This window comes from Martes martes (genome assembly GCF_963455335.1).
Source record: "Martes martes genome assembly, chromosome: 8".
Taxonomy (NCBI): domain Eukaryota; kingdom Metazoa; phylum Chordata; class Mammalia; order Carnivora; family Mustelidae; genus Martes; species Martes martes.
Window position 1 is genome coordinate 100,328,410 of NC_137895.1, and position 72,089 is coordinate 100,400,498.

The 72,089-nt window shown below is 38.9% G+C and overlaps 1 protein-coding gene across 1 annotated transcript; it reads left to right on the plus strand.

Moving 5' to 3' along the window:
* The first annotated feature begins 8,591 nt into the window (after positions 1 to 8,591).
* Positions 8,592 to 46,643, plus strand: CD163 (CD163 molecule). Its single transcript, XM_080811903.1, has 17 exons — positions 8,592 to 8,694; positions 10,248 to 10,334; positions 11,271 to 11,591; positions 14,662 to 14,982; positions 18,352 to 18,672; positions 19,372 to 19,692; positions 36,069 to 36,383; positions 36,483 to 36,797; positions 37,178 to 37,270; positions 37,352 to 37,666; positions 38,807 to 39,127; positions 40,289 to 40,597; positions 40,959 to 40,994; positions 41,195 to 41,302; positions 42,563 to 42,658; positions 43,482 to 43,615; positions 46,402 to 46,643. Exons 1-16 carry the CDS (start codon positions 8,664 to 8,666, stop codon positions 43,556 to 43,558), a joined length of 3,387 nt encoding a protein of 1,128 aa, XP_080668029.1. The 5' UTR covers positions 8,592 to 8,663; the 3' UTR covers positions 43,559 to 43,615; positions 46,402 to 46,643.
* The last annotated feature ends 25,446 nt before the right edge of the window (positions 46,644 to 72,089 follow it).

A 72,089-nucleotide genomic window follows, 5' to 3' on the forward strand; every position in this document is an offset into this window, starting at 1 on the left:
CTTACCTCCTGGACTTTCAAAATGCCTTCCCTTCTGCTAGGAAAATCTTCTACTTTTCTAGTGTAGCTGTCTAACTGATCCTTTGGAGCTCAACTTAAAGGATGCTGTTCTTGGTGTCATACAAATCCTTTAAAATTGTTTGCAGGATGTTAAGTACCCTTGCTATGCTCCTGCCCTCTATCTTACATAGAATACTTTATTAGTATTATGTTTCTGCCCACCATTCCTCCTAGACTATGTGCTCAATGACATCAGAAGTCTTGAAGGAATTAATTTCTAATGCATTCCAAGAAACTAACAGAGTACTTGACACAAATATCACTTAAATGTATTTGTTTATTAAATGCAAAAATATAAAATAGGGAGTAGAAATCATATTGAACTGAGTTCAGTTGGATGAAAGGAAAGCAAACTGTGAGTATGAATTGCTTTTTTACAAATAAATTATAAAAGGAAAAAGCTTGAGTTGCAAGTCTATGCTGAGGAACATTGGGAAATTCAAATATCAAATTCTGAAAGTATTGGGTACAACATGAAATCTAAGCTCCCAGGGATAAAATCAGAGACCAGATGGAGAGCAAAAAGTTTCTATCACAGGAGATGTGGAGAAAGAGCAAGAGAAGATTGTGAACAAGGAGAAAGGTCAGTATGGGGTTATCCATCACATGTAATTCAAAAGCTGTTCTGTACATAGGGTGTAGTTGTGTTTGACTAGCTTAAAGAACAAAATAACGGCTAAGAAAATAATAATTTTCAGGAAGCCATAAATGCATAGCAGCATTTATAATCTTACTTTGTAGAGAAAAACAATTTAGACTCAATAGGGGAGTAATACATTCTAGTTATAAACCATAAAACTGTGATATTAGGCAGCTTAGCGATGGCAACTGCTGGAGTAAAGAGAAAGATATCCAGCCTCGGGCTGGTAGTAAAACAGCATGAAGACAATACCTTGCTTCTGTTTCCTACATATTGCTTGAGGCACTCATTGATTTGGAGAGGTAATCAAGATAGTAAGTGAAGCATAAATAGACTTCTGAAATAAGTTACTGAAATTACTTTGGTACATGACAAAGGCTGTTGCAAGGCTGGAGCAAAGCAGAAGTCCAATTACTAGAACTGGGGAAAAAATATCAGAGTATGATGGAATCACAGCCAGCTATTAGGCAATAAGCAGCCTGTGATGTATTACTCATATGCAACATGCACATTTTGTACATTCAATGTAAATGATGAGTTTGTATAGTTTAAATTTGTGCTCAGTGTGGTAGAGTGTTAAACAAAAATAATCTGAGAACAAGGAAAATATTGAGTGAGGGCCAAGAGCACAGAGGAGTCAGAAGACATTGCACTCTGGGGTTTTGAGGGGGAAAAATAAAATCAGATACAAGGGGTAAAGAGCTTTCCGGAAAGGCTAAAAAATAATAATAATAATTGAAGAACCTGGAACCAAAGGAGTTTTGGCATCCTGTCACAAAGGATAATCAGGTATAAATGACTATTCTCCATAAACCGCAACAAAGACTAGACAATTAATGTGACTGCTTATTCAGTGATTGGCAGAACCTAAAGAAAGGAAAAGTTGAACTTGAGCTTACTCAGCTCTATGGAGACTGTATCTTAGATACATTAGGAAGAGAACCCAGATATTCTCTATGGGTGGGTGGTGGAAGGCAAAGGAAAAAGCATGAATTTGTTCCTGATTTGTATAATCATGCTATCAAACTGCAATTAATATGTAGAGATTTTAAGCACAGTAATAAAGCTTATTTCATTATAAACCACTAGCTGAAGCTAATGACTTTATTTATAGAAGGGACGCAATGAGAATATGGGCACAGTAGCTTTACTAATAAGCCCCAAATCTGTTTAAAAATTCAAAAGAAGGGGGTGCCTGGGTGGCTCAGTGGGTTAAGCCTCTGCCTTCAGCTCAGGTCCTGATCTCAGGGTCCTGGGATCGAGCCCCACATCAGGCTCTCTGCTGAGCAGGGAGCCTGCTTCCCCCTCTTTCTCAGGGTCCTGGGATCGAGCCCCACATCAGGCTCTCTGCTCAGCAGGGAGCCTTTCTTCCCCCCTACTTGTGATCTCCCACTCTGTCAAATAAATAAATAAAATCTTAAAAAAATTAAAAAATAAAAATTCAAAAGAAGTTCCAAAATCTGGTACCACCCTCCTTCTCTATTTCTCTTCCTTCTTCCATATGCCATGCACATGCCCATATAAACATGTCACAGATTTCCTACCAAATTATGTTCTAATATCCAGATCCTCCTACATTTTTGTACATATCTAGTTCCCCCAAACATGACTCTCATTGGAGGGTTTGTCCTGCCCCATAATATGTTGTATACCTGGAAGATGGAGCTGACTTCTCCCTTTCCTTTACTTTCCACTAATAATTGCTCACTAAAATTTTCCAAACAGCTGTATAGGGGGTATAATTGATAGACACTAAGCTGTACATGCTTATAGGATTCAATTTTTTACTTTTGGTATAGGTGTACACCTGAAGCCATCAACACAATGAAGACAATGAACATATGATTTGCTCCAAAAAGTTTCATCATAATTACCTCCTATTGTAATCCCTCCTTCCCACCCTTCCCAATCCATCTCTAAGCGACCACTGCTTCCAGTCACAAGAGATTGCTTTGCATTTTCCAGAATTCTATAGAAATAGAATCACAAAGTAGGATTCATTCCTGTTGTAGCCTGTGTCAATAGTTCATTCCACTGCTTGCTCACCCATTCACCGGTTGAAAGACCTTTGGTTTGTTTCTAGTTTTTGTCTATTACAAATAAAACTGGCATAAATATTCACGCACACGTCATTAAAGGGACATATGTTACCATTTGCCTTAAGTAAAAACTGAAGAATTTGTTTAAATTTTTTTTTAAAAACTGTCAAACTGTTTTTAAAAGTGGTTGCATCATTTAAATTCCCTCTAAGACTATATGGCAGTTCCAGCTCCTCAGCATTCTCGACATGTTTTATAGTCAATCTTTGTAGTTTTAGATGTTCTAATAGGCATATAGGTTGTATTTCATTGTGATTCCTCAATTGCATTTCCTTAAGGACTAATGATGTTGAGAATCACTCCATGTGCTTATTTGCCATCCTATACATTCCTTGGTGAAGTGTCTGTACAAAATTTCTTGTATTTTTTTTTTAATAAGGCTGGTTGTTTTCGTAGTAGTGAGTTTTGAGAATTCTTTATAAATTTTGAATATAAGTCCTTTATCAAATACATGATTTGTAAGTATTTTCTCTCTTAGTCTGTGGCTTGGCTTTCATTCTTTTGTGACTTTGAAGAGCAGAATTTTAAAATTTTGATGCTATCCAATTTATCAAATTACCATTTTATGACTCATGCTTTTGGTATTAGAACATCTTTGTAAAACTTAAGGTCACAGAGATTTTTCTCCTCTCTTTTCTTTTAAAAGTTTTCCAGTTTTAGGTCTTCAGTTTATGTTTCTGATCCATTTTGCATCAATTTTTGTATCATATGAGGTAAGGATTGAAATTCATCTTACATGACTAATTGGGAGCTGGAATCAACCAATGATAAAGCAAAGCAAAACCAGAAACAAAGCAAGGGGCCTACATTGGGCTAGTAAGAAGGTACAGGGAAAGAAATGATGGGGACAAGAAAAGAAAATAAATTCACAAGAGAAAATCTTTTATCTGTAAGTCAGACCCTGAGCAACCCTTCTCATCCCCTTAAAATTCCTAAATCTCAATGCTCTAAAAACTCAAAGAGCAATAATTACTGAAAACCTAACATCTTTCCTTAAAAAGTCTTCTGAAAAAGCTATTATAGCCATTTTGTTAGTGCTGAGGACCAGCTTTTTTTAAAGGCCACTATGATTTTAGAGGATGGTTGGGCTTCTTCAACCCCATATCTCACCTGCAGAAGTACCTCTTACAGAAAGGACGCCATGTCAGAATAATGGAATCTCTCCCAGACCCACAAAATAGAGCATCAAAAACCATGATCAGTCAATCAATCAGAGTTTCCATTAATAAATAAGGAATCTCAGTTTCCACATCACAACCCACATATGCGAACTGCAAATTTCTGTGACTTTTCTCACTGATACAGAGCCCTGTCCTGTCATGTTCAGAGAAACCATGTAGAGAACTGTTCTCCCTGTTGGGAGCCTGCTTCCAATTAAGTAGCACCACTGCGACCTAACTAGATAGAAGTGTTGGGAGGGGACTGAAGAGCCAGGGTCACAGAGGAAGGAGGTGGTCCTCATGAATCCTTCCTTTCCAAAACCCAGTGGGGAATGGAAGATATGGCAGTGAGTGAGAGAGGTAGGCATGCAGTTTTAACAGCTCACACTGTTAAGGGGTCTAAATTGTCAAGTCAAGCTGCTGGTGGCCTCCAGATATTAGAACTATATGATACATTGGGGGTGAGTGTGCTGCAGTGGGAAGAAGCCAGAACCATAGGGTAACAGTGAAGAAAGGGTTTAGAGGACAGTAATATACTATCAAGAACTAAAAGCTGACCCAGAACACATCAGAGTTACAGGTTGGAGAGGAATCTGTTGGTTCCCTTCTCTTTCTAAGGTGACAATTGGTGTCATTTATTTGTCATGTCTTTTTTAGTATAGGAGTTTAGTGCTATAAATTTCCCTTTACATGGTGTTTTAGTGACATCCCACAAAGTCTGATGTTTTATTTTTATTTATTCTTAAACATGTTTTAATTACCTTTTGATTTTTTTCTTTGGCCATTGGATTATTATTTAGTTTCCAGATATTTAAAGTTTTCCAAAATATTTTTGTTATTGATTTTTAATTTCAGTTTGTTGGGTTTTTTAAAGATTTATTTATTTATTTTAGAGAAAGAGTGAGAGCAGAGGGTGGAGTTAGGGAGGGGGGTGTAGTGAGAGGGAGACAGGCAGACTCACCACTGAGAGGGGAGCCTGTCTTAGGGCTGGATCCCAGGACCCTGAGATCATGACTTGAGCCAAAATCAAGAGTCGGACACTTAACTGACTGAGCCACCCAGGAGTCCCTAATTTCATTCCATTGTGATCAGAGAAGATATTTTGTATGTTCTGAATTACTTTAAATGTGTTGAGAAATTTTATATGTCCAGAAATATCATCTAGGGAAATGTTTTGCATGCACTTGAAAAGAACCTATGTTCTTTAGTTATTGAATAGACTGTTCTCTACATGATTAAGTTGATTGATAATTTTGTTTAATTCTACTGTCTTCTTACTGATTTTCTGCCTGTTGTTCTATCAATTATTGACAGAGAGAGATGGAAATCTCCTACCATAATTATGGATCTGCTATTTCTCCTTGCAGTTCTATAAGTTTTTGCTTCGTGGGTTTTGAAGCTTTCATATTAATTTCATAAACATTTAGGATTGATATGCACTCTTGATAAATGGACTCATTAACCATTATGAAATGGTTTTCTTTGTCCCTGGAAATATTTTTTGCTCTGAAATGCACATTCACTGATTCTAATATAGCTACTCTGCCTTTCTTTTCATTGATGCTAGCATGGCATATCTTTTTTCATAATTTTACTTTTAGCCTATTTTATTTTGTATATTACTTAGGCATTGTATAGTTGAATTGTGCTTTTTAATTCAAACTGCTAATTTCTGCCTTTTATTTGGGTGTGCCTAGATCATTTATATTTAATGTAAATATAAATATATTTGAGTCCAAATCTATTATCTTGCTCTCTGTTTTCTATTTGTCCAATCAATTCGTATTCCTTTTTTTCTATACTTATGGCTTCTTTTGGATTAAATACCTTTGATTCCACTTAATCTACTTTGTTGGCTTATTAGCTACCACTCTTTGTTTTGTTATTCTAGTGGCTCTCTTAGGTTTATAGTATACAATGTAGTTCATCATAGTCTACCTCCGAAAGATATTTTGCCACTTTATAAGTATAGTACCTAAATTTTATAATAATATTCTTCCATTTATCTACTTATTCTTTGTGTTATTATTGTTATTATTATCTTTTCTTATTTTTTTTTTAGAGAGGGAGGGAGGGGGAGCAGAGGGAGAAAGAGAGAATCTCAAGCAGGCTCCATGCTTGAACATGGGACTCAGTCTCATGACCTTGAGATCATGACCTGAGCCAGCATCAAGAGTCAGATGCTTAACTGAGCTATCCAGGTTCCCCTTTTACCTTTTAATTATAACATATCATTTATGCAATTTAAAAATACAAGCAGGCAAAACTCATTTTACAAGGCTGCGTGTATGCGTATTTGAGGATCTGCATCAAATACTAGAGTGTTGGTCCATGACAAGGCTGGGGAGAGAAAAGGGTGCAGGCAGCAGGATTGAAGGGCAAAGGGAAAAAAATCAAAGTGAAGAGAAATAACAAATAGAGGAGTCATATATTCACCTTGTTGAAAAAGAAGACACTCTTCTTATCCTTGGTATATTGACTAAAGTAAGATGAACAATAATTATATAAAGTATGAGTTACCACTTTGAAAGTACAGGTTATACATAGACAAATAATGACAGTAAATATTTTTCAAAATTAGAGTATCAAAAAGATGTTTTTTGGGTGTGTTTTTAAAGTTTTATTTATTTACTTTAGAGAGAGAGAGAGAGAGCAAGTGAGGGGAGGGGCAGAAGGTGGGGATCTTCAAGCAGACTCCCTACTGCTCACAGAGCCCAATGTGGGGCTCAATCTTACCACCCTTAGATCATGACCTGAGCTGAAACCAAGAGTTGGATGCTTACCCAACGACACCACCCAAGCATCCTAAGATGTTTCGTGTTTTACATTTTACCTTGGTAACAATATTGAAGATGATTGGAGGCAGGGGTGGTAATAGAAATGAGGGCAAGAGTAAAATGCAGTAAAAGTAGAATGTTATTTTTTAAATCTGTTAAGATTATATGAAGAGCCTAATTGGAAAAAAAAATAGTAGCAGAGTAGAAGGACTAGACCAGTGCAAAATTCAAAAGATAAAGATCTTAGTGAGCAAAAAATTTCTGCTTCCATCAAGAAGGAAGAAAAAGGAAGTGCATTTATTCTCCCACCAGAAATAACTGAAAAACAGACGAAATAGGCAACAAAAGACAGTGATCCATGAGAGATGAGAAACTAACACGTTAAGTCCCATGGTTGCTCTAGTTTACTGCCTCGAGAGAGTTCCCATGCCAAGGCATAGGACTTTATAACATAAGGTACAGGATGCCTTTCTTCATGTAAACTTCATGTTGCAGTTTACCTCTGCAACAGTAGCAACATTATCAACAACGTTTTTCACAATAACAAAAAAATAGGTATTATCAAATGCCTACCCTTTGGCAAAAGCTGATGGATGTCTTGCTGAAAAAGAAGACACACTTCCTCTCCTTGGTGTTTTAAGACCAACAAGTAAGATGAACAATAAATAATTATAAAAAGTATAAGTTATGATCTCCAAAGCACAGGTTACCATGGAGCACACATTTTCCCAAATAATTCAAGGTTAAGATTCCTTTTCCTAGCAAAGTGGTGTTTAACTAAGAAATAAAAGCTGGGTGAATAAGGGTTAGCTCACACAAGACAGTGGTGGGAAGCAATACACACAGCAGGAACAATGTGTGTAAGAGGTTAGTTATGTCCAAGAAATGGAAAGATGCCAGCATGCCCTTGTTGACCAGATTGTAGGGAGTATCTCCTTGTAAAACTGGTGATGCTTCTTAAACTCCCCTCTTCTGGCCCACCACTAATACCTGAAAATATTTATGCCACCATGGACCATCAAATTTCCATGTTTTCACATGGCTGTGTTGTTTTGTATGTGTTTTTTCTTATGCCTTAAATCCCTTTATCTTTTTTCTTTGAGGCAAAGCCCTTCTCATATTTCAGGACATAATTTAAGCATCTTCTCACAGAAAAGAGTTTTCTGACTGTTCATTCCTGTCTCCCAGTTGATATAACCATTTTTTTCTCTATTTTTCACCTTTTGCTTTGAACTTCTGCTTATTATTGCTAATGTATGTATTTCTGTCACTTGAATTTGAGATATTTAGAGCTTAAATTATGTCTTGTAAATTTGTATTGCACCATTTGCAGACTCCATAATGGTCATGGCTAATTTTATTGCTGCTCTTCATCTCATTAGAAAAGAAAAAGCAAGTTCTGTGCATAGTCCATAGAAAATTATTCATTTGACACATTTGATTATAGTAATAGTATTACAAGTGATTTATAATAAAACATTATTTAATTATGCTTTGCTTATTTCACTTTAGTTTTTTGACATAACTACATAATGATTGTCATTTTTGTTTCTATTAGTCCAAAACAGAGTACTGAAATCTAAATATTCATTTCAATAACAATAGGACATGAGTTAATATTTCCCCTTAATTTCTATAAATCTGTAGTAAATGTTTCTCAATTTCTTTTGGTTGTTTCATGTCCCATATTGAAGAAAACATGAGTATGAAAGGGAACCTCAGTTTATGAATGACTTCCCTTTTTTTATTGACTGACTCCACCTCCATTATGTAGCCTTTCTGGTTTTTTTTGTTTTGTTTTGTTTTGTTTTGTGGAAGTGAGATGGTTTTTAGAAGTCTTCGTGGTCCTCCTCTTTAGTAGAACATTTCTAAAGGAAAATACAAGAAGATTTAGAAATCATTAGAACTTTGGACTGGACAAACTCAGAATGGTCCCACATGGAAACTCTGGATCTGCTGGTAAACTCTTCTCATTTATTCTACATTTACCTTTAAATGTAGTATAAAGTTAACAGTCAGTGAATCTTATTTAATAGTGATTGGCATTGGAAAAGTAAGGAATGGGAAGTGGGCATTAAGCTTTTATGGCAGTAACTTGTATCTGCCATAGATTCAGAATTGAAAATGGGGGATAAAGATTAGATTTGGCACCAAAAAAGATTATTTGGCATCAGTTTTGTAAAATTGCTGAGGTGAAGTTAAGAAAGGAGTTGAAATGAACTGAACCAGATTGAGTAGGAAAGCAACAATTGTTAGAAAACATAGACAGACCATACAGGAATGAATATTGATTACAAGTTGATCACTTAGGGAAATTTAGAATAGCATCCCTGAGTGTTAAAATCTGCTTTGTGATTTATAAGGATGTGTTAGACTCATTTAGCATTTAAAATATTTTTCAGAGCTTTTCTTTTAAAAAAAGATTTTATTTCTTTATTTGAGAGAGAGGGAGAGAGCATGAGCAGTGGGAGAGGGAGAGGGAGAAGCAGACTATCTGCTGAGCAGGGAGCCGGCTGACTGGGGACTCGATCCCAGGACCCCAGGATCGCAACCTGAGCCGAAGGCCAATGCTTAACCAACTGAACCACCGAGAGGCCCTTTTTTCTAAGCTTTTTTTTTTTTTTAAAGATTTTATTTTTTTTTATTTATTTGACAGACAGAAATCACAAGTAGGCAGAGAGGCAGGCAGAGAGAGAGGAGGAAGCAGGCTCCCTGCTGAGCAGAGAGCCCGATGCGGGGCTCGATTCCAGGACCCTGGGATCATGACCTGAGCCGAAGGCAGAGGCTTTAACCCGCTGAGCCACCCAGGTGCCCCTTTTTTCTAAGCTTTTTAATCGCAATATAGCATACCACATGAAAGTGTGTCCTAAGGGCACACTTCAGTGACTTATCCCAAAGTGTGTGCTCCTGTGTGGCCACCAACGCATGCTTGCTTTTATGTCAGGTTAGAGTAAGAATAACAAGTGAGAGTAATAAAAGCTTTAGAGCTTTATGCTCTATCTAGGGATAAGATCCAGTAATTTAGTTTTTCACATATAAACATTGTCACTTTAGTCCATCAGTGTTCAGCTACTGTTTAACAGACACGGTGTCAGTACTGGTGAAGCAGAGCTGACCTTGATACAAAGAACCTGTTCCCTCCTGGAACTTAACCATGTAACCATCTGGATCCAGTGGGCTTGGAGATCTCAGTAGTTGACTATCATTCTGTGTCCCTGCTAATCTTCATTGGTGCTTTTTTGATTTTCCAGGTTTTAAGGTCTGCTCTTGAAATTCTTTTCCATCCACAACTTGCTCCTAATTCCTCACCCCTAGGTCACTTGTAAACATGAACGTTTCCAAAGCTATTTCACTGAGACTATGTGATCCTGAGTATGAATATTTCTTGTCCACCTTGCCATTTTGGCTTTTCTTGCTAACCTTGAATCTCTGAAACCATCTGTCTTCTCCAAAGCCTCTTTTTGGGAAGGCAATACTTTTGTCCTTTTCTTCCTTTTTTTTTTTTTTCACAGACTGTAGAAGATGTTTCACCCTCTTGAGTCCCTCCACTGTGGCTGTGGTCTCAGTCCTTGGTGCCTGTTTGATCACCAGTTCTCTCGGTGAGTGCTTTGTCAAATGCAAATAATGTTTCATGAAAACATGCTTCATGATTTCAAAGGATCAGATATTAAAAGCAGAAAATAGGTCCTAACCACGTGACACCAAAATACAAACAAAATAGCATGGTTTCCCCAAAAATAAAATAAACTTTCAGAGGAAAAAAGTGTTCACTTTGTTTAAAGATTTAAAATATGTCTACCTAAAAAATAGGAACAATACAGAGGAGGAAAAACTCAGAATTATTGGGATGAAATGGAATTTGAGGAACACTTTAATAAATTCAGTGCCAAAATTTACCTTAAAATGTGTTGAGGGAGGCCAGATAGACATCAGTGAGACCACAGGTTCCTATGTTAAAGTAATCGTAGGATGGTAGCTGAGACATTTGAGGGGGGTGGTTTGGGGAAGGGTGAGGGATTTTTTTTCTTGATAGGAGGTAATAGGAGAATACCTCCATCTTGACTTCCATTTAGTAGAAAAGTTTCAGCCAGATTTCAACTAGTATTTTTAAGAATTCTTGATGTTTTCCCTATATGTGTATAATCGGTGTTAAATTACTTAAGATTGGTTTTTTCATCCTCACCAGGAGCCTTCTTTCTATCCATCTTAGGAATTTGGAGAAACTTACATGGCTGGTACCTAGAAAATTTTGATATATATTATTTATATAGTAAACTCTCTATAGAGATTATATAAATTGGCATTATTGCATTACTTAGCTTAACTGGTTTTATGTCCTTGCTTCATCCGAAGCCTGTGATGCTGATATTTGTACTTGGGTACCCATGAAATAGCATTATCCTACTATACCATGGATGAGTCTGGAAATGCTTCTCAAATCTGGCTTTGAAAAATAAATAAGTAATCTAAGGAATGATAATTCTCCACGTGCTCTTTGGATCCCGACCAATGGCTATCTTTACGCATTGTTGCAGGGGGAGAAGAGAAGGACCTGAGGCTCAAGGATGGTGAAGACAAGTGCACCGGGAGAGTGGAGGTGAAAGTCCAGGAGGAATGGGGAACTGTGTGCAATAATGGCTGGGGCATGGATGAGGTCTCTGTGATTTGCAGGCAGCTGGGATGTCCCACCGCTGTCAAAGCCACTGGATGGACTAATTCCTGGGCGGGCTCTGGACGCATCTGGATGGATCATGTCTCTTGTCGAGGGAATGAGTCTGCTCTCTGGGACTGCAAACATGATGGATGGGGAAAGCATAACTGCACTCATCAGCAGGATGTTGTAATAACCTGCTCAGGTAGGACTTGCGAAAGTCAAAGCCTCGACATGAAATGCTTTGTGGGGGAGAAATATGTAGATGGGTTAAAAATGAAAAGGAACCAGTTTTCTGTAAGTCATCTGTTTCCTATATAAAATCACCCAAACTGTTGCCAAAAGACCAGAAGATGCATGACAAACCCCATTGAAAAGAAATCAAAAGAGATTATGAATACCACAATCAATGAGGAAGTGACCAGCCTCATTTTACAGTCAGTAATCTTACTGTAAGTCTCTACTCCTACTTAAAAATATCATAGCTAAGTGAATTCTTTGTCCTCTTTCTCAGTAATGTGCTGCTTTTGGGCTTTGACCCTTTTGTCCATTCCCTGATAATCAACTTACTGAATTGAGAAATAAATATTCCTAGCACTAATCCTTTGTTGAAGGAAGGATGTTTTGCCAAGTATAATCACTTCTTTCAGTATATAATGCTGTTCATTTCATTTAATGATGAATTGTGTGTGTGTGTGGTTTGTTGTGTTTTTTTTTAAGATTTCTTTATTTTATTTGTGAGAAAGAGAGAGACAGAGCTGGGGGGGGGGGCAGCGGGAGAAGGAAAGAGAATATAAAGAGAATTCTCAAACAGCCCCCCTCCCTGAGGGCAGAGCTCAACACAGGGCTTGATCCCAGGACCCTGAGATCATGACCTGAGCCAAAATCAGAGTCAGATGCTTAACCGACTGAGCCACTCAGGTGCCCCATGGAGTTTTTTTTTTCTTTTTCCTTAAAGATTTTATTTATTCATTTGACAGACAGAGATCACAAGTAGGCAGAGAGGCAGGTAGAGAGAGAGGAGGAAGCAGGCTACCCGCTTAGCAGAGAGCCAGATGTGGGGCTCGATCCCAGGACCCTGGGATCATGACCTGAGCTGAAGGCAGAGGCTTAACCCACTGAGCCACCCAGGCGCCCCCCCATGGTGGTTTTGATTTATAAAACACTTCATAAATTTCATCTCAGTTGACCTTACAATAACTCAGAAAGTTCTGTGTCAGACCTTTCTGCTATAAATCCCAAGGTCATATTCATGACCCAATTCAGATTCTTGGGCTTCCCATTTCTCCTTGTTCATTTCACTGGCCTCTCTCTCCTAGCCCCCTTCTCAGAAACCGTCTCCTCCATGGGACTGATTTTTAGAAAGGACTCATCTCTCCCCAGGCATTGGGTGTATTGGGAACAACACAGGATAGTATCTAGAAAAATGTGGGACTAAATTCCAGCTCAGCCACTCATGAATGTTATTTTGAGCAAAGTTCTTAAATTTTTTTAAACTTCAGTTTCTGAAAACTTGGTGCTTTAATACATGTAAAGTTCTACCTTTTTCCTCTTCCTTCCTTCCATCCCTGCACTCCCCACTCCTCCTCTTCGTCCTCCTCTTCCCCCTCCTCCCTCTTCTAGTTTTTTATTGTTAATCATTACACCAGAAAGATAGGGAATAACAATAGTAGCATCTACAGCAAATTTAAAAATCATAATATGTCTTGCCAGGCTCAGGGAACCTGGGTGGCTCAGTTGGTTGAGCATCAGACTCTTGGTTTTGGCTCAGGTCATGATCTTGGGGTGGTGGGATGGAGCCCAGGGTCCGGCTCCACACTCAGCACAGAGTCTGCTCGTTCCTCTCCATCTGCTCCTCCTCTCCACACTCTCTCTCTCAAATAAATGAATACATAAAATCCTAAAAAAATAAAAAAATTAAAAAACCTCTTGCCAGGCTCTTACTAGTATTGCGGCCTACAGAGCCGACGGTTTAAGCTAAGACATCAGTGTAGCACTTTAAACTCTTGTTTTCTGTTTTTTCATACTTAAGGATGGATTTAATCAATTTGCTTTTTGAAGTTTATACAGTGACTGTGCCAACTGGTGCATGCCTAGCCACCCAAGGACTCCCTAGTTTCATGAGATTTCAGAGGCTGTATCTAATGCTTAATGCTCAGAGCCTTTATCTCTTGGGAGGTTTTGCTATTATCACACGCACAGGGACAATATAGTATAGCAGTCAGGACAATAAACGCTGGTGTTAGACTGCTTTTTCTTTTCACCTCCTGGCTCTGCTCTTTTCTGGGTGGGTGACCCTGTGACGATCAGGCATACCGAGAATACTTATCTGTGAAGTAGGGCTAGTGGGAATAACACATCATGCTCAGTGCTATGAAGATTGATAGCATAGGTGATACACTGGAGTGCCAGATGCATATTTTAATTGTGAACTATTGCTTTTATGATTATTAATTGTCCAGAGTAAAAAAAAATCCTGTTAAGTAAGAGGTCTTTGCCTGGTATTTAGAGCTTTTAAAAGCAACTCCCTTTCTCAAAAAGAAAGCCTCTAAAATTTTGTTCAAATCCAAACAGTTTTTGTTTTTCACGTGTCCCCAGATTTCATCCCACATCTCCTTTTCTTGGGTATTTTAGTCCTCATAGAAAATCTAGGGAAGAGTGTATAGAGAGATTTTCCTTTATGAAAAAGCTGTTCTTTGCTAAAAATGGTACCAAATGCTTTCGGGGAGGGGGAGCTTTGATTCAAACAGGAGATGGGTAAGAAATGAATTATTTTGATTTATTTTTCCTTTATTTTTATTAATTTGGTAAACCATAGTTGATTTGCAAACTATTGTGCATACTTAGGCATTTTTATTTTTCCCTTTTTCCTATTTTCTAATTTTATATTTGATCTCAGTTTGCCATTTTTGCTACTTTGTTAGATGAGCTAATTTTATTTTCTCTACCTTTTAAAATAAGTGCTTTAAGTCAAATTGACCAATTTCTATATAAAAGGGTGCTTGCTTTGTCTTAATAATGGAAGGAAATAAAGCAGAAAACAAATTTTAATCTGTAAAACATTTTCCTTGGTGAGTAGGTGTAGATGAAAGTGCTATTTGTTAGCTGGTCTTTAAACAATTAAAATTCCCCAATATGTAAAGATGGGCAACATCCAAAATGAGACACCATTTTTAAGGACAGCATCAAATCTCAAACACCCAGAGCAATCTTATTTCCTAAAGTCACTTCTGAATGAATATGACTTCTGAACTCTGGTCTTTTCTCTGCTCTAGATGGATCCAATTTGAAGATGAGGCTGGTGAATGGAGGAAACCGGTGTTCTGGAAGAATAGAGGTCAAGTTTGAAGGACAGTGGGGAACAGTGTGTGATGATAACTTCAACATAGATCATGCGTCTGTGGTTTGTAAACAGCTCGAATGTGGAAGTGCTGTCAGTTTCTCTGGTTCAGCTAATTTTGGAGAAGGTTCTGGACCAATCTGGTTTGATGATCTTATATGCAGTGGAAATGAGTCAGCTCTCTGGAACTGCAAGCACGAAGGATGGGGAAAGCATAACTGTGATCACTCTGAGGACGTTGGAGTGATTTGCATGGGTAAGGACTGGTCCGGGTTTGTTCTGTTCTTCCTCAGAGGACAAAAGAAAGGGGGTGAGAGTCTGAAAAGCCTGAACTCTTAAAAACAGATTGAGACCTGCTTCCTCCATCATCTTATTATGACCTAATTTCAGGTTCCCCACCTGATACCTGTGGAGATTTTACCTTAACTGAAAGGAGAATAACTAGGTTAGGGAGGAAGGATGAACAGTGAAACTGAGATTCCAGTCATGAGGATAGAAGGAGGTGTTTGGAGAATATCCCAGTCCTCCTTCTTCACCCCAACCCCCGCAAAAAGAGAAGAAAGAAAAAGAAAAAAGAAAAAAAAAGACAGCCTAACTAGCAAATTGTACTTTGGGGATGAGTTTTAAAAACAAATCACACTCCTTATCATCCTCTCCCTGCTAAAAGCTTAACCCACACCTTCCCAAAAATATTAGTTCAAATTCACAGAATCAAATGATAAAAAATAGTTTGGTTTTCTATTAAAATCTCATTTATGCTAGTGTTATGATAGGAACAGACTCTGTGTCTAGAGACTTCTGTGTTTCATGCTTGCTCAGGGGACAGGGACATTGAATTTGTGTGTGCAGGGATGACATTCCTTTTTCACCTGAGTTCTTAGTCTGAAGCTGACCTAGTAGGTCCTGAACCCCAGAGAACATTCAGAAAAATATAATAGAGTAAAAATGTCTCTGTATTCACCAGATATCTTTTTTTTTCCAATTAAGAAAACTTGATTCAAACTTTAACTAACTAACTTTAAGGAAAGAGGATGCTGACTCAGAAAACTGGGAAATTGAGGGGGTGCACTTGGCTGCAGGCATGGGGACACTCAAACACTTAAACAGTGTCATGGGGGTTCTGGCTCTTTTTCTATTTCTTACATTGGCCTTTGTTGTTGTTGGACAACATGACCATCTATTATTTGAACTACAAAGAATGAAATTCCTACAGAGGAGATGGAATTTGTTAGCTGAAGAAAGCAAGAGGGACTGGGGATTGAAAAGAGCACAGGACTTACCTTCCATTCTCCTTTCCCCACCAAAATCTTTCCAGGTCCCCAGTGAGCACATTTCTTCTCAATGCTTAGCACTCACAGTAAACAGTACTGGGGCAGCAAATGCTAAAACTGCCAGAAGGAAGGGGCAACTTATTTATTATAAGACATTGCTCAAGATCAAGCTCTGTTCTCTGAGGAATACTGACGGGGGAGGTGAAAGTGGTAATGCTGAGGTCCCCTTTTCTCTTTGCTTGCTTTTAGACTAAGGAAGTGGTCACAAAGGGACCAGGCATTTAACGCAAACTGGGTAGTTACAGATACTTAAGGAGTCAGAGGCAGAAGTCAGTGTTGAGTCCTGGGCAATCAGGAGTGTGTGCACACCCCCTGAATGCATGCAAATATGGATTTAGCAAGAAAAAACAAATAATTCCAATAAAAACTCTGTGATAGTCAAACAAATCTCTAGATAAAATGTAGCCCCTGGATCTCATTAGGAAATTTTTACTTTCCTTTTTTTTTTTTAAGATTTCATTTATTTATTTGATAGAGGGATTGAGAGTAGGGGGAGCGGCAAAGGGAGAGGGAGAAGTGGACTCTCCATTGAGCGCAGTACCCGACATCAGGCTTGATCCCAGGACCCCAAGACATGACCTGAGCCAAAGTCAAACGCTTCACTCATGGAGCCACCCAGGTGCCCCAGGAATTCTTTTTATAGTACATGCTCTCTGTACTGAAAAGTCCTGTCTTCTTCTTCTAAAAAAGTTATTATTGAAGCCTCATTGACATAAATGTTATATTAGTTTCAGGCATACAGCATATTGGTTCAATGACTCTATAAATTACTCGCTGTTCACACAATAGGTGTGGTCACCATCTGTCACCATACAGAGTTATTACAGTGTCATTGACTGTATTCCCTATGCTTTACGTTTTATCTCTCTGACTTATTTATTTTATAACCGGAAGTTTGTGCCTCTTGATCCCCCCACCTCAAAGAACCAGTTTGTTCTTTACAGTTAAGAGTCTATTCATTTGTTTTGTTTTTTAGATTCCACATATAAATGAAATCATATGATATTCACCTTTCTTTGTTTGTCTTATTTCGCTTAGCATTATACCCTATAGGTCCATCCATGTTGTTACAAATGGCAAGATCTCATTCTTTTTGATGGCTGAGTAATATTCTATCATATATATACACCACATCTTCTTTATCCATTCATCTATAGATGGACACTTGGGCTGCTTCCAAATCCTAACTATTGCAAATAATGCTTCAGTAAACATAGAAGTACATGTATTTTTTTCCAAATTAGCATTTGCATTTTCTTTGGGTAAATAGCCATTAGTGGAATTATGGGATCATATGGTATTTATATTTTTAATTTTTTTATTAAGTGTTTTATTTTAATTCCAGTATAGTTAACATACAGTGTTATATTAGTTTTAAGTGTACAAATCAGTGATTCAACAATCGTATGCATTACTCAGTGCTCGTGATGATAAGTGTACCTCACCTGTTTCACTCATCCTCTCCTACACCTCCCCTCTGGTGACCATCACTTCTCTATAGTTAAGAGTCTGCTTCTCGGTTTGCCTCTCTCTCTCTTTTTTCCCCTTTGCTCATTTGTTTTGTTTCTTAAATTCCATATATAAATGAAATCATATGATATTTGTCTTTCTCTAACTTATTTTACTTAGCATTATACTGTCTAGCTCCATGTTATTGCAAATGGCAAGATTTTATTCTTTTTATGGCTGAATAATATTCCTATATATATGTGTGTGTGTGTGTGTATACATATATATGTGTGTGTATATATATATACGTGTGTGTGTATACATATATATATGTGTGTGTGTGTGTACAGATATATATATGTGTATATATATATACACACACACCATACCTTCTTTATCTGTTTATCTATCGACGGACATGGGCTGCTTCCATAATTTGCCTATCATAAATAATGTTGCTATAAATATAGAGGTTCATAGATCCATTCAAATTGGTGTTTTTGTATTTTTTTGGAAAATAACCAGTAGTGCAATTCCTGGGTCGTAAGGTAGTTCTATTTGTAATTTTTTGAGGAGCCTCCATACTGTTTTCCATGGTGGGCTCCTCTAGTTTTCTTTCCCACCAACAGCACAAGAAGGCTCTCCTTTTTCCACGTCCTCGCCAGACTTGTTATTTCTTCTCTTTTTGATTCTAGCCATTCTGAGAAGTCCTGTCTTCTTGCTCAAGCTACTCTTTCTCCACCTTTAATGATTTCCAGTGTTATTATATGTTTTCTCTGTCCCTACTTAGAGTCCCCTCTTATTTTTGTTTCTTTCTCATGATTTGTTTTGTGCCTCTCTTACAGATGGAGCAGACCTCAGCCTGAGACTGGTAGATGGAGTCACTGAATGTTCAGGAAGATTAGAAGTAAAATTCCAAGGGGAATGGGGGACAGTGTGTGATGATGGCTGGGATAGTCATGATGCCGCTGTCGTATGTAAGCAACTGGGATGCCCAACTGCCATCACCGCCACTGGTCGAGTTAACACCAGTGAGGGAACGGGACACATTTGGCTTGACAGTGTTTCCTGCCACGGACACGAATCTGCTCTCTGGCAGTGTAGACACCACGAATGGGGAAAGCATTATTGCAATCATAATGAAGATGCTGGTGTGACATGTTCTGGTAAGTTAAAATAAAAAGAAAAACAGAGAAGGAAGGACCTGTGTTCTTTAGGAGTAGGAATGGGCAAGATGGGAGAGATAGAGATAACTAATCATTTCCTTGTTGTAAGGAATCTTAAACACATTCTTTTTTCTTTCTTTCTTTTTAAAAAGAGTTTATGTATCTATCTACCTATCATCATTTGGAGAATATGGGCAGAGGGAGAGGGAGAGAGAGAATCCACAAGCAGACTCCATACTGGGGCTTGATCCCACAACCCCAAGATCACAGATCTGAGATCGCAACCTGAGCTGAAACCAAGAGTTGGATACTCAACCTACTGAGCCACCCATTCTTTATTTGACTAGTTTGGAGGGTTGTCTAATTATTTTCTGTAGTAATTATTCAGGCTGCTCTTAGGGACCACATTTCAGATTCTAAGTCCGAGACACAGAATGTTATGTCTTTTTAACAAATCTCTGACTTGCTCATATTTTTCTGCCATCAACAGTTTTTATTAACTCCTGCAAATATAATCCTGTTTCTAACCAACCTCATGGCCTATACTGGCTGTTAAAAAAAGTCAGGAGATGGATAAGTTATCATTTCCAATGCCTCAGTATCTGGGAAGGAGCAAGATAAAAACAAACAAACAACCCTATTCTTTGGTTGTTAACCTCCATGTGTCTCTTTGGACTAAGTTTTTTGTTTCTTTTGCAGATGGATCCGATCTGGAGCTGAGACTTGTTGGTGGAGGCAGCCGCTGTGCCGGGACAGTGGAGGTGGAAATTCAGAAGCTGCTAGGGAAAGTATGTGACAGAGGCTGGGGACTGAAAGAAGCCGATGTGGTTTGCAGGCATTTGGGATGTGGATCTGCTCTCAAAACGTCCTATCAGAGTTATTCCAAAGTTAAGGCAACAGATACATGGCTGTTTTTAAGCAGCTGTGTTGGAAATGAATCTTCTCTTTGGGACTGCCAGAACTGGCAGTGGGGCGGCCTTAGCTGTGATCACTATGAAGAAGCTAAAGTTACCTGCTCAGGTAAGACTTTCAGTCAACGTGTGAAGAAGTCGAATTCCAGGAGTGTAAATTTCCAGTAAGATCCTTGAAACTGATGAGAAACATTGGTCCTTATGACTAGCTCTCAGGCAAGAAACCAGAAAATGGGTATTTCATCGTGTGTTTCCGATGAATTTATAATTCATTTAGTGACTTGGTCACAGGTATGACTTGTTTTATTTTGTGTTTGTTCACTTTAGCTTTTCAGTAATTTTTTTTAAAGATTTAATTATTTATTTGGGAGAAAGAGAGAGACTAAGCAGAGGGAGGGGCAGTGGAAGAGCAAGAGAGAATCCCAAGCAGACTCCCCACTGAGTGCAGAGCTCATTCTCACAACCCTGAGGTCATGACCTGAGCTAAAACCAAGAGTTGGATGCTTAACCAACCGCACCAACCAGGTGCCCCATTTTTGTTTTTATTTAAATAACAATTAGTTAAGGGGCACCTGGATGGCTTAGTTGATTGAGCGCCCACCGCTTGATCTCGGCTCAGGTCATGATCTCATGTTCATGTCAGCCCTGCATTGCACTCGTTGGGGAAACGAGTCTGCTTGGGATTGTCTCTCTCCCTCAGCCCCTCCCTCACCTCTCTTTCTCTCTTTCTCTAAATGAATAAATAAAATCTTAAAAATATGTTAGTTAAAATACAGTGTAATATTAGTTTCTGATGTACAAATAAGTGATTGAACACTTGCAAAGAACACCCAGTGCTCTTCACAAGCGCCCCCCTCTATCTCATCGGCCCCACCTCCGTAGTTAAGAGTCTGTTTCTTGGTTTGCCTCTCTCTCTTCTTTTCCCTATGCTTGTTCATTAAGAAACAAAACAATTGAGTCTTTTTTAAATCCATGGAAGTATTGAAAGATTAAGAAGGATTAAAATTTTGAAGGTAGAACTTAAATATGTGTTTCATGGGAATGTCTCCAAATGATTTTAAAAATATGTTGGATAAACATGCATGACTAACAATTTGGCTCCAACTTTCCATGTAAGAACTTCTTTTTTCTGAAGGCTTTTGTGTATTTCACTGCAACCTGTTAGCAGTTCCAAAGTGAGCTGTGAGTTGGACAGGTTTAAGGAAAATCTCTAATATTTTATGCTAATCACATTTACACAAATGCTAATGTTGTTGAAAAGTGATGCCTTCTTTAACAACTGTCAGGTAACATATTGACCTAACGATTACTGATACGGTAAAAGAAGGACTCTAGGGAAAGCCACCTAAGAGCAAAACCATTCACCATGTAGAGATGTGGTCATGTGGTGCTCTGTGTCCACTAACCAAAGGCTTTACTTCAGATACATCCTGATCTACACATGCTCCTATGTGCATTACCTGATGTTGCAAATGGTGTCTACCTCTAGTTACATAGAAATTATCCTCTGATTGGAAAACGACAGTCTTCTAAGGTACAAATCTGAATATACATATCTGCTTTTCAACCATTCTTCTTTACCTTTTAAAAGAGATTTCTTGATTAGACAATATAGTCACATGGTTCACACTTTGTTTTTGTGTGTGTGTGTGTGTGTGTGTGTGTTTTCATCTGTGTGTGTGTGTTTAATGGTTCACACCATTAAACTTTGAGATGAAAGTGTAAGCTCTTCCTGAAAGATATCCCCAACTGTCTAGTTCTGCTCTTTACAGGCAACTTCCATGGCTGTTTGACAAAACAAAAAATTTGTTTGTATTGTATTGTGTATAAAAAAATATATATATTTGTTTGTATTTACACAATATATCTCGAAAAGAAAAATATATATATTTTATATACATATAACATATATAATATATAAAAATATATAAAATATATAACATATAGTATTTACATTTATACATATAAATGTAAATACAAACAAATCTATATATAAGTCTCACCTCATTTTGTTGTTCAAGTGATGGCATATTTTGTAAATTGTTCTGCACCTTAGTATTCACTTAGTACAGTATCTTGACCATAATTTCATATCAATATTTAAAGACCTTTCTGAAATTACTTCTCTATCAATAATATTTCTCTTATCATTTATTATGTGTGACTTTTTTTATACTTTTAATTTCTTTTATTAGATAAAATTAGTTTGGTTTTGCTTTTTTTTTAATGAACCAGCATTTGGATTTTTTAAGATTAATACTATTTTCATTTTCTAATCATTATAATTTTTCTTTCTATTAATTCCTTTCTGATTTTCAACTGATTTAACTTCTTGAGTTCAGTGTCTAATTAATGTTGATTCTTTCCTAGTTCATAAATTCATAAGGAAAACCTTATAGGTTTTCCATTGAGTATACCAGTGACTGTGTCATATAACTGATGAATTGATGCTCTGTGCATCTTGGACATAGATCTTCCTATGACCGTTATGTGGTCATTATGAATTGTGCTTTTTAGTATTACAGACTTTCCCATTTTTTATGGTTGAATGATTCTTGTTCTGAATCAAACTTGTCTGATATTAATATCACAATTGCTTTATTTATTTTCTATTCTCTTATTTTCAATCTTTATGAATCATTTTGTTCTAGGCACATCACTTGTATTCATCCTAGAATTCAGATTTATTTTAAAAAGAGCTCTGATTGGATTACTTTTTAGAGATGAGAGACATATTTGACCTTAACTTAGTCATATTATGCATCTTTATGTTGTCATATTATGTCTCCATAATATTTATTGTCATCATGTATCAGGCTACAACTAACTATGGACTATATTTCTCTACATAACTTTTGGGGGGGAAATTTGCCTGTGTTTGGGCATGTGTAAGCATTATTGTATGTCTGATCATTTTCTTCTAAATGTTTTCCTATGAATTGTATTTTATATTCGTTAGCATGGAGTTTAGCAGCATCCAAAAGAAAGCCAAATAAGAGTGGATAAAGAAAAAGTTTATTTTAAGCCAAATAGATAAGCAGTTTAAAGCTGTTTGGCGGTTCTGTGGTCACCAAGAAGTACCTGGAGTTGTTTTTCTGCAGTAATTACCAAATCCTGTTGGTCAAGGATGATAAGTTGAAGGGCATCCGAGGGAGCTCCCGGTAAGCCAGTCTGATAGGCCAGGTTCTGCCCTCTGAGAAGCAGTCCTCTGTCTATGTCTTTCATGGGTCCAAGTGCTATTCTCAAGGCAGTTCCTTCTACTGCTCTCCGCAGTCATATCTGAGTGTGGTTTGGAGGCTGCACACCTTTCACAACCCACTTTCTGCTTACATTGGTTTAGGGACCCTTGGATTGCTTTACAGGTTGACTTATCATTGGCCGATGTCCACTGTCCTCAAAGTCAGCAAAACAATTCTCTCCAAACTTAGTGCCCTTCTAGTCAATTTTCCTTCATCTAATGCCACACGAAAGTAACCAAAGTCAAGGAATATATTTATAGACTCTGATCTTTGCTATGACCAGCCCCTTCCTCTTAATTTATTGGCCGGTCCCCTAAGGCCATTTAAAACCTGGGGTTTGGGAGGAAAAACAAGACCACAGCCCTGGTCTCGCTGGTAGGCTATGAACTTTGTATGTGGAGTGTCAATTCTATGTTCTGCTAAGCCTACAGTTTTAGCACCACCTCAGTTTGGGGTATAGGATACTTAGGGTTTTGGTTGTTTTGTTTTGTTTTTTTTTCAGTTCCAAATTATAGATCTCTCATTACATTATGTAGTAGTTGTAGGCAGAACATGTATCCCTTACAAAATTGGTATTTTTCCTTCCATTTAAAAAAAATATATTTTATTTATTTATTTGACAGAGAGAGAGACACAGTGAGAGAGGGAATACAAGCAGGGGGAGTGGGAGAGGGAGAAGCAGGCTTCCCACCGAGCAGGGAGCCCGATATGGGGCTCAGTCCCAGGACGCTGGGATCATGACCTGAGCCAAAGGCAGACAGTCAACCACTGAGCCACCCAGGTGCCCCTTTCCTTCCATTTTTTTTCTTGTAGTCTGGCTACTTCAAGTCTGAGTTCAGCTCTCTCTTGTAAGTACCGGAAGTGGCAAGGAGGATTTATGCCGTGCCAGCACTCCAATTTTTTTTCCAGTCTTTTTGTTCTCCGAGTACATTCTCTGATTTTTCAGCTTCAGAGAGCACATGGTTTTCTTTTCAAGGTGACATTTATTCAAATATCTTATCAGGGATAACAAGGCATCAGCTTTCCAACCTACAATATCTGAGTTATTATGTATTTTTTCCACCCATTCTGTTCAACTGCATCCAGAATTTAGGTTTTATTACTAGAGCACTTCAGTTTTGGTAACATTCTGAATTATTTAGGATTCTATTCAACTGCATCGAATAGAAATCCCAAATATTGTAAATTTGCAGCTGAAAGTGGGTCCCTCTGTTTACAGAGCTATACTTTTGTTTGCTAAGTATGTCATGCGTGCTCTTTGCCTTCTTTTGTAAACTCTTTTGTTATATTTGTGTAGTTTTTAGAAGCTCTTCTACTTACGTGGGTACATAGGTTTTAGCACTCTTCTTGTTTTGCTAGAAATAGAATTTGTAATATTGTTTCTTTTTTGAAGGATTTATGTATTTATGAGAGAGAGTATGGGAGTGCCCACAATTACAGGGAGGGGCATAGGGAGAGGATCCCAAGCAGACTTCCCACTGAGCTGAAAGCTGCAAGTGGAAACGGAGCTTAATCCCATGACCCATGAGATCATGACCTGAGCCAAAACCAAGGGTTGGTCACTTAATTGACTGAGCCACCTAGTCGCCTCTGTAATTTTATGTCTTGATTTCTTGGTACTTTAGAAGGTTTCCAGGGGGAAAAATCATGGAAATACTATATCCGTGCCTGCCAAATGCAAACTACAAATTCCATTATCTGTTTAAATAATTAGAGTTCTTAGTTTTGTAGAGCACAGGGCTTTCAGGCTAAAAAGGGCCAAAGAACTCAAAAAAGCAGGAAGACTAGAAAGATAAAGCAAAAATTTATCTCTGATGTGCAGTTTCAATCAACCAGTCACAAACTGGTCTAAGAAAATTTGCTACAAAATTACTTTGACTCCCAGACATTTTATTTGTGGTGTCTGAGTATGGACCACAGAGAACATCTGAACTTAAGAATCGGGTTTTTTTTAATCTATTTTTAATTTTTAGAGAAAGAGAGCACAGGGTGGGGGAGGGGCAGAGGAGGAGGGAAAGAGAATCCCAAGCAGACTAAGCACTGAACACAGAGCCTGATGTGGGGCTTGATTAAAAGACCCTGAGATCATGACCTCAGCTGAAACCAAGAGCTGGTTGCTTAACCAACTGTGCCACCCTTGTATTGACTAAGGTTTGAGAAATACTTTCTTTTTTAAGATTTTATTTACTTATTTGACAGACAGAGATCACAAGTAAGCAGAGAGGCAGGCAGAGAGAGGAAGGGAAGCAGGCTCCCTGCTGAGCAGAGAGCCCGATGCGGGGCTTGTTCCCAGGACTCTGGGATCATGACCTGAGCCGAAGGCAGAGGCTTAACCCACTGAGCCACCCAGGTGCCCCAAGAAATAGTTTTGATACTAGAATGCTTTATACATCTTCAGAGTCTGGAAAGAAAGAAATAATAATATGTTAATGTTTCTTTAAATCATACTGTGTAGTTTATCTGTTACTAAACAAAAGGAAGTAATTCTAAGGAACTCTTTCTCACATTTGTTCTTCATGTCTTCATTTATTTACTTCTAGAGAAAGAAAGAAAGACAAATTCAGTTACTTATGCCAGGGGGGAAGTTTAAATTATTGATCAAAGGAGCTAAATCTAGGTACAAAAATCAAATGAATGGCTTCTATGTTAAAATGCAGTCACAGGTTTAGCTGGAAAGAAATCTCTTAAAGGAGTAAATTTTTTTTCTTTAATTTTGATAAACATATAATGTATTTTTATCCCCAGGGGTACAGGTCTGTGAATCGCCAGGTTTACACATTTCACAGCACTCATCATAGCACATACCCTCCCCAATGTCCATTTCCCCACCACCCTCTCCCGTCCCCCCTCCCCCCAGCCACCCTCAGTCTGTTTTTTGAGATTGAGTCTTTTATGGTTTGTCTCCCTCCCAATCCCATCTTTTCATTTTTTCTTTTCCTACCTCCCCCCAACCCCCTCCCCCGCCTTTCATCTCCACTTCCTCATATCAAAGAGATCATATGATAGTTGTCTTTCTCCGATTGACTTATTTCGCTAAGCATGATACCCTCTAGTTCCATCCACGTCATCGCAAATGGCAAGATTTCATGTCTTTTGATGGCTGCATAGTATTCCATTGTGTATATATACCACCTCTTCTTTATCCACTCATCTGTTGATGGACATCTAGGCTCTTTCCACAGTTTGGCTATTGTGGACATTGCTGCTATAAACATTCGGGTGCATGTGCCCCTTCGGAGCACCACGTTTGTATCTTTAGGATATATACCCAGTAGTGCAATTGCTGGGTCATAGGGTAGCTCTATTTTCAGTTTTTTGAGGAACCTCCACACTGTTTTCCAGAGTGGTTGCACCAGCTTGCATTCCCACCAACAGTGTAGGAGGGTTCCCCTCTCTCCGCATCCTCGCAAACATCTGTCATTTCTTGACTTGTTAATTTTAGCCATTCTGACTGGTGTGAGGTAGTATCTCATTGTGGTTTTGATTTGTATTTCCCTGATGCCGAGTGATGTGGAGCACTTTTTCATGTGTCTGTTGGCCATCTGGATGTCTTCTTTGCAGAAATGTCTGTTCATGTCCTCTGCCCATTTCTTGACTGGATTATTTGTTCTTTGGGTATTGAGTTTGATAAGCTCTTTATAGATTTTGGATACTAGCCCTTTATCTAATATGTCGTTTGCAAATATCTTCTCCCATTCTGTCAGTTGTCTTTTGGTTTTGTTCACTGTTTCCTTTGCTGTGCAAAAGATTTTGATCTTGATGAAATCCCAATAGTTCATTTTTGCCCTTGCTGCTGTTGCCTTTGGCGATGTTCCTAGGAAGAAGTTGCTGTGGTTGAGGTCAAAGAGGTTCCTGCCTGCATTCTCCTCAAGGATTTTGATAGATTCCTTTCTCACATTGAGGTCCTTCATCCATTTTGAGTCTATTTTCATGTGTGGTGTAAGGAAATGGTCCAGTTTCATTTTTCTGCATGCGGCTGTCCAATTTTCCCAGCACCATTTGTTGAAGAGGCTGTCTTTTTTCCATTGGATATTCTTTCCTGCTTTATCGAAGATTAGTTGACCATAGAGTTCAGGGTCTATTTCTGGGCTCTCTATTCTGTTCCATTGATCTATATGTCTGGCTTTTGTGCCAGTACCATACTGTCTTGATGATGACAGCTTTGTAATAGAGCTTGAAGTCTGGAATTGTGATGCCACCGACTTTGGCTTTCTTTTTCAATATTCCTTTGGCTATTCGAGGTCTTTTCTGGTTCCATATAAATTTTAGGATTATTTGTTCTATTTCTTTAAAAAAAAATGGATGGGATTTTGATAGGGATTGCATTAAATGTGTAGATTGCTTTAGGTAGAATAGACATTTTCACAATATTTGTTCTTCCAATCCATGAGCATGGAATATTTTTCCATTTCTTTGTCTTCCTCAATTTCTTTCATGAGTACTTTATAGTTTTCTGAGTACAGATTCTTTGCCTCTTTGGTTAGATTTATTCCTAGGTATCTTATGGTTTTGGGTGCGATTGTAAATGGGACTGACTCCTCAATTTCTCTTTCTTCTGTCTTGTTGTTAGTGTAAAGAAATGCGACTGATTTCTGTGCATTGACTTTATATCCTGACACTTTACTGAATTCCTGTATAAGTTCTAGCAGTTTTGGAGTGGAGCCTTTTGGGTTTTCCACATATAGTATCATATCATCTGCAAAGAGTGATAGTTTGACTTCTTCTTTGCCAATTTGGATGCCTTTAATTTCTTTTTGTTGTCTGATTGCTGAGGCTAGGACTTCTAGTACTATGTTGAACAGCAGTGGTGATAACGGACATCCCTGCTGTGTTCCTGACCTTAGCGGAAAAGCTTTCAGTTTTTCTCCATTGAGAATGATATTTGCGGTGGGTTTTTCATAGATGGCTTTGATAATATTGAGGTATGTGCCTTCTATCCCTACACTTTGAAGACTTTTGATCAAGAAGGGATGCTGCACTTTGTCAAATGCTTTTTCAGCATCTTTGAGAGTATCATATGGTTCTTACTCTTTCTTTTATTAATGTATTGTATCACATTGATGGATTTGCGGATGTTGAACCAACCTTGCAGCCCTGGAATAAATCCCACTTGGTCGTGGTGAATAATCCTTTTAATGTACTGTTGGATCCTATTGGCCAGTATTTTGGTGAGAATTTTCGCATCTGTGTTCATCAAGGATATTGGTCTGTAATTCTCTTTTTTGGTGGGCTCCTTGTCTGGTTTTGGGATCAAGGTGATGCTGGCCTCATAGAATGAATTTGGAAGTTTTCCTTCCATTTCTATTTTTTGGAACAGTTTCAGGAGAATAGGAATTAATTCTTCTTTAAATGTTTGGTAGAATTCCCCTGGGAAGCCGTCTGGTCCTGGACTTTTGTTTGTTTGGAGATTTTTGATGACTGTTTCAATCTCCTTACTGGTTATGGGTCTGTTCAGGTTATCTATTTCTTCCTGGTTCAGTTGTGGTAGTTTATATGTCTCTAGAAATGTATCCATTTCTTCCAGATTGTCAAATTTGTTGGCGTAGAGTTGCTCATGTATGTTCTTATAATTGTTTGTATTTCTTTGGTGTTGGTTGTGATCTCTCCTCTTTCATTCATGATTTTATTTATTTGCATCCTTTCTCTTTTCTTTTTGATAAGTCTGGCCAGAAGTTTGTCAATCTTATTAATTCTTTCAAAGAACCAGCTCCTAGTTTTGTTGATTTGTTCTATTGTTTTTTTAGTTTCTATTTCATTGATTTCTGCTCTGATCTTTATGATTTCTCTTCTCCTGCTGGGTTTAGGCTTTCTTTGTTGTTCTCTCTCCAGCTCCTTTAGGTGTAGGGTTAGGTTGTGTATTTGAGACCTTTCTTGATTCTTGAGAAAGGCTTGCACCACTGTATATTTTCCTCTCAGGACTGCCTTTGTTGTGTCCCACAGATTTTGAACCGTTGTGTTTTCATTATCATTTGTTTCCATGATTTTTTTCAATTCTTCTTTAATTTCCTGGTTGACCCATTCATTTTTTAGAAGGACGATGTTTAGTCTCCATGTATTTGCGTTCTTTCCAAATTTCCTCTTGTGATTGAGTTCTAGCTTCAGAGCATTGTGGTCTGAAAATATGCAGGGAATGATCTCAATCTTTTGGTACCGATTGAGACCTGATTTATGACCCAGGATGTGGTCTATTCTGGAGAATGTTCCATGTGCACTAGAGAAGAATGTATATTCTGTTGCTTTGGGATGGAATGTTCTGAATATATCTGTGATGTCCATCTGGTCCAGTGTGTCATTTAAGGCCTTTATTTCCTTTTTGATCCTTTGCTTAGATGATCTGTCCATTTCAGTTAGGGGAGTGTTAAAGTCCCCTGCTATTATTGTATTACTGTCGATGTATTTCTTTGATTTTGTTATTAATTGGTTTATATAGTTGGCTGCTCCCATGTTAGGGGCATAGATATTTAAGATTGTTAGGTCTTCTTGTTGGACAGACCCTTTGAGTATGATATAGTGTCCTTCCTCATCTCTTATTATAGTCTTTGGCTTAAACTCTAATTGATCTGATATAAGGATTGCCACCCCAGCTTTCTTCTGATGTCCATTAGCATGGTACATTGTTTTCCACCCTCTCACTTTAAATCTGGAGGTGTCTTTGGGTCTAAAATGAGTTTCTTGTAGGCAGCATATTGATGGGTTTTGTTTTTTTATCCATTCTGATACCCTGTGTCTTTTGATTGGGGCATTGAGCCCATTAACATTCAGGGTAACTATTGAGAGATATGAATTTATTGCCATTGTATTGCCTGTAAGGTGACTGTTACTGTATATTGTCTCTGTTTCTTTCTGATCTACTACTTTTAGGGTCTCTCTGTGCTTAGAGGACCTCTTTCAATATTTCCTGTAGAGCTGGTTTGGTGTTTGCAAATTCTTTCAGCTTTTGTTTGTCCTGGAAGCTCTTTATCTCTCCTTCTATTTTCAATGATAGCCTAGCCGGATATAGTATTCTTGGCTGCATGTTTTTCTCGTTTAGTGCTCTGAATATATCATGCCAGTTCTTTCTGGCCTGCCAGGTCTCTGTGGATAGGTCCGCTGCCAATCTAATGTTTTTACCCTTGTACGTTACAGACTTCTTTTCCCCGGGCTGCTTTTAGGATTTTCTCTTTGTCACTAAGACTTGTAAATTTTGCTATCAGGTGACGAGGTGTGGACCTATTTTTATTGATTTTGAGGGGCGTTCTTAGCATCTCCTGGATTTTGATGTTTGTTCCCTTTGCCATATTAGGGAAATTCTCTCCAATAATTGTCTCCACTATACCTTCTGCTCCCCTCTCTTTCTTCTTCTTCTGGAATCCCAATTATTCTAATGTTGTGTCGTCTTATGGTGTCGCTTATCTCTTGAATTCTCTCCTTGTGGTCCAGTATTTGTTTGTCTCTCTTTTGCTCAGCTTCTTCATTCTCTGTCATTTGGTCTTCTATGTCACTAATTCTTTCTTCTGCCTCATTTATCCTAGCAGTGAGAGCTTCCATTTTTGATTGCACCTCATTAATAGCTTTTTTTATTTCAACTTGGTTAGATTTTAGTTCTTTTATTTCTCTAGAAAGGGCCTCTCTGGAGAGGGTTTCTCTAATATCTTCTATGCTTTTTTCAAGCCTGGCTAGAACCTTGAGAATTGTCATTCTGAACTCTATATCTGTCATGTTACCAATGTCCATATTGATTAGGTCTCCAGCCTTCGGTACGGCCTCTTGTTCTTTTTTTTGAGGTGAGTTTTTCCACCTTGTCATTTTGTCTAGATAAGATTTGCTTTCTCCTGCTGTGGAATTCCACTGTTATTGGTGAGTGAAGTTGGTTTTGGCTGGGTTTCTTGTTCATCTTCTGGGGGAGGGGCCTGTTGTAGTGATTCTCAAGTGTCTTTGCCGCAGGCGGAATTGCACCGCCCTTGCCAGGGGCCAAGCTAAGTAATCCGCTCGGGTTTACTTTCGGGAGCTTTTGTTCCCTGAGCACTTTCCGTAGAGTTCAGGAGGACGGGAATGAAGATGGCGGCCTCCCAATCTCTCGGCCCGGAGGAGCCGAGAGCTTGGGGTTCCGCTCCTCAGTGCGCCCCCAGAGAAAAGCGCCCAACCACCCCACCTCCCTGGCCTGTGGTCACGCCTTGAGGAAAGCAGTCAATTGCTGGAACCTGGAGAAAAGCGCCCGGTCGCTTCCATCTCCGTGGCCTCTGGCTGGGCTCCAAGCCCACCCAGCCTGCGACTGGCACAAGGTAACCCCGGGCTGAGAGCTCACTCCTCCGCTTTGTCACTGTAGCCAGCTTCCCCGCTCTAACACCTGTGAGCTCTGTGGCACCCGGTCCTTCTGTGACCCCGCGGGACCTGGCGTTATGCTGACCCCGCCTGGGTTTCCCCCCAGTTTAGCCTCTGGAGCGATGTCTCCCAGTGGAGCAGACTTTTAAAAGTCCTGATTTTGTGCTCCATTGCTCCGCCGCTTGCCGGGAGCTGGCCCCTCCCCCCGGGGTCTATCTTCCCACTGCTTTGGATTCACTTCTCCGCAGGTCCTACCTTTCAGAAAGTGATCGATTTTCTGTTTCTAGAATTGTTGCTCTTCTTCTCTTCGATTTCCTGTTGGATTTGTAGGTGTTCACAATGGTTAGATAAGCTATCTAGCTGATCTCCTGCTACCCGATGTCGTCTCAGCCTGCTACTTCTCCGCCATCTTGACTCCTCCCCAGGAGTAAATTTTGAATAGTCTAACCATGTACACAGAGTAAACGATATGAGGAAGCCAACTTATGGTGTGGATTAATGTGTTGCTAACAGAGTCGTGAAAAGAAAAAAAAAGAAAAGCTAGAATGGAATCTCAAAGTCATTTCTCCATGGAAGAATTTCCCTTTGCCCAGGGTTCAAACACTTTAGGAAAAATGAAAGAAGAGGATATTTATAGAAGGGATCTCTTTTCAAGTGCTTAATAAGTTTTCACCACGAAAGAGATTATTGGTTTGGTTTCATTTTTTGGTTTGTTTTGGCACCAACTATATTTTATTTTGTTCGAGATGAAGCCAGATGAGAGAGCAAGAGTTCACAAGAAAGATGACTTTGGCTCAGCCTAAGAAACTGCCTTTATGGGGCGCCTGGGTGGCTCAATCCTTAAGCTTCTGCCTTCGGCTCAGGTCATGATCCCAAGGTCCTGAGATCGAGCCCCTCATCAGGCTCCCTGCTTTGGCGGGAAGCCTTCTTCTCCCTCTCATACTCCCCCTGCTTGTGTTTCCTCTCTCACTGTCTCTCTATCTGCCAAATCAATAAATAAAATCTTAAAAAAAAAAGAAGAAAGAAAGAAACTCCCTTTATTTAAAGGTTTATATCTCTTCCAAAGTGGAAGGGGATCATATGCGTGCTAGCTAATGATATCTTAGAGGAATTTCATTCCCAGATAATGGTTTAACAAGAAGAAATTAAGAACTCAACTCAAGAGTCTTTCATTATTTGTGGGGTAGAGGAATCATATCTGCTTTAAACTTGGAGCTGTGTTTAGAAAGAGGTGTGTTCTTCGACCTACATTTGAGTAGAAACTTGCTTTGTTCAGATTTAATGGATAAGTGGTGAAATCTTCATGTGCTGGGGTATTTTATACTGCTGCAATACAGCATATAGTCAGATCTGAAACATTTTCAGAAACTGGCAAGTGCTGGTAGGATATCTGTGTCATGCTGAGACTAACATCAAGGGAATTAGTGCTGTTTGACAGCAGGCATTTCTAAAAGACATACAACCTTCAGGAGGTTCTTCAAATGCATGTCCTTTCTTTAAAAATTAATTAAAGGAAATAGTTTATATCTTCCAAATAATTTGAATCATCTCTCAGAATGTCAAAAGAAACTCCTATTTATCTTGAGAATCGTATTTGGCAAAGAGGGTTCTTAAAACCTGAGCCCCACCTGGGTGGCTCAGTGGGTTAAAAGCCTCTGCCTTTGGCTCAGGTCATGGTCACAGGGTCCTGGGATCGAGCCCTGCATCATCGGGCTCTCTGCTCAGCAGGGAGCCCGCTTCCCCCTCTCTCTCTCTCTCTCTGCCTGCCTCTCCATGTACTTGAGATCTCTGCCTGTCAAATAAATAAATAAAATCTTTAAAAAAAAAAACAAAAAACAAAACCTGAGCCCCATTTCTTTAGCTTTATTTCTTTTTTTTTAAGATTTTATTTACTTATTTGACAGAGAGACAGAGATCACAAGTAGGCAGAGAGGCAGGCAGAGAGAGAGGGAAAAGCAGGCTCCCTGTTGAGCAGAGAGCCTGATGTGGGGCTTGACCTGAGATCATGGCCTGAGCTGAAGGCAGAGGCTTGACCCACTGAGCCACCGAGGTGCCCCGAGCTTTATTTCTGGTGTGCCTTTTCTTTACATTTTAAATCCCATCCATACCAAATTATTCATAATTCCTCAATTATGCCATATTTCAGGACTATAGCATTTATTTTTTAATATCTTATTTATTTATTTATTTTAGAGAGGGAGACCAGGGGAGAGGCAGAGGGAGAGAGAGAGAGAGAATCTCGAGCAGATTCCCCACTGAGCACAGAACCCCACGCAGGGCTCAATTTCACAACCCTGAGATCATGACCTGAGCTAAAGTCAAGAGTAGGACACTTAACCAACTGAGCCACCCGGGTGCCCCTATGACCATATCCTTTAAATGTGGATCTACAATCACTTACTTGGCAAACTCCTGATCTTTTTATTTCCAAACTCAGCTCAAATTTATAGCATTCTCTATAGTTTTCCTGCAAAGCCTCAAACAGAGCTGATGACTCCTTCATTTACTAGTTTCATATCTAACATATATTTTTAGTTTTGGACTCATCTTTTTTTTAATATTTTATTTGAGAGAGAAAAAGAGAGATAGCACGGTGGGGGGAGGGGAAGAGGGAGAAGCAGACTTCTTGTGAGCAAGGAACCTGATGTAGGACTCAAACCCAGAACCCTGAGATCATGACCTGAGCCGCAGGCAGATGTTTAATCAAAGGAGCCACCCAGGCACCCCTGGACTCATCATTATTTGAACATGTATATCTTCTGCTCACCTGTGTGTTTTTGAGGGAGAGGATGATCAGTGAGAAATTGAGCAGCCCTGGAAAGCAGTAGCTTTTTCCCAGGTACATAGGTTAGGAAATACACTATAAGTGTAGAGCCACACAAACATGACATGACCAGGCTTCTTTAAGGTTGGAGCGTCAGGTATGATTGATAAAGTAATAGACATGAGAGCTTTAAAAGTGACAGTATTTTAAAGCATGCTAAGAAATTAGTGTTTATCATCTCTAATTTTAATAGACAGATGACATTGGAGAATCTTCCAAAGGTCTCTCTGCTTCAATTTCCTCAAAAGAAAAGTGGTGATTATAATTTCTGCTCCACAGGAATCACACAGCAAGTGATCAGTACATGTTCATTGCTATGGTTATGATTACTATTAGTAGTAGTAGTAGTAGTATCTATATTTACTGATGGACTAAACTAAACTGTGACAGAATTTTTAGCACACCCAAATGCCTAAAACATTGTAGGTCCTTAATACTATTTGGTGAAAGGGTAAATTATTGCATAAATAGTAAAGAAACATTGAATTGCCTTGAAGACAAAGAAATCATGTGAAATACTTGAACATAATAACATGTGTGGGCATGACATAGATTCATTAGAAAGATGGCTTAGAAACAAGATAACAGGATTGCTTAGGACACCACCACAAGGGTCTACATGATATATGAAGACAGAAAAAAAAAAAAAGACAAATTACATGAAAGCAGTAGCAACAGGGGCACCTACCTGGGTGGCTCAGTCAGTTAATGGTCTGACTCTTGGCTCAGGTCATGATCTCAGGGTCACGAGAAGGAGCCCTATGTCGTGAGCTGTGCTCAGCGGGGGGTCAGCTTGAGATTCTCTCTCTCCTTCTCCTTCTGTCCCGCCCCTGGCTCGTGCTTTCTCTCCCTCCCTCTCCCTAAAATAAATAAATGAATCTTAAAAGAAAAAGCAGTAGCCACAAATAAGGAGGAGAAATATATTGGAGGACTGCCAGAACTTGGTGATATTCCACATGAGCTGTGTATTGAGAGGGTCAGGATACTAGGCTCTGGAACATACTGTCTGCCTTCAAATCCTGGCCCTTCAGGAACTCCCTGTGTGACTGCAGCAAGTTATTACACCTCTCTGTTTCCATTTCCCTGTTTGTAAAATTGGAATGATATTAAAAAATTCTTCCCTGAGGAGACTGTAAGGATTAGGTGAAATAATGTTTGTTCAATATTTAGTAAAGTGCCATAAATAAATTTGGTGCTCATTTAATGTTCTTACTGTCATTATCATTATCATTTATGAGATAAAGAAGTGAGATAAAGAAGTGGTTCAATTTTTAAATGATTCTAATTTGGTCTGGATGTCATTAATTGAGTAAAGAATATTGTGGTCCTGTCAGTAAAATAATTCGTTCAATTTTGAACACCTTATGTGCCAAATGTCCAGTAGATATGTTTATGAATATAAATTTAAAGAGAAACATATAGATGAAAACATATTTATTGGCAGTTAAGAGAAGGTGAGGGAGTTGAGGACAACATTTTGGTCAGGGAATTCATGAAAGGTTCTGGTAAAGTACTGTCAGAGGGGAAGGAGGAGAAAATGGGAGAAAGGAGTATCTCATGTATCAAGTTAACACATATCAAAGAGAAGAAGAAATCCCATGTTCAGTTTGAAAACAGGAAGTATATTGCAACACTGTATATAAAACCATTCAAAAAGGTTGGGGCCAACACCAGATGGCAGTGGGTAGAGAAATGAATATAAGGCTAAAAAATAAAAAAAGAAGACATATATATATATATATATATATATATATATATATATACACACATACATACACACACATACACACACACACACACACATATATGTGTGTATCTCAATATATATCACCTATGGTCTCCAGTGTTATGAATAATGTACACAAAATATTAAAAAGAAAGAGTTATCATTCTTATAGGAATGGTTGATGCCAAGAACCAAAGTTCTAAAATTCTCTCAGATGAATTGGTCCAGTGAGGAATGGAGACATCTAGAATCTGCTATGCCCAATTCCAGGCAGAAAAGCCAAGGTGAACAAGAATGGAAAATCATTAAACACTCCAGCCTCCCCTTTCCACTCCCATCATGAAGGAGAATCGAAGAATCATGTCATTTCTCACTGAAATAGTATCACTCTTCAGCCCACAGGGAACCCAGACTGGTTGGAGGAGAAGTTCCCTGCTCTGGGCGTGTGGAAGTGAAACATGGCGACAGGTGGGGCACCGTCTGCGACTCTGACTTCTCTTTGGAAGCTGCCAGTGTGCTGTGCAGAGAGCTACAGTGCGGCACAGTCATCTCCATCTTAGGGGGAGCTCATTTTGGAGAAGGAAGTGGACAGATCTGGACTGAAGAATTCCAGTGCGAGGGCCAGGAGTCCCACCTTTCGCTCTGCTCAGTAGCCTCCCGGCCCGATGGGACTTGTAGCCACAGCAGGGATGTTGGAGTCGTCTGCTCAAGTGAGACCTAGAGAACATGTTGCAGTTGTTCCTGTACTGTGAGGAGGGCAGAGTTAGGTAATTGCAGACATTTTTTTAAAAGCCCTATTCTCCTTCCAGGATACACAGAAGTCCGCTTGGTGAATGGCAAGTCCCAATGTGAGGGAAGAGTGGAACTCAAGATACTTGGAAACTGGGGATCCCTCTGCAACTCTCACTGGGACATGGAAGATGCCCATGTTTTGTGCCAGCAGCTCAAATGTGGAGTTGCCCTTTCTACCCCAAGAGGAGCACATTTTGGGAAAGGAAGCGGTCAGATCTGGAGGCACATGTTTCACTGCACGGGGACTGAGTGGCACATGGGAGATTGTCCTGTCACTGCTCTGGGTGCGTCGCTGTGTTCCATCGGGCAAGTGGCCTCTGTAATCTGCTCAGGTAAGAGGATGACGGACCCCCGGTGACGGACCTTTCTCATGGTGGTGAGCTCTCAGAGCCGGTGTACTTATAGGGACAAAGAACAAAAGAGAAAGGGCATGATCTATTTTAAGAGCTCATGAGAAGTGTGCCAGAACGGTAACCTCATGTGTCTTTTTAGAGGAAAAGTACACTTAATTTTCACAAAACTTATAATTACCTATCTGGTGTTTACCATGTACCGGCCCTTCTCAAAGCATTCCCAACCTGGTTGATCCACCACCGTCCCCTCTCTCTAGAGCTGTTTGTTCTCAGCTCGTCCGTCTTACACTCTATTGGGTCTCCCTTCCACACCCTAACTTCTTTGTATCTTGTGTGACTGAGCAGTTTGGTGTTTTCAGGAAATCAGAGTCAGACCCTATCCCCGTGCAACTCCTCATCACCGGACACAACGAGATCTACCACTCCAGGAGAAAGTGGTGTCCCTTGCATAGGTGAGAATCCGTGACCAGTCTGTAAAAATGATCTCCATCCTTATGACGGTGTTTCATTAACATTTTATTTTCTCTTTCCAGAGAGTGGTCAGCTTCGCCTGGTAAACGGAGGTGGTCGCTGTGCTGGGAGAATAGAGGTCTACCACGAGGGCTCCTGGGGCACCATTTGTGATGACAGCTGGGACCTGAGTGATGCCCACGTGGTGTGCAGACAGCTGGGCTGCGGAACAGCCATTAATGCCACCGGCTCTGCTCATTTTGGGGAAGGATCAGGGCCCATCTGGCTGGATGAGATAAACTGCAACGGAAAAGAATCTCGCATCTGGCAATGCCGATCACATGGCTGGGGACGGCACAACTGCAGGCATAAGGAGGATGCAGGAGTCATCTGCTCGGGTGAGTTCTGTGCTGAAGCTCTGGTCACAATTACTCAAGAAGGATCGAGGAGGAGCCAAGGGGAGTAAGGGATACTGGACTGAGAGAATTCCCTAAAAAACAGGTTTAGAGGGAACTATTGCTTGAGTCAGGGTCCCAAAGTGTAGATTTGATTAATTAATTAATGCTACCTCAAGTGCAAGGTAATATAACATCAGAAAGAGAAGAATACAGAACTAGGCTTGCCTATCGTGCACATGACAACAAAACCAAAATCAAGAGCTTTTATGAATATATATGGAACTATATTCAGCACACCACTTGTATCACTGTATAAAGTAGATTAGAAGGGACAAGAATAAATAAATCCAGCACTACTTCCATAGGGCAAAAGATAATTACCATTCCCAAGTAATCTTCCATGATAGGCAAATGAAACTTACTTGTCATAGGATCAAAAATTATCATAAGATAATAAACTGCTTTGATTCTGTATACATGACAAGCCTTAAAAACTATTGTGAAGTTGAAAACTGTACTCAGTGGTGATATATTGGGACAAACAGAAATATGACTTGGTTACTTAGGGAAGTGAAAAATTCTATATGCCAGAAGTGGTTTGATACCATTTGCATTTAATGACAGAAACTGGTAGAGGACATACGCAGCCAACTACAAAGAGTCAGAAAAGGAAATGTTTCATTTTAAGGTGATGTGCACAACATTGGTTTTAGTGTCTGAGTATCTCACTACATTTTAACTATCAAGAGACCTGCAAAAAAATTAATGAAATAAGTTTCTTGACGCTAAAATTGCAGTAATTTAGGGAGAAAAATCCAAGCTATGCGATTGATATAAAAGGCTCTGAGCCCTTGATTAAGATTTAGAAATCAATTTAGAATCATTGGTGGCCTTCTAAAGAGGTCCCTAAGCACAAAACCCTATACCAGAACACCATAAGCTATTTATAGAACCATACTATATTTAGTGTAGAACATACTACGTTTTACCAAAATCTACTAAATCATCTAGAAGTTACTAAAGAATTACTGATAATTGACATGTGGTACCTATTTTTAAAGCCATTCTCACCTTAAAGGGAGGGAGCCCTGTGAATCTTCAGAGAAGATGTGAAACCACTAACTCTGTATTTCACCCCAGAGTTCATGTCTCTGAGACTGATCGATGAAACCAACAGACACAGCTGTGCAGGGCGTCTGGAAGTTTTTTACAATGGAGCTTGGGGCAGCGTTGGCAAGAGCGGGATGTCTGCAACCACCGTGGAGGTGGTATGCAGGCAGCTGGGCTGCGCGGACAGAGGAGACATCATTCCCGCATCTTTAGACAAGCCAATGTCCAGGCACATGTGGGTGGACAATGTCCAATGTCCGAAAGGACCGGACACGCTATGGCAGTGCCCGTCTGCTCCATGGAAACAGAGCGTGGCCAGACCTTCAGAGGAGACCTGGATCACATGTGCCGGTGAGTATCCTCTGGCTGATATGAGAATTCCATTTTGTCATTCCACGATCATCTTCTGATCTCGTTTAGTAGGAATGAATAACATCTACTACCTATTCTACCTGGTTGGCGTAATTGGTTTCATTTAATTTGGCTTATAGGTATTCAGGATCACGGATTAGTTGTCCAAAAAGCATTACACTTCCCATGGTCTTCTTGAAAGTTTTTATTTAATTGCTTTCTCCGAGAACACATGAGGAGCAGAAAATATATAATTCAGTAGTTGACTATTGAATGGTCTACCTTACCATTCACACTCTTCTTTCAAATATTATCTTGCTTTACTAACGGAAGAAGAGAAGAAGTTGAAAAGATCAGTCCTGAAGTATTTTGCCGTTCTCCATCTTCTTACATTGAAAGAGGTTTTTTACATACCTGGCAGTCTCCTAAATCATTTTCTTTTTGAGAAAATTAACCATGTTATACCATGTTAACTTTGTTTATTTCACATTTCCTGAGTCATACTAATGTTCTCTTATTTTAAAAAAAATTATTTATTTATTTGAGAGAAAGAGGGAGAGCAAGCAGGAAAGAGAGGGAAAAAGAGAGAGCGCGCGCACCAGGTGGGGAGAGCCAGAGGAAGAGGGAGAAGCAGTTTCCCTACTGGTTAAGGAGCCCAACTCGGGGCTCGGTCACAGGACTCTGGGATCATGACCTGAGCTGAAAGCAGACACCTAACCAACGGAGCCACCCAGGTGCCCCCAAACTAATGTTCTTATGTCCAGGATGAAATACACCCAGTTTGCTGAAAGAACATAGGCTTTCATAAAGGACAAATTTTGTTAAAAGTATATTTTTAAAAGCAAAGTATTAAAATAGAGATTTTTTAAAAGGATTTTATTTGTTTATTTATTTGACAGAAAGAGTCACAGCAAGAGAGGGAACGCAAGCAGGGGGAGTGAGAGAGGGAGAAGCAGGCTTCCCACTGAGCAGGGAGCCCGATGTGGGTCATGATCCCTGGGATCATGACCTGAGCCGAGGGCAGACACTTAAAGACTGAGCCACCCAGGTGCCCCTTAAAATAAAGATTTAAAAAGATTTTTCAAATCTGTCTTTTCTTCTGTGACCTCTTAGAAGTTTTTATATTCTCAGAAATGATCTAGGTGTCTGTGATTTTTTCAGACAAGATAAGACTTCAAGAAGGAAACTCTAATTGTTCTGGACGTGTGGAGCTCTGGCACGGAGGTTCCTGGGGAACAGTGTGTGACGACTCCTGGGACCTTGAAGACGCGCAGGTGGTGTGTCGACAGCTGGGCTGTGGCCCAGCCTTAGAGGCACTAAAAGAGGCAGCGTTCGGTCAGGGGACTGGGCCGATCTGGCTCAATGAAGTGGCATGCAAAGGAAATGAGTCTTCCTTGTGGGATTGTCCTGCTAGACCCTGGGGGCACAGTGACTGTGGGCACAAGGAAGATGCTGCTGTGAGGTGCTCAGGTAAGTGCCAGGAGTCTGGAGTGAGCTTGGAATCTCGGGCAGCAACTAGGAGGTGGGCATTAAGTGCCTTGTGTCAAGACTGGACACCTCAACACAGGGTTCTGGTGGGGAAAGGGTGATGATGTTTCAATCCAAGGAACCATGGGAATATTTGTTCTTACTCGTTGGCTTTCACCAAGGAAAAGCATATGACTTACATATCTCTCTGCACAGAAGGAGTAAAGGATAAGGGGACCCTAGTTTTAGGTGGGAAGGAGTAGGTTACTTGGTTGAGAGGCACCAAAGACTCACACCAAAAAATAGAAATATTTGTTCTACACATTACTCCCCAGACTGAGTCTCCTTCTCTTCTCTCCTACAGAAATTGCCCTGGCCCAAAGATCATCAAATGCTGGAGGTATAATCGTGGGGTTTATGAGCATGGGTCCAATTGTCTGCATTATTTAGAATCTTTTTTGTTAAGAGACTTTGGATCAGAAGTCGTCCTGAGGATTGGGAAGCTTACTTCAGCCATCCTGTATCTAAGAGAGGGATGGTACCAGGGACCTCAGTCTCTCAGCTAAGACGTCATTTCTCGTGATGCTTTCTTGCACTTAGGTCGCTCATCGCTTGTTGCATTTGGGATCCTTGGCGTCATTGTGTTGGCCTTTCTCGTTGCTCTCCTCTTGTGGATTCAGAGGCGAAGACAGCAACAGCTGCTTACAGGTCTGAGCCAAGCTATGGTCTTTCTAATGTCTCAATGGGATAAGAAGATTCTTGGGATAAAATACATATTATCGGCAATAGATATACCTATTAAAAGCAAGTGTACACATATTAGACTCAAGCATCAACAGCCAAAAGGATGAAACCTAGAAGAGGTTCAAGTAGTTTCTCCAAAAAAGGAAACAAGACTTCAGAGGATAAAGGGGTTTGGGGTGGTTGATGATTCCTGAACTCTAGCTGTATGTTTAAGTAGGACATTATAGAATTGGTAGTTTCAGATGAATATGCTTATATGCTTTAGGAGGCATCCTTTATTTCCCAAATATTTATTTGCTCTTACTATATACTTAGAACTCGTTTCACTGTTCTTTTAAGCAATGTACTAGGCTCTGAAGGTATAGACATCAATAGTCAAGTGTTTGAGTAGTCATGGGATTTCAAGTCTAGCAGAAGAGATACATATGCAAACAATAAGGCACCCTGTAGTATTACCTGTTCATGGGAATGAGGAACAGAAGTGGCACAGAGAAGACAGTAATTAACTAGGACATGGAGAGAATTGGAGGCTTCTAGGAGGCTTTGAGACATTTTGATAATCAAGTTCAAAGAACTGGGTGAAGTACATTATAGGGAAAGAGAAAAATACATACAAATGCAGAGAAGCCACCTGCCGTTTTGAGGGGAAGTAAAAGTTGAGTTCAAGGAGAGAAGCTACAATAAGACTGTAGAAGGATGGGGAACAAAGGATGAATCATGTACTTTATGGTAAGAAGATGACTAGTCAAAGAGTATTATGTGGTGGAGGGGGTGAAATAGTCCAGCTGTTTTTTAGAAAGTTCTGTTTGATGACAGGATGTGTGAGGGGCTGTAGGGGTAGCATTTTGAAATAGTTGGCATGAAAGATGAAAAGGACTTGATAGTGAGCATGGAGAAGAGAGGATGGATAGGTTTCCTAGAGATTTTTCTTTTTTTTTTAAAGCTCCGAGTTAGAGAAGACTGCCACCTGGTTGGGGGAAGAAACTGGGGTGGCATATGATGACAGTAGGTGACAGTGACATAGGATGACAGTGGTTTGGCCTCACCCTGCTGCCTTTGAGTTTGTAACATTATAAGAGAAAAGTTTGGCCTTAGAAGGGATTCAAAAAAGACAAGGGCATGGATAAAGATTGAGTATGTGTGCACTGCTGGGAAAAAGCCCTGGTAGGGAGGGCAAGTTTTATTATGATCTGTTGATCCCTAACCTAGGACCTCTGTTGTCAGTTTCCTTGAGAGGAGAGAATTCGGTTCACCAAGTTCAATACCGGGAGATGAATTCTTGCCTAAAAGCAGATGATCTGGATGTGCTGACTTCCTCAGGTCTGTGGGTTCTTTGAGGGTCTACAGCCCTGGGGTTCAGACCAGTAGCTACAATTGCAGCTGAGGCATTGTACTTTGCATAGCAATGGAAAGAAATCTCAAACATGTCATAGGAAGCTTATGATGCATATAAGGAAGAAAGGCAGGAATGAACTACAAGTGATTCTTAGAGAACATAAAAGCAGCAATCATGCGATATGGCTTAGAGGTCTACGATTATTTCTGGTGGAGGTACAAAGAACAATGCAACTAGAATATTATGACTCAGACTTCATCTTACTGAACAAATTAATCTAAAAGGTTTCACTTTTCACTTCTCTTTCACACTTCCTTCCATTCTCACTTCCTGCTCCTTTCCTTTCTCTAACTTGATATTTATGATATTTTCCCCTAAAAATCTAAAAGCTTAAAGTTCCTATATCTTTTTCCCATAGAAGCCATCACTATTTCCCATTACATTATACAGGTTTCTTTGTCCTCCAACTTCTGTTTAGCACCAATGGACTAATTCTGCCTCTGGGCAGCCTAATTCTGCTGGGTTGGAAGAAATAGCCCAACACCCACTTACTCCATGAAGGCTCAACACCTCTGTATTCCTTACTTTCTGGGGAGGCCCTGCCTCCCTTCTTCCATCCCAGGGACTTGGTATTTGCTGCAACTATTTTAGGAAAACATATTTACAGCATGGAAAAGACTTCCTGTGTCCCGTAAATCACACGTTTGTCTTCCTAATTGTGAGCAACGGGCTTAAATGTTCAAAGAGGTGTTACGACACTTGGGGGGAGGTCGATTTATTTCCCAGTAATTATTTTCTTCTTTTCAGAAAATCCCAATGAGTCAGATGATTTTTGTGATGCTGAGCTAATTTCTGTGTCTAAATCTCTTCCTGTTTCTGGATGAAAAAGAAGACCATTCTGAGGTACACTGAAAAGAAAAATGGGAATTAAACCCAAGAAGGTGAGTGAGGAGAAATTATTCAATGTTGTTCAAAACAGGTACATGTTTTTGAAAATCGAGAACTCCTCTGGTATTATAAAAAAAGAACGTATATACACATATTTCCATATATATGTGTATATATTTATGTGTGTGTATCTATATTCAGAATACATAACAGCTCTTTATAAATGTGACTCTTATCCAACTCTTTGTTATATATTATTATTTTTAAAGATTTATTTACTTATTTGAGAGAGAGAGAGGGGAGAGGCAGAGGGGGTAGGGAGAGGGAGAGAATCCCAAGCAGACTCCTGACTGAGGAGGGATCCCGACTTGGGGCTTGATCCCACGACCCTGAGATCATGACCTGAGTTGAAATCAAGAGTCAGATGCCCCACCGACTGAGGCACCCAGGTGCCCCAACTCTTAGTTATATATTCTAAGCAATAACAATGGTACATCATGGAGTTAAGGAGAAACCGGGTACATTTATAGGATTAAATCTTTTCAAGATATTGTAATGGTCATTTTGTGAAAGAGAAAAGACTTATGTCAACACTTGTATAATGCATGTTATGGTAAAGGTAGTACAAGATGCCATAAGAACATAGAAAGTTTTCCTAAGAAATTGGGGGAGATTCTGAAGATGTGATATTCAAGACAAGCATCAAATGATTGAAAGACAATTTCAGGGCAAGGACATAGCATGTACAAACTATGGAGGCATAGAAAAGAACCACATCTTTGGGGAACAGTAAGAAGTTTTTCTTTCAAAAATATGTATTGAATTGGAGTGCCTGGCTGGCTTGGTCAGCAGAGCAGGCATTTCTTGCTCTCAGGTCTGTAAGTTTGAGCCCTACATGGGGTGTAGAGATTACTTAAAAATAAAAATCTTAAAAGGTATGTATTGATCATATTTACAGTGACAAGTGGTGTTCTGAGCACTGAAGACACATAAATAAAAGATACTACTGACAAAGACATGATTGTTTAAAGTAAATCCCAAGAGAGAGGAAATGATGAGAATCTAAGCTTGAAAAGGCCGCATAGAGCTCCGTCATGAATGGCCTTGTATTGTAGTTCACATTCATGTTTTATTTAAGGGACTGTTAGGGAGGCAGTGGGCTTTGAACGATTAAGCTGGGACAAGACAAAATCAGATTCGCATTTTATAATTTGCTTTCATGTGGAAAGTATAACAGAAGAAAATAGTGAATAGACGAGGAATTTGTTAAGTTATATGTCAAAAAGAAAAGATGGTGAAATGAGGTAGTGGATATATTTTCCGCTTAAAAAAAAAACAATTTTGGGAGGACTATATATTTACAAATGATATACACCGAGGTATGGGTTTTGTTTTGGCGTTTTTTGGTGGATATAATAGATATGAATTGAGACACAGGATTAAAGTTGGAACTCTTAAAAGTATATAAATGCAAAAAGTTAAATTATACATAATACACATATACACATAGAAGGTAATAAATGGTATATAGCATGAAAGGGATAAATATACATATGCATGCATCTTAATATATATCTTAACAATTATTAAAGGATAACATCTGATGATAGATCGTCACTGGGCAAAGCTATGAAAAGACAACTCACACAGAATGAATTTCAAGTGACAAATAGACCTTTATAAATGCTCAAATTCACCACTATATCCGGGCAATTCAAGTTACCATTAACACTGAGGTGTCACTTTGAGTAAATCAGACTGCCAAACATTTAAAACAGCACCACTCTTTATTGCTGGTGGGAATACAGGGAAAATTGTAATTTCAAAACATTGTTATTGGAAATGGGAGGTGTGATAGCCTTTGCAGAAAGCAATCTGGAAATGTCTAGGAAACATTTTTTTAAATGTTCCACAAATCCTTTCATGCAAAACTCTACCCCTGAGAATTTCTTCCATACAGATAAAGCCACTAGTGTGTAAGAATTTGTATGTAAGGATTCCTATTTACATCATTGTTAGTAGTGGCAAAAAAATGGAAACAGAATGAGTATCAGTGAGCTGATGGCTAGAAAATTATGGTATGGCCAACTGAAAAAGGAAGAATCATCCTCAAAAATGCAGCATCATTCCATTTATGGGCTCATGTTATCAGATATAATTAAATGTTTATACCTATAAGAGTATATGTGTGTATATGTATATGGAAACATTAAATATCAAACTTTGCTAGATTAGGACTACAATAGACTTATGATTTATAATCTTGAACATATGAATATTATTCTGACATAATGAATAAGGATTAAACTACTTTTTCCTTGAAGAGGAATCATGGCTGAGTCACTGCTTCAGAATCAGGTGGGGGTACTTTTAAAAATGGCATTTTGGGGGATACCTGGGTGGCTCAGTTGGTTAAGCCGCTGCCTTCAGCTCAGGTCATGATCCCAGGGTTCTGGGATCGAGTCCCGCATCAGGCTTCTTGCTCAGCAGGGAGCCTGCTTGTCTCACTGCCTCTGCCTGCCTCTCTGCCTGCTTGTGTGTGCTCTCTCTCTCTCTGGCAAATAAATAAAATCTTTAAAAAAAAAAAAAAGTGGCATTTGGGGGTGCCTTCTTCATTCTATGAGCTAGAAATAATTCTCATGCATGGTGAAATCTGCAAATCATTGCTTTTGAGTTTTCTGTTCAGGGAAGTAGTAAGCTTTTAATACATGTAAGTTTGTGTGTGTGTGTTTGGTGGGTGATTGTGTGTGTGCTGTAATATAACACATCATATTACAACATAATTCTATGTAAGTGTGCATAAAGAGGAAAATAACAGTTTTTCTATTTATGGTTTCAGTTCAGCCTTGAAGACCCCATGATGAAGACCTGAACTATGGAATGGAGCAAGAATCCACCTGGTTCACTGAGGATTCCAATACATCCTTTGTCTCCTAGTGTCCCAAAGATTGCTGCTGAATTTATAAAAATTAAATAGGTGAATGTGACTAGAAACTTTGTAAGACTTTCAAGGGGGTTAAATAAAAAGGAATATTGCTGATTTGAATTTGTCTTAACTTCCTGTTCTTGATTTTATGAATTTCTGAGTAGGCTTTCTGACTTTTTAAGGGTTTCATAAATATAACATGATGTCTTTTTGTTTGTGTTTCCATTTGCATATAATATATATGTTTCTACTTTGGTTTAAATAATAATTTTCTTATTACAAAATCAAAACACATTTGTTTTATTTTTCATTTTTAAGAAATGGAAAGTTAATGATTATTGAAAGGTTAATAATATATTGTTACCTCTACAAGGCATGAATCTCATCGGTTCTTACTTGCTTTTTGTTATTGTAATTCTCGTCACTGACAAAATATGCACAGCAATGCCTGGTAAAAGTACAAAGACTCAATGGCTCACTTCCTTGTTCCTTAGGACAGTGTAACTAAAACTGAAATGAATGTGTAAATTACATCTTTTCTATATAAATGTAAGTTATCATAATGAAATTTCATATTTTATTAAAATCATGTATCCATATTTTATATATATTTTTATTGTGTTATGTTAGTCACTATACAGTACATCATTAGTTTTTGATGTAATGTTCCATGATTCATTGTTTGCTTATAACACTCAGTGCTCCATGCAATCCATGCTCTCCTTAGTACCCATCTCCAGGCTAACCCATCCCCCACCCCTAGAAAATAACATTTTTTTTTAAGATTTTATTTATTTATTTGAGAGAGAAGGAGCAGGGAGAGGGGCAAAGGGAGAGTGAGAAACAGACTCACCATCTAGTAGGGAACCTGACTTGGGACTAATCCCAGGATCATGACCTGAGAGGAAGGTCATTAGTCACTTAACCGACTAAGCTACCCAGGTGCCAGAGATGATGACATTTAAAGAAAGACTTACAACAGTTCAACACTAAGCTTAGAGTCTGTTGTTAAATATCCCTGTGTTAGATGCAAATTGAATTTTAGCCCTGTCTCAGTTTTCTGGTATTGCCTATACTCTTTTCTGGCATTTAAAGCTTCAAACCCACTATCTTGTAGAACCATGACATTTAGCTCACTTCCCATTTCTTTCTTTCCTCTTGTCAATTTTAGACATATCCTTGACATAAATTAATTTAATCATTTAGTTATTTACTCTTTTATTCAACAATATTTACTAAGCACCTACTCTTTGTCAAGCATTGCACATTACCCAATTATATGCCATGCCCTAGTCCCCTAATTACAAGTCAGGTTATATATATATATATATATATATATATATATATAAAATATCAAGCAATATATATAAAATATGTATCAAATTATAGGATAGACTTGTATCTATCCTATTATATTAATTATATAATAATTAACATAAATATTTATGTACATGTCTTAAGATAATATATAATATGAATAAAATCTCTACCTATATTTAAATTTATTTTACCAAAATAATGTTTGAGACATCAACTGTTAAAACGCTTTCTTTTTTTTTGTTTGTTTTTTGTTTGTTTGTTTCTTTTTTATTTATTTTTTATTTTTTTTATTTTCAGCATAACAGTATTCATTGTTTTTGCACCACACCCAGTGCTTCATGCAATACGTGCCCTACCTAATACCCACCACCTGGTTCCCCCAACCTCCCACCCCCCGCCCCTTCAAAACCCCCGGGTTGTTCTTATTAATACACTAGTAAGAGGTAAATGAAAATTATGATGGTATTTTCAGAATTTTCACAATATTTTGAGAGTATTAATAGTAATGCACCCTCCCCCTTCTGTTGCTCATCATGTCCCTTGGATGGTGAAATTCTAATCCATGTAATAATAGTTAACATACGGTCCTTACTATGCGCCAGAGACTACTTTAAATGTTTTATATGAGTTAACAAGTAAATCCTCACAATAATTTGAAAGGGGTTGTAATACCCATTTTAGATTTGGGAAAACTAAAGGACAAATCAAGTAACTTGCCTTAAAAGCATGCAACTAGTAAATGAGAGAGCTGAAATTTGAGCCAGATACTCTGGTTCTAGAGGCCATGCTCCTACCCATCATATGATATATACCAACTTTCAAAGTGAAATTCAGTTTATATGGAGTGAAGACATTTCCAACTTTCATTGTCTTATAATACCCACTTAAGTGCAATTTGTGATACTGATACTGCTTGTAGAGAAACTGTTTGCTTTGATGAAACAGGGCAAGAATAGAGTATTAGCCACCTCAAAAGAGAAAAGAACCAAATCTTTATTAGCCAATTGTCCTCTCAACTTTTGCCTATGTCTCTCTGCTCCAAATCTAGCTTTCTTGAGATGTTCAAATGCTCTTATTTTTCATGTCTGTATTACTTGGCCACTGAAATCACCTAGTTATAAAATAATATTCTTTGAATTTTAGGAACACCTGGGTGGCTCAGTTGTTAACCATCTGCCTTTGGCTCAGGCCATAATCCCAGGGTTCTGGGATCGAGCCAGGCATCAGGCTCCCTGCTCAGCAGGCAGCCTGCTTCTCCCTTTCCCACTCCTCCTTCTTGTGTTCCCTTTCTCGCTCTCTCTCTGTCAAATAAATAAATAAAATCTTTAAAAATAATAATATTCTAATTTTAAAAGCAGCAAGAGAATAGGAAGCAGTTATATACAAGGTATATAAATCTGTCAGTAAATCTATCAGCTGATTTTTCAGCACAAACTTTGCAGGCCAGAAGAGAGTGGCATGATATATCCAAAGTGCTGAAAGAAAAAAAATCTACAGCCCAAAGTACTCTATCCAGTAAGGGTATCATTCAGAATAGAAGGAGAGATCAAGAGTTTCCCAAACAAAAGCTAAAGGAATTCATCACCACTAATCTAGCCCTATGAGAAACGTTAAAGGGGACTCTTTAAGTGGAAAAGAAAGACCACAAGTATGAGTAAGAAAAGCAGGAAGTACAAAAGTAGTAAAATTAAGTATACCTATAAAAATCAGTCAAGGGATTCTCAAAATAAAATGATGTAAAGTACGACACCTTACAAGTAAAACATGGTGGGTAGAGCAGTAAAGAATGGGTTCAAACTTAAGTGACCATCAACTTAATATAGACTGCTATACACATAAGATGTTATATGCAAACTGAGCAGTAACCACAAATCAAAAACCAGTAATAGATATGCAAAAAAAAAAAAAACAAAGAGAAAGGAATCCAAGTCTATCATTGAAGAAAACTAGCAAACCATGAGAGAAGAGAGCAAGAGAACAAAGGAACAGAGGACTACCAAAAAAAAAAAAAAAAAACCACAAAACAAGTAGCAAATGACGATAAGAACATACCTATCAATAATTAGTTTGAACATAAATGGACTAAATGTTCCAATTAAAAGACATAGGATAATGAAATGGATAAAAGAAAAAAAGACATATCTATATCCTGCCTACAAGAGACTCATTTCAGACCTAAAGACACAGGCAGATTGAAAGTGAAAGAATGGAAAAGCATTTATCATGCAAGTGGAAGTGAAAAGAAAGCTGGGGTGGCAATACGTATATTGGACAAAATAGACTTTAAAACAGACTGTAACAAGAGACAAAAGGGACACTACATAATCATAAAAGGGCAATCCAACAGGAAGATATAACAATTGTAAATATTTATGCACTGGACATGGGAACACTGAAATACATAAAGCAGCTATTAATAAGCATAAAGGAAGTAATTGATAATAATACATTAATAGAAGGAGATTTTAACACCCCACTTACATTAACGGGTAGATCATCCAAACAGAAAATCAACAAGGAAATAATAGTTTTTTTTTTTCTTTTGAAGATTTTATTTATTTATTTGACAGGGATCACAAGTAGGCAGAGAGGCAGGCGGGGGCGGGGGGGGGGGAAGCAGGCTCCCCGCTGAGCAGGGAGCCTGATGCGGGGCTCGATCCCAGCACTCTGGGAACATGACCTGAGCCGAAGGCAGGGGCTTTAACCCACTGAGCCACTCAGGCGCCCGGAAATAATAGTTTTTAATAACACATCAGACCAAATGGATCTAACAGATATCTTCAGAAAAATTCATCCCCAAAACAGCAGAATACCTATTCTTTACAAGTGCATGTGAAACGTTCTCCAGAATAGATCACATATTAGGGAACAAACAAGTCTCAAAAAGGTTGAAGTAATACTATACATCTTTTCTGACCACAATGCCATGAAACTACAAATCAACCACAAGAAAAAAATCTGGAAAGAACACAAATGCATGGAGGTTAAAATGCTACATGATATTAAACAATGAGTAGATAAGCCAAGAAATCAGAGAGGAAATTTTAAAAATACATGAAGACAAATAAAAATGAAACACAACAGTTCAAAATCTTTAGAATGCCACAAAAGCTGTTCTAAGAGGAAAATTTGTAGCAATATGAGACTACCTCAAAAATCAAGAAAAATCTCAAATAAAAAATCTAACTTTATACCTAGAGGAGCTAGCAAAGGAACTAACCAAACCCCAAACCAGTAGAAGACAGAAAATAATAAAGATCAGATCAGAAAGAAATGAAATGGAAACTAAAAAAACAATAGAACAGATCAATGAAATCTGGTTCTTTGAAAAGATCAACAAAATCAATAAAACTTTGAGTAGATTCATCATTAAAAAAACACAGAGGACTCAATAAACAAAATAAGAACTGAAAGGGAAGAAATAACAACTGATGTCACAGAAATACAAAAGATTTTAAGAGAATATTATGAAAAGCTATATGCCAACAAACTGCACAACTTAGAAGAAATGGATCAATTCCTGGAAACATATAACCTTCCAAAACTAAATCAAGAAGAAATAGAAAATTTGAACAGACCAATAACCAACAATGAAGTTGAATCAGTAATCAAAAAACTCCCAACAAACAGCTTCACAGGCAAATTCTACCAAACATTAAAAGAAGAGTAAATTCCTATCCTTTTAAAAATTTTTCCAAAAATAGAAGATAAGTGAAAATTTCCAAATTCATTCTTTCAGGCCAGTATTATCTTGACACTAAAGCCATCTAAAGAAACCACCAAAAAAAGAGAACTACGGGCTAATATCTCTGATGAACATAGATGCAAATATCCTCAACAAAATATTAGCAAACCGAATCCAACAATACATTTAAAAAGCCATTTGCCATGATCAAGTGGGATTTATTTTCATGATGAAAGTGTGGTTAAATATTTGCAAATCAATCAACATAATAAATCACATCGACAAGAGAAAGGATAAAAATCATGTGATCATCTCAATAGATACAGAAAAATTATGGGACAAAATAAAATGTCCATTGATGATAAAAGCCCTCAACAAAGTAAGTTTAGAGGGAACATATATTGACAAAATAAATAAATAATAAAAGTTGAAGTCAACTGGAGAAAAAGTCATATGAATTACTGGGTACTTATTCTTTGGGTAAATACCCATTAGAGGAATTACTGGATCATATGGTAGTTCTATTTTTAATTTTTTTTGGAATCTCCATGTTGTTTTCCACAGTGGCTGCACCAACTTGCATTCCCACCAACAGTGCAGGAAAGTTCCTTTTTCTCCACATCCTCGCCAACACTTGTTTCTTGTTTTTTTTATTTTAGCCATTCTGAGAGGTGTGAGGTGATATCTCATTGTGGTTTCGACTTTCATTTCTCAGATGATGAGTGATGTTGAACATCTGTTCAAGTGTCTCTTGGTCATCTGCATGTGTTCTTTGGAGAAATCTCTGCTCATATCTTCTGCCCATTTTTTTTTCTTCTGCCCATTTTTAATTGGATTATCCATTTTGTGTGTCTATTGAGTTGTATAAAATCTTTAAATATTTTGGACACTAATACTTATCAGATATGTCATTTTCAAATATATTCTTTCATCCAGTAGGTTGTCTTTTAGTTTTCTTGATTATTTCCTTTATTGTGCAGAAGTTTTTTATTTTGAAGTAGTTGCAATAATCTGTTTTTGCTTATGTTTCCCTTGCCTCAAGATACATACCTGGAAAATGTTGTTTTAGTTGATGTAAGAGAAATTACTGCCTATTTTCTTTTCTAGGATTTTTATGATTTCAGGCCTCACATTAAGTGGTCTTTAATCCGGTTTGAATTTATTTTTGTGTGTGGTGTAAGAAAGTGGTCCAGTTTCATTCTTTTGCACATAGCTTTCCAGTTTTCCTAACACTGTTTGTTGAAGACACTGTCTTTTCCCCATTGCATATTCTTGCCTCCTTTGTCAGACATTAATTGACTATATAATTATACATAATTGTGGGCTTATTTCTTGGCTCTCTACTCTGTTCCATTGCTCTACAGGTCTATTTCTGTGCCAGAACCATACTGTTTGAATTACAATAGTTGACTTTAGCTTTCTCACCCTCTCTCTCCTTTCTCAATCGAACACAGTATATAAAGTACAGAAGTGTGTGAACATGTTTGTGTGTGTGTGTGTGTGTGTGTTCTCATCTTGCTTGGTGTTCTTTAAGAATATTGGACCTGTGGTTTGGTGTTTTTTTTTTTAAGATTTTATTCATTTATTTAACAGAGATCGAGAGACAGCAAGAGAGGGAGACCACAAGCAGGGGGAGTGAGAGATGGAGAAGCAGGCCTCCCACTGAGCAGGGAGCCTGACACAGGGCTTGATCCTAGGACTCTGGGATCATGACCCAAGCCTAAGACAGATGCTTGATGACTGAGCCACCCAGTCATTAATCATTAATTCTTGGCCATCATTTCTTCTGCCCCATTCCATCACCATTATTCCACTGTTACATATCGTCCCACAATTTTTGGATGTCCTGTTTATCTTTGTTCAGTCTTTGTTGTAGATTCTTCCCAAAATGTTCCCCAGTTAAGTCTTCAGGTGCCTTATGTAATCCCCTCCCCTTGTGGGTGGGCTGGACTTAATGACTTGCTTTAATGGATAAAATATGGCAAAAATGCTTAGATGTCATTTTGAAGATTAGGTTATAAATAACCACGATTCCATCTTTTTAGTATTCTCTTTCTCATTGCGAGTTCAGACTCTTTCTCTCTATGGAGAGGTCAATATGGCAAGGAACTAAATGCAGCCTCTGTCGGAGCAAGAAACAGTGTGCCTCAAATACAACATCCCATAACACACTGAATCCTGCTGACAACCTTATTTGTTCCATGTTAGTCTGCTTGGGCTGTGTAACAAAATAGCATAGATTGAGTGCCTTAAACAAATATAATTTATTTTGTCACATTTCGGGAGAATGAATTCCATGATCAAGGTGTAGGCAAATTCGGTGTATAGTGAGAGCTTTTCCTTCCTTGCAGATCGCTACCTTCTCAACAAGTTCTCATACAATCTTTCCTCTGTGTGCACCCAGAAGAGAGAGCTCTCTGGTGTCTCTCCTTTTCATATAGGGACACCAACCTACTGGTTTGGGGATCCACCCTTATAAACTCATTTAACCCTATTTATCTCCCTAAAGGCCCTGCAAATGTAGTCACACTGAGGGTTAGAGCTTCAACCTATAAATTTGCAGGGGACTCAATTCAGTCCATAACAGTGACCATGGAAGCAGATCTTTCCTCAGTCAAATCTTTAAGTGAAACCACAGCCCCATTTGACAACTTATGAGAGACCTTAAAGCAGCTACTGCCAAAGGAGAAGGTTGTCACATTCGTTGTACCTGTTCGTTGTAAAGGTGAGAAAGAGACTCAAACCTTTAGATCGGGAACTGCTACCAAGCATCTCAGGGAGATAATTTTGGGAGACAGGAAATGGAGGAAACCCAAAACAGAAGCAGGTTTGTTGTGAAGGCAAGTATCAGTACATATGTATTGTCAAAGAATAGTAATAACCAGGTATTCATTGTTCTGTGTTTTTAGTTCTCACTTCTGTAAGATCAAAGTTCACTTATTTACCAGCAATAGTTTACTCTGGAGTGTGTCAGCATGAAAATGTCAAAGAAGGGAAAATGTTTCCAGCTACCCTGTATTTTGAAATTTTCAGGAAGTTGTGGCTGAGAAACAAGGTATCAGACCAAGTTTCAGTACCCTCCCTTGTATCCTCCATTCTCTCGATCATATGACCTTGGGCTGGATCATAAATTATATTTCTCCAATACTTGTTTCATTTCCAGCTTTTCTAGAAAAGAATCTCTCTGTTTTTCTTCTGATTGTTTCTGGCTTGGGCATTTACCTCTGCTCTTCTGAGAGTAGATAAAGAGACAATGTCAGAGGCATAGCTATCTTCTACCTAGCAAGCACTGAGATTTAGTTAGACTTCCTCTTTCTTCTTCTTCTTCTTCTTCTTTTTTTTTTTTTTAAGTACGCGCCATGCCCAGCCTGGAGCCCAATGGAAGACTTGAATTCACAGCCCTGAGGCCAAGACCTGAGCTGAGATAAAGAGTCAGATGCTGGGGCGCCTGGGTGGCTCAGTGGATTAAAGCCACTGCTTTTGGCTCAGGTCATGATCCCAGGGTCCTGGGACTGAGCCACTCTCTGTTCAGCAGGGAGCCTGCTTCCCCACCCCCACTGCTTTGCTCTCTGCCTACTTGTGATCTCTCTCTGTCAAATAAATAAATAAAATCTTTAAAAAAAAAGAAAAAGAGTCAGATGCTTGGGGGAGGGAAGAGGGTGCTGGGTGGGTCATTCAGTCAAGCATCTGCCTCCTGCTCAGGTCATGATCCCAGAATCCTGGCATCTAACCCTACAGTGGGCTCTCTGCTCAGTGGAGAGTCTGCTTCTCCCTCTGCCCCTCACCCAGCTCATGCTTTCTCTCCCTCACTCTCTCTCTCAAATAAATAAATAAAATCTTTTAAAAAGAGTCAGATGCTTAACTGACTAAACCACCCCAGCAACCCATTGTAGCATAATTTTATTTAACCTTTGTTATATGGTCTGCCATGTATCAAAGTTGACAAGGAAGGACAAAGCTTTTGAATTTACCAATGGAAATTTATAAGGGCTAAGTTATTTAAAATCTTTATTTCCTTATGTCTCATTTTAATTTATGTTATCTCCGCTTTTTAAAAAGATTTATTTTATTTTTAGAGAGAAGAGAGACAGCATGATTGGGAGGGGCAGAGGGAGAAAGAGAGAGAATCTCAAGCAGACTCTGTGCTGAGTGTGGAGCCTGATGCAAGGCTTGATCCCAGGACTCGGAGATCATGACCTGAGCTGAAACCAAGAGTCATATGCTTAACCAACTGTGCCACTCAGGCACCCATAACTTCGTTTTTCTTAATCAGCCTACTCTGTATAGAAGTATGGTATGAAAAACCCTAACAAGTACACTGATGGTCTTGTTGGTTTTTCCTTGGACCTGTCACTATAATCAGGGAGACATGAGCTTATAAGAAGATGTGAGCTCTAACTATTAACATATTGAACATGAGGGAGAAAAAGAAATTTTCCCCAAGAAGCAGGGTAGGATGTATAAGCCCATTAGAACATATGATAATCACTATGAGCTGAGACACGACTTCTGCTAGTTTCCACCAAATGTTTTAAATTATTTAAATCAATGTTTTCCAAACTCATTTGATGATTAAACTTTATTTTCTTTCACATGATCATTAACGTTAAAAATCCAATTTCCCAAGGACTCCATTTTAAACATGTTCATAGATTATAGAATATTTTCTTTTTTTTAAGATTTTATTTATTTATTTGAGAGAGAGAGTGAGAGAGAGAGAGTGTGAGAGGGGGGAGGATCAGAGGGAGAAACAGACTCCCTGCTGAGCAGGGAGCCTGATGCAGGACACAATCCTTGGACTCCCTGAGCCAAAGGCAGTTGCTTAACTAACTGAGCCACCCAGGGGTCCCGATTATAGAATATTTTCAAATGTGTTTTTCCATGCTCATGTTGACATCAGCAAAACTTTCGTAGAAAATCTGGCTGTGGACCCCTGGGTGGCCCGGTTGGTTAAGTGTCTGCCTTCGGCTCGGGTCATGATCCCAGGGTCCTAGGATTGAGCTCTGAATCAGGCTTCTTGCTCAGCGGGGAGCCTACTTCTCCCTGTCCCTCTGCACACCCCTCCAAGTTGTGCTCACACACACCACTCTTTCAAATACACAAAATCTTAAAAAAGAAAGGAAGGAAGGAGGAAGAAAGAAAGGATCTTGTAATTTCTATCTGAACCTTTTACCATAGGCAGTTGCAATATGTATGCTAAAGTAAACAAACTTGGGGACATAGTTTCCCTTTTAAGTAAAATCCACATAAATCTCTTCAAGCAAAACATGAATCTTTTTGGAAGTTTAGGATGGCGGTTTATAGTTCCCCTTACTCTGTGAGAGCTTCCAGGCAGATTCTTTAACTTCCTTTGCCATCCCATATCCTAACGTGACAAGGAAGTAACAAGGGAAACACAACCTCGGCTTTTATAATGACTTCTTCTTTCAAGTACCAGTAACTTAATCTTACAATCTTCCTATTTCCGATGAACAGATCTGTTTTTACACCATTAGTACACCCCTGAGTCGTATATAAGAGGATCCAGGAATTTTGTCTTTATATATATGTGTGTGTGTGTATATATTTTTTTTTATTTTTAATTTTTAAAGATTTTGTGTATTTATTTGGGAGATAGAACAGGGGCGGGGGTGGTGGTGCAGGGGATGGGGGAAGCATACTCCGCACTGAGCACAGAGCCTGATGAAGGGCCTGATCCCATGACCCTGAGGTCATGACCTGAGCCCAAATCAAGAGTTGGAGGCTTAACTGACTAAGCCAACCAGGTGCCCCAGGAATTATTACTTAAGACTCAGGAACAGATAACCTCATAATGATGTAACCTCAGAACTCTTGGCATATTGGTAAGGGTTTGCTTTTATTTGCTCTGCCATTTGGAAGAGAGTGGGTACAGTACGAGTGCGTACATCAACAGACAGCTATAAATATTATGCAGTAAGGATAAAAATAGAGAGGAAATGAGAAATATAGAAAATATTGGAAGCTTTATGGTGCTTAGTGCAGCAGCAATATTGGAGGCAGAATTTGAATCCAAGAAAAGAGAAAATCACTAATAAAGTCAAGAAAAATAAATGATAGAAGCCATGGATTAGAAGTCATACAAGGATATGAAGTTGTAAAAAGGAAAATAAGGTTTGAATGAGAAATGCATATTTATTGTTACCAAATGCTAAGTGCTATAGTAAATGCTTTACATCATTTCAGTTTAATTCTCATAAGTAATTCTCATAAATAACTCATAAGATGTAGGTATTATCATTCCCATTGTTAAATAGAAAATGAATGTTTATAAAGACTTTCTAGTTGATGTAAGGTCATATAGTAAATTCCAAAACGTAATTTAAACCTAGGACCAGCTAAGTCTGAACTCTTGATCTTTCTGCTATAAATTTTAGTAAGGAAAAATAAAAAGACATTCTAAGGCAGAAAACAAAGACCAAGTCTTTAATGGACTCTGAAGACTAAGAATGGACCAAGGAAAATATGGCTAGGAAGTAGTTCAGAGCACATATGAAATTAAAGATAACCTTTACACTTACATGACATCAACATTTAGTGGAAAGAAGGAATGGCAAAGGAACACAGGGCTGGAGTGAGTATTCTGTTGTATCTGAGACTTGAGCCTTAAACTGTGTAAGGCTTTTGAAAATGCAATGCTATTTCTATTGGTGCTTTGTCCACACCACACCTCAGTGTGCTGTTGCTACAAGTCAAATTGTAAATATTACATTTTAATTTCATGACTATTTTGCTTATGCCTGAAGACCAGAATCAGCAGAATGTCTGACTTTTTAAAAAAGACATCTTGAGGTGCCTGGGTGGCTCAGTCAGTTGGGCATCTGCCTTCAGCTCAGATCGTGATCCTAGGGTCCTGGGTTCCAGCCCCGCATCGGGTTCCCTGCTTGGCGGGAAGCCTGCTTCTCCCTCTCGCTCTGCTCCTGCTTGTGTTCCCTCTTTCACTGTGTCTCTCTCTGTCAATAAAATCTTTAAAAAAAAAAAAAAAGAAAAAGACATCTTTTGGGGAAAGACTTACTATAGCTCAAGAGCCATGGCCAGCTCCCATTTAGCAAAGTTGGACCTAATGAATTACGGTTCTTCACAATTCATGTGTATTACTTAAAAGATTATTTTATTTAACCTTTTACATATTGCATGACATGCATTTAATTAGAAAATGAACAAGGAAGCTGAAAATGTTGAATTTGGTAGGATGGCGTTAGGTCTAGGGAGGTTCATGAGTTCTGTTTACAATACTTTACCAATTGTCCCTTCTGTCCAGTCTTCATTACCATGCTATTTGCTCACCTCTCCTCAGTTCTTGCATGTTGGTATCAGCTTACTAAGTAGCCTCCTTCTCCAATGCTCTGCATTACCCTTATAAATTTACACATATTCCTATAAATTTCTATGATTAATTCTACCATCTGGATTTTCTTTTTTTTAAGATTTTATTTATTTATTTATGAGAGGGCAACAGTGAGTGAGAGGAGGCAGTGAGCAGCCAAGTGAGAGGGAGAAGCAGACTCCTTGTTGGGCAGGGAACCCAACACCAAGCTCCATTCCTGGACCCTGGGATCATGATCTGAGCCAAAGGCAGATGTTTAACTGACTGAGCCACCCGGTGCCCCTCCCGTCTGCATTTAAAATAATCTTTCTAAAAATGCTAATTTTATAGAGCATACCTGACTAAATTATTTAAAGTCTCCAAATGATGTGTGGAATAAGGTCTTGACCCCTTTAGTTGTATGTTGTTTCTGCCTATATCAACTTATTCTTTTCCCACACACTGATGTAAATGTTACTAGATGCAGAAGTGAGAACAAATTGGAAAGGGAGAGAGAAGTAAGGAAGGTGACAGGTTCTGTAGACAAAATAGTGAGATGCTCCTTTGAGATACAATTGACATATCCTGTAAGTTCAAGGTATACAAATGCTGATTTGATACAATTTTTTTTTTAAAGATTTTATTTCTTTATTTGACAGACATAGATCACAAGTAGGCAGAGAGGCAGGCAGAGAGAGAGAGGGGAGGAAGCAGGCTCCCTGCTGAGCAGAGAGCCCGATGCGGGGCTCGATCCCAGGACCCCGGGATCATGACCTGAGCCGAAGGCAGAGGCTTTAACCCACTGAGCCACCCAGGCGCCCCTGATACAATTTTTTATGACAAAATGATTATCACCGTAACATTACCTAACACCTCCCTCATGTCACATAGTTACCATTTCTTTTTTGGGGTGAGAACATTTAATATGTACTCTCTTCCCAATTTCAAATACATAGTATAGTATTAACTAGTTAGACCTGAATTTATTCATCTAGAAAAAAACCCGAGGGAAAGAAAGAAAGAAAGAAAAGGGAGGGAGGGAGAGAGAGAGAGAAAAAGAGGGGGAAAGAGAGAGTGGGTCGGGTCAAAAGGAGGGAGAGAGGGAGGAAGGGAGAGAGCGAAGGAAGGAAGGAAGGAAGGAAGGGTGGGTGGGTGAAAGGAAGGGAGGAAGAATGGAAGAAAGAAACAGCAGCTATTAAATTAAAAAAGAAATAGTGAGATGCAAGCGAAGTGGCTAGCTTCGGTAAACAATCATGATGTCCATCAGCAGTTATCATTAACAGTGAACTACTAAGTTTGGGTTGCTTGTACATTCCAGTACATGACCCTGAGATCACAACCTGAGTTGAAACCAAGAGTCTGACATTTGACTGACCCTGCCACCCAGACACCCCCCAAATTAGATTTTTTAACTTATGAAATAAGATACTGATTTAATTTCATTTTCTTCAAGTAAGTAATCAATTTTCTTCCACATAATTTATTGTACAGAATCCTTTTCATGTTAATTTGAAATGCTATCTATATTATATATTGTAGTTTCATATAGTGTGAGACTATTAGAGGCAGTCCATTTTCTTCCAATTAGCCAGTTGTCTATCCCTACACCAATACTCCATTATTTTAATTACTCTTGTTTTTTAATAAGTTTTCATATATGCCAGGCTAGGTACATCAAATTAATTCTTTTTATTTAGAAATGTCATGCCAATACTTACTCTTTCACTCTTCCACAAAAGTGTTGAAATCTGCTTGAAAAATTCCAAAAATCACATGTTGGTATTTTCGTTGATAATGAATTTATAGGCTAGTTGGGGAAGAATGACAATTTTTACAATATGGATTTTTTTTGTCACTGAATATGTCATGTATGGCCCATTCAAGTGTTTTCGTCTCTCAATAATTTGTAATTCTTTGGATATGGATCTTCCTTACTTTTGTTAGATTAATTCTTTGGTATCAATAATTGTATTGCTATTATAAATGGTATCTATTTTCAGTTATAGTCACTGGTTGATATGTCAGAGAAGTGCAATTTTTTGTTGTTATTATTATTTTGGCATATTGATTCTAGCCAACTGCACACACAGCTTTTCTTTCATATTTAAAAATGTATTGGACACATAAATTCTAAGTAAAAAATTGTAACTGAATTAAAGATAATTCAGTTTCTTTTCTACAATTTTTAAGCTTTTAATTTATTTTTCTTGGTTTATTTCTCTGGCCAGAATTTCCATTATACTGTTATACAGAAACAATGCAAACAAACATTTTTTTCCTGTTTGTGATTTTTTTTAAAAAGATTTTATATATTATTTGACAGAGAGAGAGCACAAGCAGGAGAGTGGCAGGCACAGGGAAAGGGAGAAGGATCCCTGCTGAACAGGAAACCCTGATGTGGGACTCGATCCCAAGACCCTGAGATCATGACCTGAGCCAAAGGCAGACACATAATGGACTGAACCACCCAGGCACTCCTCCTGTTTGATTTAAAGGGAATGCTTCCAACATTGTCTTTTTAGGATTATTATTGCTATGTGCTTTTGTCAAATATCACTCAGAAGGAGGGAGTTTATTTCTATTCTTAGTTTATGAAAAGTTTTTATCAAATTATTTTACTATATCATTGAAATGAATATATGGAATTTTAAAAAAAACATTTATTTATTTGACAGAGAGAGACACAGCAAGAAAGGGAACACAAGCAGGGGGAGTGGGAGAGGGAGAACCAGACTCCCTGCTGTGCAGGGAGCCTGATGAGGGGCTTGATCCCAGGACCCTGATATCATGGCCTGAGTGGAAGGCAGCCAGTTAATGACTGAGTCACCCAGGCACCCCGATTATATGGATTTTTTGGACCTGAACCTAATACGTGGTTCATGATAATTACAGACTTTTCTATTTCAAACCAAACTTAACCATGGGTTAACCTGAGGTTTATTGACTTTTTAAATATTTTTGCTGAATTTAGTATGCTAAATTTTAATGTAGTTTTTCATTTTTGTTTTGAAAGAATAAAAACACAAGTAAGTAAGGGAGAGACAACTCAAGACAGAAGGTTTGTTTTGTAGCGTCTATAGGGATTTCTACATAAAAGATCTTGTTATCTGCACACAGAGATTATTCTAATTCCTCTTTTCCAAGTTGAATATCTTTTGTTTCTATCTTTTCCAAGTTGAATATTTATCCTGCTGTACTTTCAGTACGGTGTTGACCAGAAGTGGAGAGAATGAACACCCTGCCTTCTTCTGGATCTTAGAGGCAAAGCTTCCCCATTCCTCCCCACCACCAGATTATGATGTTAGCTGTGGATTTTTCATAAACAGCCTTTATGGTGCTGACAAAATGTCCTTTTTACCTATCGTGTTGCAAGTTCTTACCATGAATCATGTGGTTTGGAGTGGTGGGGTTCAGAGTCAATGGCCAAGAAAAAATTCTTGAGACATCTTTGGTGCAAAAAAAGTGCTTTTATTAAAGCACAGGGACAGGACCCATGGGCAGAAAGAGCTGCCCTGGGGTTGTGAAGAGTGAGGAATTATATAAGATTTTCTATTGTATGGACAGGAGGGTGACGATGTTAGGGCTTCAGGAAATTGAGTCTCTAAGTTTCGGGAGATTGCTTTTGTCATGTCAATCATTAAGACAGTTGCAAACTGATGGAGACTCCTGTCCTGCATGACTATGATCTCCGTCAGTTAACTATTCGTTCTTGCCTTTCCTTTGTTCTTGGGCGCCAGGAGTGGCTGAGGAATGTCACATATATCCCACCTTGGGGGGAAGGGGGTGCTGTGCCCTCAGCTTGCGTTCTCCTTCCTCATCACTCACTATCACCAAACTACACATTTAAAGTCAAGCAGAGAGAGTCAAGTATCATATGGTCTCACTTACTTGTGGAGCATAAGGAATAACACGGAGGACATGGGGAGATGGAGAGGAGAAGGGAGTTGGGGGAAATCGGAGGGGGAGACGAACCATGAGAGACTGTGGACTCCGAGAAACAAACTGAGGGTTTGGAGGGAAGGTGGGGTGAGGGGTTGGGTGAGCCTGGTCGTGGATATTAAGGAGGGAACTATTGCATGTGATGAGGGAGCAGGAGGCTGACTGAGGACAGAGCAAAAGCTGGCACCTTGCACCCCCTCTCCACCCGCTCCCCTCAGTAATATGTGTGACATTCTTCAGGCACCCCTGACTGCCCTAAAAGAAAAACAAATAGTTAACTTGCAGAGATTACAATCCTGCAAGGCAGCAGTCTCCCTTGGCTTACAAATGTCCTAGAGATTTACAACAAAGAAGTTACCTTATCAATAGCCCAATGTCCAGAGGCACATAACTCAGTTCCTCAAGCCCTAATGTCATCCTCCCCTCCATAAACAAAACGGAAGGAGGCTGAGGTAGAAGGAAAAGTAAATAAAGTTAAATTTCTTCTAAACCTAAATCTCACTAACAAGGACGCTTGATAGCAGGAATGTGACATTCCACCAGGAGACTCCCAACTGTCTTCATGTTAGTGCCTCATTAGAGGGAAAAACGGCCTTGGCTTGATAGTAACCAGGCCTTCAATATCCTGACAGTCTCTTTACCCCGATAGCCTTTCTGAACACCACTTTGTCCTCACCTACCCAACTCCTGTGTATATAACCTGCCATCCCTCACAACCCGGGGCAGCAGCTCTTTCTGCCCACGGGTCCTGTCCCCGTGCTTTAATAAACCACCTTTTTGCACCAAAGACGTCTTAAGAATTCTTTCTTAGCTGTCGGCTCCGAACCTCACTTCACCGAACCTCACCTAGGTTCAAGAACTTCATCACATGGAGCACTGGGTGTGGTGCATAAACAATGAATTCTGGAAAAGAAATTCAAAAAAATATTAAATTAAAAAATAAATAAAAACGGAAGAGATTATGCTGAGTGAAATAAGTCAAGCAGAGAGAGTCAATTATCATATGGTTTCACTTATTTGTGGAGCATAACAAATAACATGGAGGACAAGGGGAGATGGAGAGGAGAAGGGAGTTGAGGGAAATTGGAAGGGGAGGTGAACCATGAGAGACTATGGACTCTGAAAAACAGCCTGAGGGTTTTGAAGGGGGTGGGTGGGAGGTTGGGGGAGCCAGGTGGTGGGTATTAGGGAGGGCACAGATTGCATGGAGCACTGGGTGTGGTGCAAAAACAATGAATACTGGGATGCCTGGGTGGCTCAGTGGGTTAAAGCCTCTGCCTTCGGCTCAGGTCATGATCCCAGAGTCCTGGGATCGAGCCCTGCATGGAGTTCTCTGCTCTGCAGGGAGCCTGCTTCCTCCTCTCTCTCTGCCTGCCTCTCTGCCTACTTCTGATCTCTGTCTGCCAAATAAATAAATAAAATCTTAAAAAAAAATGAATACTGTTATGCTGAAAAGAAATAAAAAATTTAATAAATAAATAAATAAATAAAAATGATAAAGATGTCAAAAGAAAGAGAAAGAAAGAAAAAGAGAAAGAAAGGAGGGAGGGAGGGAGGAAAAAAGGGAGGGAGAGAAAAAGAAAAACCCTATAGGTCTCTATAAATAATAGGTTGGGAAGGATTTTCAAAACCAAAGACAGATTATAATGGTTGTGGTGGTGAATTTTTTTGTTTGTTTGTTTGTTTTTTCTTTTCTTCCTACTTCTAACCCATCTTTCTGGCCAGATGAACAGGAAGGAAAATCAGGGAGCATGGGAGGCTCCTTTGGTTATTTTAATTTTTTGCTCTCCTGGCTCTGCCTCTAGGCCAGCTTCAAAGGCATATCTGTGACAGTGTTGTTAATTTCTAGTGTTTCCTTTTTACTTTTTCTTAGAATTCCATTCTGCTTACATTATCCATATGCTCTTGTAGGCTGTCCACTTTTTCCATTTGAGACATTAACATATTAATCATAGTTGTTTTATTTTTTTTAAATAAACAGTTTGCCCTGCGATCCCAATGCTCTGGCAAATCCAGGAAATGGTGGTGGTTTTCAATTTGTTCAGCCTTTTTCTTGTTGTATGGCTAGGAATGATGAACCCCAAGCTTCTTACATAGCAGATGGGAAGGAAGAAGTTCAGACAGTCACTCTTAATAGATCCAGTCCTAGTCAACGTTATTAATTTTCAGGTACCTAAATTTCTCCATCCATGGACAATTCTCCATCACTCTTGATTCTGCTCTGAATGGGACTGTGATATTTATATACATGTAGATTTCAGTCCTAGGTCTTCAAGACATTGGGAGCAAATCTGATCATCGAATTTTCACTGGACTTTTATGGATGATACTGGCTTACCAGTTTACCCTTTTAAATTTGATAATTCAGTGTTTTACTTCGAAACAGTATCTGAGCATGCCCTTCAGTTATGTGATATACATTCCTTGCTCCACTGTATTTTCCCAGCGGCTCAAAGACTGCATCTCACGGCTCCTCCCTCTGTAGGGAGGTATTTTCCTACTAGGTAATATGGATGGTTTTGTCTTTCTTTTAGGTGACACTCACACCCAGGATTGTGAAGATGCCGGCCACATCGCTCTGCTTGCTGGAAGTTCTCGCTTTCCCTTGGAAGCTGCCAGATGACTTGGGGCTTCCAAAGCCCACTAGGTAATTTGAGAAGCATTACTCAATCACCGAAACTCAACACACAGATCTCCTACTGTCACAGAATTCAGCATCTGTTTTTTTCCCTATCTTTACGTTACCATGTATATTATGGGACTGGCTTCCTCAGTCTGTTAAACATTCAGTTTCCTTCTGGAAAAGAGTATGGGTGATGAGGAAGGAAGTTGTTCTTTTTTTTTTTTTAAGATTTTATTTTTTTTTATTTGACAGAGATAGACACAGTGAGAGAGGGAACACAAGTAGGGAGAGTGGGAGAGGGAGAAGCAGGCTTCCCATGAAGCAGGGAGCCGGATTCGGGGCTCGATCCCAGGACCCTGGGATCATGACCTTAGCCAAAGGCAGACGCTAAATGACTGAGCCACCCAGGCGCCCCAAGGAAGTTGTTCTTATAGAAAGCTTACAGATTTATCAGGACTGAGCATTGGCCGAAGTTGTGGAGAGTGTATCAGTAAGGTAGAGGATAATTACCTCTCAGCTTTGAACACTGCTCATTAATAACTTCCATTCCTAGGATTTCTGTTTTTTTTTTTTAAGATTTTATTTATTTACTTATTTGACAGATGAGAGATCACAAGTAGGCAGAGAGACAGGCAGAGAGAGAGAGGAGGAAGCAGGCTCCCCGCTGAGCAGAGAGCCGGACATGGGGCTCGATCCCAGGACCCTGGGATCATGACCTGAGTCGAAGGCAGAGGCGTTAACCCACTGAGCCACCCAGGCGCCCCAAGGATTTCTGTTTATTTTTATTACACAGAGTAGGATATTCACACTTCATTCTCTTAAGTATGATCCAGATTCAGTGCATTGAAATTACTCTTTATTTTTTTAATCTCCATTGCCTAACACAAGATACATGCTCAATATTTGTTGAATGTAGGTGGCTTTTTCTGGTAGGAAAACATTAGCATAATAAACAAGCTCTAAAGATTTAGAAAAACAAGCACTCATTATACGATGATGTCATGTATTATATTTATAATCATATATATTTTAAAATAAATATATACACATATATATTCAAAGGGCGATTCTAAAACACCTACCAGTACTGAGATGAGAAAAAAAGTCTAAGTCAACCTGGAGTTCTGGCATGAGAACAGCAGTGTTTTCTCTCAAGTTCCAAGATCGTCACTTACTAGAATTCAGCTTGCCGATGATTTTTGTTTAAGCGTCAAGGAATCAGAAAGTTTAACAAGATCCGATCACTCATGGCCTGTACCCAGGATAGAGTGGATGGTCCAGGCATGATGGAGAAGGGACTTGAACTTGTGGAAGGCACACACTAGAAAGCACAATGCTTTATAAATAGCATGGAGAAGACTTTCTAATTCCCAATATGGGTAAACTAGCAATATGGAAAATGCCATTCCTGTGTCATCCAGAGTCAATTCTGAAAGTGTTTATGGGAGTAAATAAATACCTGGGGGCAAGCATATATCACACCTCCTGATTTTTATTATAGGACATTCAGGCAGCGTCAGCACAAAATTACTCCAGATTTGGCCAAGCATTCCAGTGACTGAGCTTGAGTTTCTCTTTTTTTTCTCCCCAAAATATATTAAAATTACCAAACTAAGAGAAAAATGTAAGAAAAAAAGATCAGAGGCAAGGGGCGTCTGGGTGACTCAGTCAGTTGTGCATCTGACTCTTGGTTTTGGCTCAGGTCGTGATCCCGGGGTCTTGGGATTGAGCCCTGCATCAGGCTCCGCACTGAGCCTGGGGTCTGCTCAGGTTTCTCTCTCCCTCTCCTTTTGCCCCTCCCCGACCCCCCCTAAAATAAATGCATAAATCTTTGAAAAAAAGAAGAAAAATTAGCGGAGAAGTACATGAAGACCATTTAGATGGTAACTAGCTCAGACAGGATGTAGTAGTTACCATTGTAAGTCATCCCAAGACTTAACAGTATGTATGATTGCACCTCCTTCCTACTCATACACCATTCCTTAGTTATTGATGATATTAATTTCTCTATCTGGAAAAGGTCAGTGAAAAGTTTAAACTAAAATATATTCTTTCATTTTTTTTTTAAGATTTTATTTATTTATTTGACAGACAGAGTTCACAAGCAGGCAGAGAGGCAGGCAGAGAGAGAGGGGAAGCAAGCTCCCTGCCGAGCAGAGAACCTGATTCGGGGCTCTATCCCAGGACCCAAGATCATGACCTGAGCCAAAGGCAGAGCCTTAACCCACTGAGCCACCCAGGTGCCCCTAAAAATGTATTCTTTAAATGTGTGCCTTATGTTTCCATCCATATGATGTGAAGGACAAAGGATTAAGTCTAGACTATTCTAAACCAATTTTAAAAACCAGCGATTTGAATTAGAACAATTATCCTTTGCAATAAATACTACAAGTATAACTGTTAACGCACTTCAAATTAAGTTTCTATGTTAGAAAACATTTTCCCTCAACAGTTCTGTTTAGTTTAGCATTGTGCTTAGTCTATCAATGTGCTAAGGCTGCCGTTAAAATATACCACAGACCCAGTGGTTTAAACAACAGGAATGTATTTTCTCACCATTTTGTAGGCTGGAAGTCCGAGATAAAGGCATCAGCACGTTTAGTTCATTTTGAAGCCTCTTGTTGGCTCGCAGATGACCACCAGCTTTCTGTGTCCTCACATGTTCACCCCTTGAATTGTGTGTGTTTATGCCCTAATCTTTCCTTCTTGTAAAGATATAAGTCATATTGCATTAGGACTCACCCATATGACCTCATTTTCCCCAATTACCTCTTTAAAGTCCCTACCTCCAGATACAGGCATATTCTTAGGTACTGGGGGTTAAGACTTCAACATATGAGTTTTGGGGGACACCATTCAGCCTATAACACTTGGCACGTTAGTTACTGTATGAAGCAAAGGAACATCTTTGCCCTGTCTAAACCTCAGTAAATCATAAATTCAGAATTATTAGAGCCCAAACTGAAGACTTTTTGAAGATTAATTTCCAGAAGCATTTCAAAAACAAAACCATACTCAGTTTTACCTTCCTCTTTCACTCTGATGTTATTTAACTGTTTCCTTGTCAAATAAGTTATTTCACATTCTGAGACTCCAAATTCTAGATTAACTTTTGAGGCAAGAAGAAATTTGTTTAAGATCTGAGCATAGAAGGTAACTTTAGGATACAACATGAGCTTAATGTGTCCAGTGATCAGTTCTTTGTGAGGTGTGTGTAGGTGTGTGTTTGTGTGTTTATCGTCATATATTTTATATTTAGCAGCTTTACTTAGAATAAGAATTTACCGGGGCTCCTGGGTGCCTCAGTCAGTTAAGCATCTGACTTCAGCTTAGGTCATGATCTCAGGGTCCTGGGATCAAGTATCTCATGGTCCCTGTGCTCAGCGGGGAGTCTGCTTCTCCCTTGCCCCCTGCCCCTCCCCCAGATCTTGCTCTCTCTCTTATAAATAAATAAACAAAATCTTTTAGAATAGGAACTTACTGTTTCTTCTTTTGTAATTTCACGTCAACCTCCAGGTGTCTTTGAAAGAGATTGTAACTTTTGTGGAAGAAGAAGTCAACTTACCCTATAAAAACCTGATCCCAACAATATTTACGGAGGAAAAAAAAAAAAAAAGAACAGCTAAATTGATAAAGACAGGTGATAATAAAAGCTAAGTTACATGTATCACTGTTATGGACTAAATATCTGTTACACTTTCCCCCACCCCACTCTATTAATATATTGAAATCTTAACTCCCAACATGGTAGCATTAGGAAGTAGGGCCTTTGGCAAGGAATTAGTGCTCTTTTTTTTTTTTAATTTTATTTATTTATTTGACAGAGAGGGAGAGATAGCGAGAGGGGGAACATAAGAAGGGGGAGTGCGAGAGGGAGAGGGAGAGGCAGGCTTCCCGCTGAGCAGAGAGCCCGATGTGGGGCTCGATCCCAGGATCCTGGGATCATGACCTGAGCCGAAGGCAGAGGCTTAATGACTGAGTCCCCCAGGTGACCTGGAATTAGTGTTCTTATAAAAGAGACCATGGAGAGCTCTCTCACTCTTCACCACGTGAGAACGCAGTGAGAGATCAGCAGTCAACGACCTGAAAGAAGGCCTTCGCCAAACCCTGACCACACTGCCGCCCGCGCCTCAGACCTGCAGCTTCCAGAGCTTGAGAACTAAATGTCTCCTTTTATAAGCCGCCCTGGCTATGGTATTCTGAGATAGTAGTAGCCTGAACGAAGACTTCTGCTACAATAAACTGAACAACAAAAAAACAGTATTTGAGGCCAACGAATGGCTGTTCTTCTGGTTCAAATGTGTTTAGTTCCATAGAGACTTGACTATAGAAAGCACCATTTTCAAAACTGAGTATCAGAATCGTCATCTTTATTTTTGTCCCTATTGGGTTTATTCATGATGGCTTTGGTCAACTACTCTTGCTTCTAGTTTAGCTTCTTTGGATTGTGAGCATGTTGTTCTTCCCACAGGAACTGCAGTAAATTATAATCTCAAGAGTAAAATAATTTTGGAAAAAGCAATAGGCATCATGGAACTCTAATAAGGGATGTAATAGAGAAAAGGAAGACTAGGATATGATAAGGGAAATTTTTCTTTTTTCTTTTTTTAAGTTTATTTATTTTTAGGAATCTATATATGCCCAGTGTGGGGTTTGAACTCACAATCCTGAGCTCACGACCTGGAGATCAAGAGTCCTTTGCTCGTCTGACTGAGTGAGCCAGGTGCCCTGATAAGGGAAATTTTAAATCTTTAAGCCCCCAAACATCTTTTGTTCATTTAGGGTCTCTGCTGTCAAGAGGTTGGGGTTATTATAAATCAGGACACTTTGGTCCATGAATCTGATCAGAAAGAATAATTAACCCAGTTGTAAGAAAATCCTGTTTTGAAAGCTTCTTATCAAGAGAGAGCAAGATCCTAGTCCCTTAGACTTGATGTAAATCCCAGGACCTAACCACGCATTATGTTTGCAGTAAATATTATGCAGAAATGTAATAGAGAGTTTAAATATTAAAATTTACCCCTGACCTATTAAGATATGTTTAGTTAATATTTTGTTCTTTGCTAAAATATTTCCCATATAAAATTGCTGAGATATCCCTATTTCTATTTATGGAAACTTCAGTTCTTTTTTTAGAAAATGAATACATAAAAAATATGGAAAATATTAAAAGGACAATAATAAATACTAATAGTTTTATTATTCTGAGAAAATTACTGTTAATGTTTTAGAATGTTTTTTATCTGTGTCTGGAATATAAGTGAATAGTATATCGTTCATCTATGTAAGATAAAGATTCTTCACTCTTACCACATAACTTTTCTTTGAACGTCCATTAATTCTAGCATAAATCATATGGTGTTCTTGTGCATGGTAAGTCATATTTCTCTTGCTGTTTTTGGGATGTTTCTCTTTATTTTTTAGCAGTTTGATTGTGATATGTCAAGGTGAGGAGTTCTTTATGCAATTCCCTCTTTTTCCTTAACAGAATCCTTAGTGACACACCATACTCCATCCCCTTCTTAAAAGTAATATGATTTTTAGTATATGCATCAGCTATATTTCTCAGCATTTCTTACAACTAGGTGTGATTATGTGACTGAGTCTCACCAACGGAATGTGGGCCACTTCCATGCATTGTCCATGCTCTTTCCCCTTTCCACAGAGTGAAGACAGATAACTGACCATCCAATGAGTGGAGGAGTCACAGGGTGGGAAGAAGTCCCATTATCAGCAGCACCAAATAAGTCTGCTATGTGAGTGAAAAACAAATTAATTTTGTTTTTAGACCTTATGCATCTTTTATTCTCTTTGGCGCAACAGTTTTGAGGTAAACTGTTAAGTGAAAAAGGAGTATCTGAGGAAGAGGAGAGGTACAGGACATTTATAGGGGAAGATTATTCAGGGAAAGGAATAGTGAACACTGGTATGAATTGAGGGGGATGAGAGAAATTGAGTAAAGGATTCCAGTGCCCAGATAATGGTAAAAAAGCTACCTGTTAGGTACATTGAGTCTGATTGTGGTGGTCCTTGTCTATTATGTTAGAAACTGTGGTGTTTTAAACACTGGGTCAGTGGTTCTTGTGATACACTAAACACCATGAACAGAAGAATGTAGAGTTATAGTAAAGGCCAGGCAACTCTAACAAAGAGGCCAAAAAATTTGGCGATTAATGAACAAATAAATTTATTCTTTCTAAGGGAAATATACAGCAGCAAGAGTTGGCCTCTACTCTACAAATTACCCCCAAGAATCCTGGCTAGAAAAGCTGTTCTCCTTACTCTAAACAGGGCTTCTGAGGTGACCTCAGTTGGTTCCATTTCCAACTCAAGAACAGAGAAAACATTTTCCTTTTAGCCAATGACATGGATTTAGCATGGATCGTTTGTTAACATTCTATTGGTTAACACTTAGTCACATAGCTACTCCTTGCTGCAGGGGAAGTTAAGAAACATAGCCTCTTGCTGAAAAGCCATGTGCCCAGGAAGAAGAAAAGCACAGATTTGGGGAGGGAGCCAAGAGTCTGTGTCTTATATGCTTCTTAAAATGTGCTTCTTCAAAATCACGGAGATTACACCAGGGAATCACTATTCTTTTTCAGTTTGGAAGCTTACCCAATGAATGCCACAGTATAAAGGCACTAATATAGTTGATGAAGAGCCTCCGGAGACCTTTATACAAAGAAAGGACATGTTGGAACATGACTGTT

Bases quoted from the DNA above. Each gene is read 5' to 3' on its own strand.
- CD163 (XM_080811903.1), top strand. From the start codon at position 8,664: ATGGTCCCACATGGAAACTCTGGATCTGCTG. The intron at 11,592-14,661 runs GTAGGACTTGCG...TCTCTGCTCTAG, and splicing joins TGTTGTAATAACCTGCTCAG to ATGGATCCAATTTGAAGATG. The intron at 14,983-18,351 runs GTAAGGACTGGT...CCTCTCTTACAG, and splicing joins CGTTGGAGTGATTTGCATGG to ATGGAGCAGACCTCAGCCTG.